Source organism: Myotis nattereri (assembly GCF_964212035.1).
Source record: "Myotis nattereri genome assembly, chromosome: 2".
NCBI classification, from domain to species: Eukaryota; Metazoa; Chordata; class Mammalia; order Chiroptera; family Vespertilionidae; genus Myotis; species Myotis nattereri.
In genome coordinates this window covers 206,875,639-206,937,883 of record NC_138076.1, presented here as the reverse complement: position 1 = coordinate 206,937,883, position 62,245 = coordinate 206,875,639, and the positions used below count along the sequence as shown (strand labels likewise).

The 62,245-nt window shown below is 56.0% G+C and overlaps 1 protein-coding gene across 1 annotated transcript; it reads right to left on the bottom strand.

Moving 5' to 3' along the window:
- Positions 1 to 23,892: 23,892 nt before the first annotated feature.
- TOM1 (target of myb1 membrane trafficking protein) lies at positions 23,893 to 60,655 on the bottom strand. Its single transcript, XM_081082723.1, has 15 exons — positions 60,392 to 60,655; positions 45,105 to 45,189; positions 42,339 to 42,417; positions 41,268 to 41,417; positions 40,767 to 40,901; positions 40,506 to 40,652; positions 37,766 to 37,882; positions 34,993 to 35,126; positions 33,518 to 33,551; positions 33,095 to 33,188; positions 32,288 to 32,408; positions 28,664 to 28,739; positions 25,263 to 25,322; positions 24,819 to 24,858; positions 23,893 to 24,736 (listed from the first exon to the last, which is right to left on the bottom strand). The coding sequence occupies exons 1-15, from the start codon at positions 60,441 to 60,443 to the stop codon at positions 24,582 to 24,584; spliced, it is 1,479 nt and encodes a 492-aa protein (XP_080938849.1). The 5' UTR covers positions 60,444 to 60,655; the 3' UTR covers positions 23,893 to 24,581.
- Positions 60,656 to 62,245: the final 1,590 nt, after the last annotated feature.

The window sequence follows — 62,245 nt, the reverse complement described above, 5'->3', positions numbered from 1 at the left end:
TTCTTTTTTTTTTTTAGTTTTATTCATTTCAAACGGGCCGGATCCGGCCCGCGGGCCGTAGTTTGCCCACGGCTGCTAGGGGATGCTCCCTGCTGGCTTTGAAGGTGGAGTTAGGGGCCACCAGCCCAGAAAGCAGGCAGCCTCAGAAGCCAGAAAACGGGGAGCAAGTGGATTCTCCTCAGAACTCCAGGAGGAATGCAACCCAGCCAGCCTAGGACTCTGACCTCCAGAGAATCTATTACATTAACACTGAACAGGTTAACAGACGCTGCGGATGAATTCAAGGTTACAGGTTTTAGAACCGGGAGGGCCCAGGCTAATCACAGGCCCTCCTGTGAGTACAGAACTTTCCCTGGCAGTGGCAGGCAGAGAGATGGCGAGTGTGAGAGGACTCACTGTTTGCAGTGTTACATCGGAGTCAAGGCAGGGCAGGCCCCAAGGTGGGACCAAGGTGGCAGCAGCTGGAGGTCAGCGTGGCTGGAGCGGAGAGGAGAGGGCAGGTGGGAGATGAGAGACCGGACAGAGCCCGCAGGGCCTGCACCAGGGCAAGGGCCTTCTGTGAGTGAGGGAGACTGCAGGGCTAAGGGGAGTGATGGGATATCACCAGTTTTCCTGGCGACCGTCCGTGGTGAGACCGGGCTAAAGAAGGCCCTGGGCAGGAGGCTGCCGACTGCAGTAATGGGGGGGTGGGGGGAGATTGATGGAGGCTTGGGCAGGGTGGGCTGAGAAGTGACTGACCTAGGATAGCCCTATGCTAAAGGCAAAGGCGGCAAGAATTTGCGAATAGGGAGGGGGATGTGAGAGCGAATTGCACTCCAGGACAATGCCAGAGTTTGGGGGTCAACAGGCTTGCCAGTTTACTGCGATGGGGGGAAGCTCGGCAGCTCAGTGTCAGACAAATAAATGCTGAGATGTATGGACAGGGGCTTGGCAAACAAGGTGGTCAACAGGAGTCTTTTGTCCTTTTCGAGAAGTTTCACTTCCTCCTGCCTGCCTGGAAAGCTGCCCTTTCACCCACCAGAGGGAGGCTGAGGAGGCAGCCAGTGACTCAGCAAAATCCGCCTGGCTCCGCGAGTCCCCCCTCCCAACCGTGACACAGCAGAAATGCAGCTGCACGTGGCGAGTGAGGAAATCTCGACTCAGCACTCCCGGCACCGCCTGCAGCCTGGAAAAGGAGAAGCGGTCTGGGCTGCAGGGAGGGGCCAGACTGTGGCTCCGGAGCTTCTAAAAGTGAAAAGCAGAGGCGAGACCCAGCTACGGGGGAGTCTCTTGTTTTAGCTGGACGGTGTCCCGGGAAAACGGAGAGACCCCCTCCTGAGCACCCCTGATAAATGAGGTCACACAGGCTTCCCTGAGCCCACACAGACCCCAGAGGACATGCCTCGGACCCAGCAGGCAGGGACCTGGTGGCCATGGGCAGCCTAACTGGAGTGACAAGCCCCATTAGAAAACACCCCTGGAGCTGCCTGGGTTGTCAGCAGGGTTGAAACCCCACCACAGACGGGGAAATGTTTGCTACACGTGTGACAGACAGAAGGTGAGCATCCCTCATGGAAGAGCTCCCGAAAGAAGTAAGACAGTCGCCAGGAAAGGTTAACTAACATTTAATACTGGTGTCAACGGAGGAAACATTCAAACCTGTGAAGAATTTTTTGAGTGCTCACTTCGGCAGCACATATACTGAAATTGGAACAATACAGAGACAATTAGCATGGCCCCTGCACAAGGATGACACACAAATCTGTGAAGTGGTCCATATTTTTTTTTAAAAAAAGATTTTTTTTTTTTTTTTTTTAGTTTATTTGAGCCAAACTCGACAATTGCCGGGAAGCATAATCTCAAGGGATTGCTCCAGAGAATGGCAATCAAAGGAGGAGAAGTGGTGGGTTCCGTGAAATCTATTGGTGATAGATTAGCAAAGTGTGTTGGGGGGGGGGGACCTCGGGATTGGATAAAAAGTAAAGTGATAGACATACAGTACTTCTTTTACTTACATGGGTGCAGTATAGTTAACAGTCAACAACTAACTCAACAATGAGGGGGTTTATGGTCTAGCGAGCTGAGCTTTGAGGGGGTGTGGGAGTGGGAAATTACTTTGTTTTTGCAAAGGCTTATTAGGCATGTCATCTTAGGCTTAGTTTAGGTGAAGATGAACCTTTCTTAGGGAAAAATCCTGCCTTAGGACATGACTACCCACCCTAAACTGCTTTCAGTTAGGGAAAAAGCTTTCATTTCAGACCATCCATTTCATTTCAGACCATGTGGTTACTTTAGGTCTCTAGTTTGCAAGGTGTCCCCAACTTCGCCGATAAGACAATTGAGGTAACTGCACCGCTGCTCTGGTCCACAGCCTTTCGTAGCTCCAAAGCCGGACAACCACTGGGTCCGGGCTGCCTGTCGCTACTTGAGCCAATTAAACAGAGACAGGGTTGAATCGTATATGTGTGTTTATTCCAATAATTCCAGCAGTGTGGGGGAGAGCAGGAGGTCATCCACAGAAGTCTGTTCTGCACCCCCATAAACCAGTGGTGGGGGGGTGAGGGTGGAGGGTGGGAGGGGAACCAGGTGGAGGGGAGCTATGGGGGGAAAAAGAGGAACAACTGTAATAATCTGAACAATAAAGATTTAATTAAAAAAAAACTTCTGTTCTTCAAAAGACAATGTTATGAAAAGATGTTCAACTTCATAGGTCATCAGGAAAATGCAAATTAAAACCTCAATGAGATACCACTACTTTTTTTTTTTTTTTTTTTTTTTTACTACACACCTATTTAAATGGCTAAAATTAAAAAGATTGCTGCCCTGGCTGGGTAGCTTAGTTGGTTATGTTAGGTGCCGAAATAGAATATCGGGGACTAGTTATGATTATAAGAAGTATTAATCATGGCTCTGTTAACCTTGATTGTTTTGTTCTGATTAAATAAAGCACATTCTAACCTGGCTGGGAGTTGTATGCCCCCGGGACCTGGGAGTCAACCTTGGAATGTAGTCCATTTTCTTGGACAGATTAACAATCTTGTCCAAACATTGGAGGCCCACCCACATTGCCTGTAACCTGTAACCATTCTTATTCCTTTTGTCCACTTCCCAGGTAATCGTTGTCTTACCCAATATAAACAGCTGGTTTGGGGGACAGGGTGCAGAGCAGATTTCCCTGGATGACCTGCTGCTCTCCCACACTGCCCCCATTATTGGAATAAATGCTCATATATGATTCACCCCTGTTTCTGCTTAATTGACTCAAATAGTGACAGGCATTGGTTGTCCAGTTTCAGTTAGAGCAGTGGTTCTCAACCTTGGCTGCACATTAGAATCACCTGGGAATCTTTTTTAAATCCTGATTTCTGGGCCTCATCCTCCGGAAATTCTGTTTCTTTGTTACTAAAGTGGCTCCACCCCATAACAAAGAAACAGAATTTCCGGAGGATGAGGCCCAGAAATCAGGATTTTAAAAGGATTCCCAGGTGATTCTAATGTGCAGCCAAGGTTGAGAACCACTGAGTTAGAGTGTCATCCCAATATGCCAACGTTTCCGGTTTGATCCTTGGTCCAGACACATACAAGAATTAACCAATGATGCACTCCTATGTTCACAGCAGCACAATTCACCACAGCTAAGATTTGGAAACAGCCTAAGTGTCCATCAGCAGATGAGTGGATTAAAAAACTGTGGTACATCTATACAGTGGAATACTATGCTGCTATAAAAAGGAAGGAACTCCTACCATTTGCAACAGCATGGATGGAACTGGAGAGCATTATGCTAAGTGAAATAAGCCAGTCAGAGAAAGATAAATATCACCTGATCTCACTCATTTGTGGAATATAATGAACAACATAAACTGATGAACAAAAAATAGATCCAGAGAGATAGAAGCATTGATCACATGGTCAAACCTTAAAGGGAAGGTAGGGGAGGGTGGGGGTAAGGGGGAGAGATCAACCAAAGACCTTGTATGCATGCATATAAGCCTAAGCAATGGACACAGACACCAGGGGGGTGAGGGCATGAGCGGGGTTGGGAGGTGGGGGGTTTGGGGGGAGGGCAATGGGGGAATGGGACACATATGTAATATCTTAATCAATAAAGAAAGAAAGAAAAAGAATTAACCAAGGAATGGGTGGAACAACAATTGATGTTTCTCTCTCTCTAAAATCAATAATAATTTTTAAAAGACTGTCTCTCCTATTGTTGAGATGGAGCAACTGGAATCTCACTGCTGGTGAAAACATAAAATGATGCTGTAGGGAGTCAAAATATGCCACCCCAATAAATATGCTGCAGACAATTGAGAAACAGCAAATGCCAAAATGGCTCTCTGCTTTGCCCCCCTTTGCCTAGAAGCAGGCTTAGGTTCTTAATCACCTGAGAGATTCTTATCAGCCCAGAGGAATCCACGTAACAAACCTTCCCAAGTTAACCCTTACTTCCCAGTCCTTTACCCACACGTTTCCCCTGACACAGCCTGCTGTCTTTCTTTTCTTTGTCTTGTCACTTCCCTACAAATGTATTGTTCTTTGTTAAGATGCTATATAAGCCCAGTTTCAACCATGCTTTTTAGCTACTCCTCTCTGAATTTCTCAAGTGCCTGCTACCAGTGTTCATAAACTATTTGTTTCTCTTGTTAATTTGTTTTGTCAGTTTGATTTCTAGGGCCCCAGCTGGAGAACTAGGAGAGTAGAGGAAAAAGTTTTGTTTGTTTTTTCTCCCTTACAGTACAACCACTTAGGAAAACTGGTAATTTCTTCTTCTTTTTTTTTCTCTTTCTTTTTCTTTTCTGTTTGGTAATTTCTCACGAGGCAAACATACGCCTGCCATACAACCCAGCCATTCCACTCACAGGTGTTTATTTACCTACTAGTGGCCCAGTGCACGGATTTGTGCACATTGAAAGGAAATTAATCAGAAGAAATTTTTTAAAAATATATTTTATTTTATTTTAAATATATTTTATTGATTTTTTACAGAGAGGAAGGGAGAGAGATAGAGAGTTAGAAACATCAATGAGAGAGAAACATCGACAGCTACCTCCTGCACATCTCCTACTGGGGATGTGCCCGCAACCCAGGTACATGCCCTTGACCTGAATCGAACCTGGGACCTTTCAGTCCACAGACCGACGCTCTATCCACTGAGCCAAACCAGTTTCGGCTAAAATATATTTTATTGGTTTTCTACAGAGAGGAAGGGAGAGAGATAGTTAGAAACATTGATGAGAGAGAAACATCAATCAGCTGCCTCCTGCACATCTCCTACTGGGGATGTGCCCGCAACCCAGGTACATGCCCTTGCCCGGAATCGAACCTGGGACCCTTCAGTCTGCAGGCCGACGCTCTATCCACTGAGCCAAACCGGTTTTGGCCAGAAGAAATATTTTAATATCAATATTCGCCCTTTCACTGTAACAGAAGTGTCAACCAAATTCAGATCGAAACACACGCATGCAATTGGAGCCAGTAAGAGTTTTATATGTATCACGCATGCACGAGTCAACATTTATTTTTAAATTGCGAGTGTGCGTCATATGTACTGGCTGGCTGGCTGGCCGGTCGGATGGTCAGATGGATGGACAGTCACTCACTTAGCCTTTTATATATATACTAGGGGCCCAGTGCATGAAATTCGTGCACTGGGTGGGGGGGCGGTGTCCCTCAGCCCAGCCTGCCCCCTCTCACATACTGGGAGCCCTCAGGTGTTGACCCCCATCACCCTCCAATCGCAGGATCGGCCCCTTGCCCAGGCCTGACGCCTCTGGCCTAGGCGTCCGGCCCGGGCAGTGGGGACCTGCAGTGGCAGCGGGGGGCGCCGCGATTGCGTGGGCTCCGCCCCTGCCCCTGCAGGATGCCTCTGGCTGAGGCGTCCGGCCCGGGCAGCGGGGACCCACAGCTGCAGCGGCCCCGCGATCGTGGGCTTCGCTTTAGGCCCAGGCAAGGGACCCCTAGCTCCTGGGACTGCCAGCTTCAACCGTGCCCAGCTCCCATCGCTGGCTCCACTCCTACTTCCTGCTATCACTGGCCAGGGCGGAAAAGGCACCTGATTCTCTGATCATGGCTGGGGGGCAGGGCAAAGGCGGCCCCAGGGCCGCCTTTGCCCTGCCCCCCAGCTCTTAGCTCCCCCCTGGGTTTCCGATCACTGTCAGTGGCAGGGGGCTTCTTCCTGCTTTCCCTTTCACCTCCCTGCATTGTGCCTACATATGCAAATTAACCGCCATCTTGTTGGCAGTTAACTGCCAATCTTAGTTGGCAGTTAACTGCCAATCTTAGTTGGCAGTTAATTTGCATATAGCCCTGATTAGCCAATGAAAAGGGTATCGTCGTACGCCAATTACCATTTTTCTCTTTTATTAGTGTAGATAGACTAAAGGCCTGGTGCATGAAATTCGTGCACAGATAGGGTCCCTAGGTCTGGCCAGTGATCAGGGCCAATCTGTGGGGCAACTGGCAGGATGGTCAGGGGGCCCCTGCTGGCACCCGCCTTGGCTGGCCTGGGGCCTGCAGGCTCGGGGCAGCTCCTGCGTTGAACGTCTGCCCCCTGGTGGTCAGTGCGCATCATAGCGAGTGGTCGTTCCACTGGTTGTTCTGCTGTTCGGTCAATTTGCATATTAGGGTTTTATTATACAGGATGAGGATGAAAACATGTGTCCACACAAAGACTTGTGCATGAATGGTCGCACTGGCTTGATTTGTAATAGTCCCAAACTGGAAACAACCCACATGTCTGTCACCAGGGGAACCGGTTAGCATATTGTGGTATGACATACACTGGATACTCAGCAATCAAAAGGAATAAACAGCACAGCCAGTGTGGCTCAGTGGTTGAGCGTGGACCAGGAAGTCATGGTTCGATTCCCACGAACACGTGGGTTGTGGACTCGGTCCCCAGAGGAGGGCATGCAGGAGGCAGCCAATCTATGATTCTCTCTCATCATTGATGCTTCTATCTCTCTCTCCCTTTCCTTTCCTCTCTGAAATCAATAAAAATATTTTTAACAAGCCAGACCCCCCAAAAAAAGAAGCTTACTGTCTATTTTCATAAATATAAAATTACATATAAAATATATATAAAATTATATAAAATTCTAGAAAATCTAATCAGACTTGGAAGGGGGCACGGATAGGGGTTTACAAAGGAAGTGGTGAATAAGTTCCTTATCCTGATTGTGGAGATGGTTTCGCAGGTTGTACTTGTTAAAGCTAATCAAGTTATACACTTGAAATATGTAAAGTTTTGTATGTCAATTACATTTATTAAAAAGATAATTTTTAAAAATTTATTTTTCCATTAATTGACCCTAGAGAAAGAGAAACATCCATCTGCTGTTCCACTCCTCCACGCATTCATTGGTTGACTCCTGCATGCTCCCTGACCAGGGATCGAACCCACAACCTCGGTGTATCTGGACGATCCTCCAACCAACCGAGCTACCGGGCCAGAGCAACTATATGTCAATCAAGCTGTGGGACAGACTCAGCCTAGACTTCCCTGATGTTTTCCCTTCACATGATGGGGCCTCCCCTGAGCTCCCTGTGCCCCAGGGGCCCCCACCCAGGGAAGGTGAGCTCCATGAGGGCAGCCAGGACCGTGTGGAGTTTACCTCCCTATCCCAGAGCCTGGCACAAGGCAGCCAATCCCTACATTTTTCATGAATGAGGCTTAGCAGAGTTAAATTCCCTGCCTATGGTCACACTGCTCACCTGGGACTCAAGGTCAGGTACACCTGTCTCTAAAACACACTCAAGTTCAAAAACAACCAGCCGTCGAGAGACTCTGAGCTTGAGGCCGTTGGGGGGCGGTGTAGAAGGTGTAGAAAAAGCAACATCTTTCTCCAACATTGCCCAGCCTCCACGAGCACAGCCCAGTGATGGCCTGGCCAATATGGAGCCTGACTGTGGCCCCAAGACCTGGTCCAACCTGACCAAGGCACTTCCAGGTAGTGCAGACTGTTTAAAGCAATGAGCTCTTAGCAAGAGAACTGCAGTCAAAGCTGGTATCCATGACTTACGTGTGTGCACTTTAACCCCTCCCAGCTTTTATTTTCTCATCTGACAAAATCAGCTCAAGGGGATGTGGTGAGAATTATGTCGGTTTAATATCTGTAAGAAGCTCAGGACGGGGCCGGGGTCGGAGGTGCTGGCACAGAGGAACTCAGGTTTGGTCAGAGCCGCATCCAGTTCCTCTTTCAGGATTCTGCCAGAGTCTTTTCCTATCTAGAAATTTCTGGATGGTTCTGAGTAGGGTGGGGTCACTAACATCTGACAAACCTTACTCTCATTTGGGAGTTTTGAATCTCAGATACCTGATCTTTACTTTCCCTTTTCTCTCTAAAAGTAACTACTTTGAAATGATTTCAAATGTCCAGGGAAGCTGCAAGAATAAAAAGTACAGCCCTAGCTGGTTTGGCTCAGTGGATAGAGCGTTGGCCTGCGGACTGAAAGGTCCCAGGTTCGATTCCGAACAAGGGCATGTACCTGGGTTGTGGGCACATCCCCAGTAGGGGGTGTGCGGGAGGCAGCTGATCGATGTTTCTCATCGATGTTTCTAACTCTCTATCTCTCTCTCTTCCTCTCTGTAAAAAAATCAATAAAATATAAAAAAAAAAAGAATAAAAAGTACAGAGGATTCCTGTATATTGTCACCGAGATTCACCAGTATTTTGTCATATTGTTTTATCACTCATTCTCTCTCTCTCCATCACATACACACATACATGATATATATTATACATATTATTTCTGGCTCATTTGATAGTAAGTTGCTGACATCATGTCCCTTTACCCCCAAATTCATCAGCAGGACAGTCTGTTGTAACCACAGCACAATCATAGACACCAGGAAATTTGACTTCCATACGCATTCATTACTAAAGCCGACACCTCCGATTCGCCTATGGCCCTGGGGGTTCCAACCCAGATGGTGCCTTGCATTTCCTTGTCCTGCCTCTTTGCTCTGGGCAGCCAGCGGTTCAGGATCTTGTTCTGGGAAAGTTCAGGCCGGCTGTTTGGCCGTTGTCCCTCTAATTGGGATCGCAGTGTCCACCCGACCCTGCTCTACGATTTAATGAAGCCCCCTGGCCTGTGGGAGGCTACTGAGAAATATTCGTTTCCTAAATCGGGGACAGGGAGGACGACAGGCTGAGGACCTGTGGGCGGAGGGGGGAGGGAGGCTTGGCTTTGCCAGGACTCTGAGGTCAGCCAGTCAGTACGTGCCGGGCCCCAGGGAGTCGCTGCCTCTGCTCCACCGGATGCCAGGACTTTGGCCCAAGGGATTAAACCGGGGCAGCTGGGAGCGTGACTCAGCGAAAACAGACCTCGGGACCGTGACTCAGCAAAAAGCCGCCGGTGTCCTTGACTCAGCAAGAAAGGCGCAGCCTCGCGCTGGCTGGGGAAAGGATTACTCAGCAGGATCGGGCGCCCCGAGCGGTCCCTGGATGGGAACCTTGCGCACCTCTTTACCCCAAATCCTGCCTCTTTACCCCAAACCCTGCCTCGTCTCCTCTCACCGCGCAGGGCTGTTGGGCGGCTTAGAGCCTTGCAGTGGCAGACACTCACCCGGGACCTTAACAAATGCCCCTCCGTCTCCCCGGCAGGGTGTTGGCAGGATTGAGTGACGGGACGATGTCCTTCTGCCCAACTCAAGGCGCACTTGGCGTCTCTCTGGGGCCCGTGTCCCCATCTTAAAACTGAGGCAAGCTCCTTTCACTTAACGACATCCCATGGGTCTACTGGCTTCCTTGACTTTTAAACAAACAAAATTGTTAAGTAATCCTTTTTTGATTTCAGAGAGGAAGCGATAGAAACATCAATGAGAGAGAATCACTGGTCGGTTGCCTCCTGCACGCCCCCTACTGGGGACCAAGCCTGAAACCCAGGCATGTGCCCTTGATGGGAATCGAACCCGGGACCCTTCAGTTCACAGGCTGACAGTCTAACCACTGAGCAGCTGGCTAGGGCTGACTGCCAAGACAATGTCTGTTTTATACCTTTTCCTCCCTTTTGCTTAACATGACTGTTTTCAAATTCGTACAAGACCCTTTCACGTAAGCACTATTTTGAAGGCTGCACAAAAATCCATTCAGTGGACATATTCATTCAACACCTTAGTAACCTGAGGGCCCAGCCTCTGCTGTTAAAGGGTTGCTTCCTGCCGAAACCGGTTTGGCTCAGTGGATAGAGCGTCGGCCTGCGGACTGAGAGGTCCCAGGTTCGATTCCGGTCAAGGGCATGTACCTGGGTTGCGGGCATATCCCCAGTAGGAGATGTGCAGGAGGCAGCTGATCGATGTTTCTCTCTCATCGATGTTTCTAACTCTCTATCTCTCTCCCTTCCTCTCTGTAAAAAATCAATAAAATATATTTAAAAAAAAAAAAGGGTTGCTTCCTACTTGTTTTTCCTATTGAGAAAGATAAGAAGGCATATTTAAAACAAACAAACAGGACAGAACGTAGGCACAGAACCTACAGAGAACGTTCTCTAGAGACAGAAGAACTTCGCTGGAGAGAACATGGCAAAAGATCCTGGACAGAAACTGGCCTCAGAACCTAGAGACAGAACCTAGCGAGAGAACATGGCAAAAGATCCTGGACTGAACCTGACTACAGAAATTGGCAAGAGAACCTGACTAGAACCTGGTGACTGAACCTGGCTGGAGAACCTAGCGAGGGAACTTGGCTACAGAACCTGGCTGGAGAACCTGGAGAACCTGGCTGGAGAACCTGGAGAACCTGGCTGGAGAACCTAGCAAGACAACATGGACACAGAACCTGGCTGGAGATCCTAAACAGAACTTCGCTGGAGATCCAGACCAGCTCTTTGCTGGAGATCCTGGCTAGGCTGCTGATCAACTGAACGCAGCCTCCATGTCCTTCCTTCTTCGCCGACTCCGTCCACACCTTTGGGGACCACTGGACCCGCTGGGGTTGGACCCCAGCACTGCACAACCCTTATATGATGCTATAAACCTTCATTAGTAAAATTCTGTGTCATGAAAAGAGATGATCAAAAGAGATGCCGCTGCCTGGTACTGGCACAAGAATAGGCATATAGATAAATGGAATAGAATAGAGAGCCCAGAAATTGGCCCGAACCAATATGCTCAATTAATATTTGACAAAGGAGGCAAGAACATACAACGGAGCCAAGATAGTCTCTTCAGTAAATGGTGTTGGGAAAACTGGACGGATATATGCAAGAAAATGAAACTAGACCACCAACTTACACCATACACAAAAATAAACTCAAAATGGATAAAACAAACAAACAAAAAAACAATCTCAGTGGCTTTCACACACTAGGGGAGGGGCATAACTCATGTCAGAGAATTGTCTGTTTTATTTTTGAATATACTTACCTGCCTTCCCCTCCCTGCCGAGGCCTGGATGGAAAGGTGAGGCAAAGGGGGGAACAATGGGAGGGGGAGGGCCGGGGAGGCCGGGGTCTTCAGCAGGTCAGGGAAGCAGGTCATAGGGGGCAGGGCGCGTGATAAGAATAGGACCGCAGTGGTTTAATGATTATTCACCTTGCTGACTGTGGGTAAGAGGTTTCCTTACAGACCCTGGGAACCTGGGGGATGTGTCGCAAGAAGGAAAACAGGGCTATAAAAAGAAACGCACTTTAAAAGCAGACGAGGACAGGACATACTTTGACTGGGTTGCTGTGCCTGGACCCTGACCCCGTTCCGTTCCGTTCCGGGAGCCGGGAGCCGGCCTCAGGAATGTTGACGGTTCTGCAGCCCCAGGACCGGGCGGGGCTGAGTTTCCAACATCATGGAAGATTTAGCCGCCTTGTTATCGGGCTTCGAGCACCTGAAAGCCAGACTGTGGGCCCTCCCTCCTCTTCCCCCGGCTACTGGCCAGCTCGCAGCCGCACGCAGCTTTCTCCCTCGCCTATAAGCAGCCAGCTGGCCCGGTGGGCGAGAGCAGAATTTCCAGGGCGACCTGCTGCTCCCCCATGCAGCTGGCGTTATGGTAACAAACGCTCATATATGGTTCAACCCCATCTGTCTCTGCTTAGTTTGACTCAAGTAGTGCCAGGCAGCCCCGGACCTGTTTAGTGTCCAGTATCACAGGTAAGTAAGCTGGTTTCTCGGGGATGCAAAGGAGGCTTTGTGCCCAGAAATGTTTTAATTAAATTTCTCTCAAAATCAGAAGGGGAAGAAATGCAATAATAATAAATATAGAATAATGAAGCCAGCCTGGCTTTATCTATATTCATCTTTATACTACTGCAGTCCTCAACTGTCATTTTATTTTATAATATATTTTTATTTATTTCAGAGAGGAGGGAGAGGGAGAGAGAGAGAGAAACATCAACGATGAGAATCACTGCCTCTTTCACGTCCCCCACTGGGGATTGAGCCCGAAACCCGGGCATTTGCCCTGACCAGGAATCGAACTGTGACCTCCTGGTTCATAGGTCGATGCTCAACCACTGAGCCACACCAGCTGAGCAAATAAAAATATATTTGCTTTATCACTCATTCTCTCTGTCCAGTACATACACACATATTATATATATATATATTTTTTTTTTCTGGCTCATTATATATTTTTAAAAAGTTTTTTATGCTTTTTTTGATAATGGGTTTAACTAGAACTCCAAGAGCAGAATTCCTGGGTCAACTGTAGATATATGTTTAAGTTTTCTGGAGTGTTTTACTTGATTATAGGTAAAAGTAAATTATTGCCCTAACTGGTTTGGCTCAGTGGATAGAGCGTCGGCCTGTGGACTCAAGGGTCCCAGGTTCAATTCCGGTCAAGGACATGTACCTTGGTTGCGGGCACATCCCCAGTAGGGAGTGTGCAGGAGGCAGCTGATTGATGTTTCTCTCTCATGGATGTTTCTAACTCTCTATCCCTCTCCCTTCCTCTTTGTAAAAAATCAATAAAATATATATATTTTAAAAGTAAATTATTAATTTTTATTACTTTACTCCCTACATTTCTATAGAAAATGTAACTTTTATCATCGGGGCTGGGGGTGGGGCAAGTCTGAGTGACAGCAGGAGGAAGGACCACATCAGTGCTCTGATTGGCTGGGAGTGGAGGCCTGAGGGCTCCCCCATGAGGCACCCAGGGAGGGAGGAGCCTTGTCACAGGTTGTATGGCATGACTTTGACCTGAGCAGCTGGCTAGGCAGCTGGTGTGTGTGTGATGGGTGCTGGGTGGAGTGATGCTGGGGGAGCAGGCCTGTGCCCGGGAGGAGGTGGGTGGGGTCAAGGGGGAGGGACAGCTCTCCCTCGGATCTCTCCCTCCTACCCGGAGCCCAGCCTCGGCTCCGCGAGAAGGAACAGGTGGACTGAAATGGCATCTTTGTGCCCCTGCAGAGTTTGGGGTGAAGCTCAAGGTAGCCTTAGGTCTGTTATGGGCAGAAATGTGGTCCCCCAAATTCATCTGTCAAGGCCCTAAGCCCCAATACCTCAGAATGTGACTGTGTTAAAAAAATATATTGTTATTGATTTCAGAGAGGAAGGAAGTGGGAGAGAGAGAAACATCATTGATGAAAGAGAATCATTAATTGGCTGCCTCCTGCACGCCCCACTCGGGGGATCGAACCGTGACCTCCTGGTTCATAGGTTGACGGTCAACCATGGAGCCACACAGACCGGGCAGCATGTGACTGTATTTGGAGATGGGGTGAAGATGAGGCGAGGAAGTTAAAATGGGGGCCTGGAGGGTGGGCCCTAACCCTAAGCCACTGTGTCCTTCCAGGCGGAGGCGCGACCCACAGAGCACAGGCACAGGGAAAGGCCTGGAGGGCACACTGAGCTGCCTGCAACCTCGGCCAGAGGCCCCGGGAGAGGCCAAACCCGCTGACGCGTGGACTTTCAACCTGTAGGTCTGTGAGGAAAGAAGTGTCTACTGTTTCAGCCACCCAGTCTGTGGTGCTTGGCTAGACTCTAAAACCGGAAGGGGCTCTGAATTAGCAGGCTCATCAACCACCCTTTCCTGTCCGCTCTCTCCTTCTCCCTTTTCACTGAGAAAAAATGCCAGGCCTCCCAAGAAGCCGAAATGAATAGCGCCATGAACACACGCCACCCTGTCCTCAGACCACGCACTGCATTGCGGGGGACGTGCTGCTTCTGTTTCTCTCGCTCCTTTTCTCGTTGCTGATTTTTCTTCCGGAACCACTTGAGAGTATGAGTACGTCACAGGCATCAGGACACTTCACCCATCAGAGCGAGGACACAGTCCACATTGGCATTATGATGCCAAAGGGAGTGATTGCTGATTCTGCAATGTCCCTTAATATCAGCCCACATGCAACTTTCTCCCGTGGTTCCCCAAAACGGTTCTTTAGGGCTCCCCCCCCCCCGGCCCAATTCAGTCAAGGTTGTCTTGTCAGTGTCCTTCATAACATAGACTCGAAGAATTGTTTTGAAGAGACAGGTTGGTTATGTTGGAAATGTCCCATGTTCTAGATTTGTGTCACCCAGCTGGTGGGTGGCAGAGTTCAGATGCATTTCAGAACCAGATTTTTAATTTGCTTTGATCAGGCCTGTGACTGATTATGTAGGACAGGAAAAGTGCGTTTGTGTCAAACGGGAAGTGGCCACTGAGCAAGGGGAAACGGGATCTATTAATACACATGACACTATTCTTCCTTGTATTAAAAAAAGTATATATATATATATATATATATATATATATATATATATATACACACACACATATTTATTCATTTCAGAGTGGAAGGAAGAGGGAGGGAGGGTTTGAAACATCCTATATAATACAAGCCTAATATGCTAAGTGTTTGGTTGTCCAGTTGTCCGTTCAACCAATCAAAGCATAATATGCTAATGATATGCTAAGGTTGCTCAACTGCTCACTATGATGAGCACTCACCACCAGGGGGCAGACACTCTTATCGGTAGGTTAGCTTGCTGCTGGGATCCAGCGGATCAGGACTGAGCAAGACAGGCCGGACACACCCTGGAGCCCTCCCTCAGTCTCTCCCTGGCTGGCCAACCTCCCGTGTCCCTCCCTGGCCCTGATCATGCATTAGTGGGGTCCCTTGGCCTGGCCTGCACCCTCTTGCAATTCGGGACCACTTGGGGGATGTTGGAGAGCCGGTTTTGGCCTGATCCTGCAGGCCAGGCCGAGGGACCCCACTGGTGCACAAATCACTGGTGCACAAATTTGTACACAAGTCCTCTAGTCAATGATGAGAGAGAATAATTAATCAGCTACCTGATCAGCCGCCTCCTGCATGCCCCCATACTGGGGATTGAGCTTGCAACCTGGGCATGAGCCCTGACAGGGAATTGAACCGTGACCTGCTGGTTCATAGGTCGATACTCGACCACGGAGCCACGCCGGCTGGGCTGTTTTTCCTTCTAAATCCTGGTGGCTAAGCGCATCCCTAGGACCTGGCTTGGAATCCAGTAGGAATAAGTCCTGTGACCTGGCCAAGCCTCTCCATGTCTCTGGGACTCAGTTTGCTTGTCTGTAAAATGGGGATAATAATAGTACCTACCTCCGAGGCTTGTCTGAAATGAAATTACCCATGCCAGATGTTTTGCATTGCACCTGGCTCATTCTGATTTCTCAGTAGAAAGGAATGATTATTGTGTTTTTGCCCTTGTGACCACTGATAAAGATAAGTGCCCTGGCCTTGCCACCCGGTTCCTTCCCCACTCGCTGAAGCGAGCGAGCAGAAGACTGGGACATGCATGTAGCTTGAACTTGAGCCCTGCAGGAGGACAGACGTCACCTGGAGCCTGGTGTCACGGGATTCTCCACAGGGCACAGGACTCAGGGACACTGGGCTGCACAAGTCCAGGTGCCCTGCTCGCTGTGGACCAAGGGAACGGCATCTGTGGCACCTACAGCCCCTCAGGGGGCCGTTCTCCTGTCTTCCTGGTCAACGGTGGCGTCGTTCGATCTGTTCACGATGCAGCGAAGGCGGGCCCGGTGCCAGGGCATGATGAGGACGGGTGTAAGGCGTGGGCTCTGAGCCTCTGTGGCCATTCCACTCCTCCTTGCCAGTGCAGCCGCGGAGGAGCACCCAGAGGGATGAGTGGCCTGGTCAGGAGATCGGGGTCCCGAGAGGTGAGTAAGTCGCCTGGGGGGCGGGCAGTTCTAGAGGGAGCAGCCGGTACAAAGGCCCTGGGGTCAGGTGTGAAGGACAGCCTGTGTGTCTGAGTGTCCCGCTCCTGGAGAGCCTGGCAGGGCCCTGCCCTCCCCCTGCACAGCCTTGGAGGCTGGGCCAGCAAGTTCACCTTTAACCTGAGAGCAAGCGAAGGGTTTCAGGGCTGTGTTGGGGTTTGGGGGTGCGGACCTGTGGGACAATGTCAGAGTAGCCTTTTGAAATTCATTCTGGCCTCGTGTGAGGAAGACACTGCCTGGGGGAGGGCCGAGGTGATGGTCAGTCCCCTCCCTCATGTCCAGTGAGAGCAGAGTCCTCAGGGTTCAGAGCCCCTGGGCCACTTCGCCGCCCCCCCTGCTGCTCCCGCCTCTTCCTGAGGGTCCTGCCGGGCCTGTGCTGACTCAGACGGGAAACCTCGCCCCTCCCGGCTCATTTCCGCAAACCTCCCTGCTGGTGAGCGGAGCCTTTACCGAAGGTCTCGGGGTGACACTCGGCCACGAAGACACCAAACCCTCTCGGGGCCACTGTTCCCTCCCCGCCCTGTACCCGGCCACCTGCAGGGGGTGGCGGCTCACTTGCCCCTGACTCCTCTCTCTGTTGTCTCTGGTTGTTTTTTTGTTGTTTTTTTAAATGTATTTTTATTGATTTCAGAGAGGAAGGGAGAGGGAAAGACTGAAACATCAAGGATGAGAGAGAATCATTGATCGGCTGCCACCTGCACGCCGCCCCCACTGGGGATTGAGCCCGCAACCCGGGCATGTGTCCTGACCGGGAATCGAACGGTGACCTCCTGGTTCACAGGTCGCTGCTCAGCCCCTGAGCCACCCGGCTGGCTGTCTCTGTGTCTCTGAGCTGTCCCCCCCTCTTCCAGGAGGCACTGGAACCTCGGGCCACCTTCCTCTTCCCTGCAGAGATAAGTTCTCTTTGCAAACCTGACCGCGACCTCGTAACATCCTTCATTTCCTCCCACCACTGCCCTGGGCCACGCCCAGCCTACAAACGCGCCCCCCCCCTGCCCCCCCCCCCGCCTTTGGGGCCCCTCAGGCAATGTTGCTAACATTCTCCTCACTGGCTCAGTCCAGCCTCAAAGTTCAGTCTCACAGCTGGTTTGACTCCCACCACCTCCCCTCCCCTCCCACTTCAGGGATTTGCTGGAGGGACTCGGAGGGGGTGGGGGGGAGGGGGTGGGGGTGGCTGCTCCTTCGTTGCCCTCCCTCTGGCCTGGCTGTGGGAGGTGGTGGGGGCAGGAAGGCAGAAAAGACCTTGTCCCTTGTCAGCTGGTGCCCCGTGGTCCTGTCTGTGTGACGAGCCCTGGTGTCCTCTGAGTGGCAGGTGTCTGCGGGCTCTGGACAGCGGTGATGGAGCAAGGATGCTGATTGGCATATGTCCTCTGTGGCAGGATGGGGACGGACCGGTGGTGAATGGACAGGAGGAAAGGGACGGGAGCAATGGAGGAGGGGCCAGAAGGTACGGGCTGTTCTCAACCTCCGGCCTCCAACCACCCCTGAGAAGGGACCCTGCCCGTCCCTGCCAGCCTCCTGCCTACGGGGGGCCAGGAAGCTTCTGCAGACTACACAGTGCCTTCTAGCCCACAGACCCGGGGCCACACACCCATTTGCCTGTGCACACGTGTACACACACACACACACACACACTGTGACTTTTCTGGTCCCAGGCAGCCTCAAACATAGCCCCTGCCCCAGAGTGAAATGAATCTCATCCTTGCCCAGCAGGTGTGGCTCAGTGGTTGAGCGTCAACCTATGAACCAGTGGTCATGGTTTGATTCCCAGTCAGGGCACATGCCCGGGTTGTGGGCTTGATCCCCAGTGGGGGGCGTGCAAGAGGCAGCCAATCAATGATTCTTTCATCATTAATGTTTCTATTTCTCCCTTCCTCTCTAAAATCAATAATAATAAATATATATACATATTTTAAATTTGCATTTATTGATTTTAGAGAAACAGAGGGGGAGAGAAAAAGAGAGAGACATGGATTTGTTGTTTCACTTATTTATTCATTTATTGGTTGATTCTTGTACGTGCCCTGACCAGGGATGGAACCCACAACCTTGGTGTATCAGGGCGGTGCTCTAAACAAGTGAGCTACCCGGCCAGGGCAATAAAAATATATTTAAAAAATGCATCTCATCCCAACCTCCGTATGCACCCTTTCTTCCCAGAAAAGAGGACTCAGGGGGGCCTGTCCACTTCCCAGCTGTGTGACCTTGGACTGGTAGCCAACCTTTCTGAGCCTCACTTCTCTCCATAAAATGGAGATTCCCTTTCGTTCCACCTCAGGAGCAGCAGCACAGCGTGCCACCCCCAAGTGCATCTGCGGGCGGGGAGCATGGACTGCCCCCTGCCCTCTTTCTGGGGGAGGCACCTGCTTCCCGTTTCTGGGGGCTGGGGTGGAGCGAGTGCAGGATGTTCCAAGCTGGGGTTTCACTTCCTTCCTGAGCCTGCCAAGCTCCCCAGAGGCATCCAGTCCCCCCCCGTGAGGAGGCTCCCAAGGCCTGGTAACTCCCCCCCCCACACACACACCCACACTGTCCGACGGATGACCTGTGTGGCAGGTGTCCCCACGCCTGTGGGTGCGGGAGTGGGCGGACCCAGGCCTCATGTCCCCTATCTGCTATGAGGGTTTCTTGCCTCTCATTTCTTTCTCCTCTGGAGGGAGGGTTGTGGAATTTGGAGGCTGAGTGGGCAGAACGGCCCTGTGGGAAGAGGCCTGATTACTTAATTCGCTCCCCTCGGCAATGGATGGGGAAACTGAGGCCCAGAGAGAGGAAAGGGCTCGCCTCAGATCAAGCAGCGAGTCCGCGGCTGTGTGGGCCAGACACTGGGTCCCTCACAACGGGGACCCCCCACTGCCCTCCCTGAGCTCTTGGGGTGGGGCTGCCTCTTCCCGGGCCTGGCCCGCCAGAACAGGAGCCTCCCAGGCCCCTGCCCTGGGTGGTGGGCAGCCCCTCCCTGCCTTGGGCCTGTCTCCCTGTCTGCCATGCCACGGTGGCCCTGCCAAGGTGACTCTGACCCACTGGGGCTTGGGGCCCTGGTTGCTTCCTCCCTCTGTCGGCCACGCCTGGAAGGGCAGCCCTGGCAGGGAGTGCGCCCGATGGTGGGGGAGAGGGTGCAGGCTGGCCTAGGGAGGGGCAGGGAGAGCCAGAGAGTCCTGAGTCAGAGGCACGGGGAGAAGTCGGCCTGGGGGCTGCTGCCCAGCATGGCCCTGCTCTGCGGAGGGCAGTTGTGAACCCTGCCAGCTCACTACCTTGGATCTGCTCTGAAACACAGCGGGTGGGACCAGGAGGCCAGCCCCTGCCCAGGCCCCGCACCTGTGGCCTTTCCTCCACTCTCCCCCGATCTGGTCTGCCCTTGGTCCCATGGCTGGTCCTTCTTGGCTGTGAAGACCAGGTTGGCCCGAAGATGGACCTGCAAGCCGCCCGCAGGAGAGGAGGTGGGGAGTGAGGGGGCTCAGGGTGGTGCTGCCCTGGGGCTGTGTGCAGAGCAGAGCAGTGAGCCTGGGAGAATGCCCAGGGAGTGCAGGTCCATCTGCCTGTGGACTGAGTGAGTCTCCACCCCCCCAACCCCCGCCTCCCAATCTGTTGAAGTCCTAGCGCTCAGGACCTCAGAACCCGACTGCATGCAGACAGGGCTTTTGAAAAGGTGATTAAGGCTAAAGGAGGTTACTAAGGTGAGCGGGGTCCTAATCCCACCGGTGGATGCCCTTATAAGAGGAGATTGTAAGAACACAGACACGCGGAGAAGAAACCCCCCTGCCCGCTGCCGGGCGGGCACTGTGACCTCTAGCCCAGAAAGTACATTCCTGCTGTTTAAGCCCGTCTGTGGCGCCCCCTTGTGGCCACACGAGGTAACTGATGCACTGAGCCAGGGCTTCTGTACAGAGGGGGGTAGGGGTAGTTTGCAGGGGTAAAGACAGGAACTGCACACGTTTGGGTGGTTTGTGGGACAATGGGACTCAGACATCACTTCAGGGCTTACTCTGATCACCCGTAAAACGAAACTCCCTCTTCCTTCCTCTTCCACTCCTGTCCTGAGCCATCTGTCCCAAAGCCATTAGGCGGGACCAGGTGCTGCTGGGGTGAGGTAGGAGGCTGCACTGGGTGAGGAGGGTCTGGGCAGGGGCTCTGGGGTGCACCCAGGCGAGAGGGGACCCATGCGAGGGGAGGAGGGCATTGGCAGGCTGGGCGGTGGCAGGGGAGACTGGCTACTGGCAGGATTAAGCAGGTCAGCCAGGATAATGGGGGGTTCTCCCTGTTGAAGGAAGTCACACACAGGGAAGGGCAGTGCTGGAGGAATCGTGGTGCTGAACTGACGGAGTTATTGGCGTGAACTCTGCTTTTCTACCAATGTAGGTAGAATGGGAAATACACACCCGAATGCTGTGCACACTGGGAAGGCCTGTGTGTGTGTGTGTGTGTGTGTGTGTGTGCGCGCGCTCTCGCGCATCTGCGCAGGCACCATGGAGAAGGTGCCCACAGCTCAGGGTCTCACAGGGGACAGGGCTGGGTTGTGCCCACCCAGAGCTCCCATTTGCTGGCCCCCAGCCCATCTCATCGAACCCTCCCCAGAACCCCATGGGTCAGGTGTAAACAAGGGCTGGGGATCCCGTCGAGTCTCCCCGTAGAACAAGCGTGTCAAACTCGTGGCCCGCGAGCGCATGTGGCCCACACGAATGTCTGTGGCCCAGCCAACGTAACAGTATGTAAGAAACGTTTTAATGAAAATTTCGTAACTTAATGTTTACAATATCCCATTATACATAATTATTAATGAACAACAATGTTCGCTAATGACTGGTTACTATAATCATGTTGCATTCATTTCCCTGACGCCCCTTACACGCAGGCACACATTTCTCTCCATTAATACTAGCAGGGAATATTTTAGCGGCCGATGGCCACGTCATTAGTCTTGGACTAACTTGTTTGGTGTGCGCAACAGGAAATATTTCGCTTTTGGAAAACAAGAAAAATAGGTTTATTTGCGTTACGCTTATTAATTTGTGCAGTTATTCAGTGTCTGGTAAGTTAATGCCTAAGAAAAAAATATTTTTTATAAAAATGTTCTATTTTAACGATGACATTTATTTCAGCCCTTTGTATCCAGCATGTCTCTATGGAAATAAAGCTATGTTTCTACGAAAATCGAAGCTTTTGGTTTTTTGCAGCCCACATAAATGTACACCTTATTTGGCCGGAGTTAGCCTTTGAGTTTGACATGCTTGCTGTAGATCCTTCCCGCTCGAGCTCCCAGCCCCACCAGAGAAGTGCGTGGGGGTGTGGGGGCAGAGGGCAGTTTGTGTGGGGCTTGGGTTTTGGGACAAAGACCCCTGTGTGGTGGCACCGAGGGCAGAGGGGCAGTGCAGGAGCTGGTGGGCAGACACCCTCCCTCCCCGGGTGCCCCGCTGCAGGACCTGCTATGTGTAGCTCTGCTGCCACCTTGTGGTCACCATCGAGCACTCACTTGAGCTCCTGCCACCTCAAAAGCCTGGTCCAGGACACCTGGGGGATCCTCCTCGCTCCTGGGGGCCAAGGCTGTCGTGGGAGTGGAGGCTGTCCTGAAGGCAGCGAGCACCCTGGAGAGCTGGAGTCCCCAGACCGCCCGGAGCCAGGGCAGTGCTCTGGCGGGTGCCTGCCTGGAGGGTACCGTCGTGAGGACGTGTGGAGCATCTTCTCGCAGGTGCTGTCCTTGTCCTTCCAGCTGACCCTCACCACCACCCCGTGAGGGGTGACTGCTGAGCACATTTCACGATGAGCAGCGGCCATGCCAGGCTTTATGGAACAACTGGGGAGGTTGGATGCTGACATCAGGGGGCAGTGCCCAGGCCGTGTGGGTCCTGGGGGCTCAGGGAAGCCAGGAGGGCACAGAGCCTCTGCCAAGGGCTTCCAGGCAGCTCTGGCGAGCACCTCCTCCCAGGCCCCAGGGGCTGCCTCCAAGGCCCCCCTTCTCCCGCCCTCCCACCAGCTGGGCTCCCCTCAACCCCTCCCCCCGGACATGTGCTGCCTCGGAGGCAGCTGGGCCCAGTAGAGCTGCTGGTGCCTCATTAATCCTGTCCTGTGGGCACACGGCCAAGGCCCCTGCCAGCAGCTGGCCCACTTTTGTGGGAGCCAGAGACTTCCTGTGGCTGAATGATTGGTCCAAACCGCCTGCGCCAGGAAACCCAGCCTGGCCAGCGCGGTGCTCCTGCCTTCAGCCCAGCAGCCGCTCTGGAGGGGCCTTAGGAGGGGCTGCCCAGTGCTGCCCCTTCCAGGGGCAGTGGGTGGTCTCCCTGGCCCCCTTCCTGTGGGGCTCTGCGCTGGGGCCACCCTGCGTCTCCAGCCTCGGCCCCTCCCTCACCTCCAGCTCCCATCACTCTGCCTCCGTTTCCCCTCCCTTCATTTCAGAGCAGGTGGCACTTACTGAATTTACGGCTGTCGTTTTGTCCCCTTCCCTCCCACGTGGCCCAACAGGGCTGGCAGGTGGCCACTCACCTGTATCCTCAGCACCAAGGCCCACGCCCTGTGTGCAGCTGGCACTCAGCAGATACCATCCGCAGGGAAGAACAAACCACTCGCAACTTCAGCATCAACAGGGCCACCAGCCTGAAGTCACGGCTGGTTCCCTGGGGCTCCCAGCAGCCCGTGTGTACAGGACCGGTGCCACTCTCCCATTGCTGAGTATGTGACTAGCCAGTCCTTGCTCCCCCAAGCCCCCGTTTCCCCACGGGTAAGCGGTGGTCAAAACTGTTCTCCCCAGAGCTGTTGGGAGGTGAAAAGGCCTGGCCAGGCACTGCACACAGCAGCTCAGCTGGGCGTGGTGGGGAGGGAGGGGGACGGGGAGAGCTGGGGCTGCAGGGACAGGGGAGGGAGCTCACGGAGCCCATCCCTCTGTCCTGTGAGACGGCCCGGCCTTGGGAAGGTCTGTGGGAGTCGGAGCTGACCAGGACTGCTGACCGCACCGCATGTGGGCAAGTGTGTGCACGCCCCGCAGTCACTGCCCCCAGGCGGCAACCATGCAGGCACAGTGGCAAAGGTGCATGTTACGCAAGTGAGGGTCACAGAGCCCAGCACCAGGGCCTTGCTCCACCACGTGGACTGAGCACAGAATCCAGCTCGGCTTCAGACACTGTGGGCGTGTGGTGTGGTGGCAGCCAGCCAGCGCCGGCCCAGGAAGGGCCTCTGGGTGTGACCTGCTGTCACGCCGGCTGGAGAGGCAGCCGGGCTGGCAAGATACAGCCGGTGGACACTCAGACCAGGGCCAAAGTCCCCAGCTCCTGGCCACCTCTGCATGATCTAAGCAGATAAGATGGGTGCTGGTGTCCACGTGGGGGCACGAGGCGCAGAAGGGGCCCAGTCACAGCATGGCCCATGACGGAGTCGAGCCTCAGCGTCTGTGACGAGTGGTAACTGCTCTGCCCAGGGCTGCTGTGACGGCCCATGAGCCTGCGTGTAGCCTAGTCCAGTGCCCGACAGGATGGCGATCTCCTCTTGCAGGAGCCCCACCCCCCACCTGCCACCCTACACTGTGCTCCTGCCTGTAACTGCCCCCCACCCCCCCAGCAGGGGCGGGAGCAGCGTGAAGGTGCCCTGAGCATGCAGGAACGTCACTCAGAGGGACAGCAATGGGCCTCCCAGCAGGGCAAAGCGTGCTGAGCCTGTGTGAGGCGCGAGGGGCTGCTGGCTGCCAGTTCTGCTGCTCCGCCTGGCCATCTGAGATGCCCTCCCTGGATGGCCACCGGCCCCCAGCTCCCAGCGACAAAGCTGTCCCCCTCCCTGGAGAGACCAAGAAGTCACTTCCCACTTGGCGCCTGAACGCTGTCACAGGTGGTTTTCTACCTTTAATTGGGGACATAAAGGTACCTCTCCCAGTACAAGAGGATCAACCAACAGGTGGGGGACCCACGCCCGGCGGGCAGGAAGAGGAAAGGGAAAGACAGGGGAGGAGATGGTGGGGCCGCAGGTATGCCAGGCACGCCCCGAACTCTCCCCTGCAGCCAGGGCCGGGCGCTCTGCCCCACCAAGTGCAGCTTCGTACCTGGACAGCGAGCAGCTGAGCCAAATACCCTGCCCTCAACAGCGGGCCAGAGCCTCCGGCTCCACGCAGCAGGGCCGGGGAAGGGACCAGAGGTTGCAACAGAAGCTTCTGTTTCCAGCTCCCGGCCAGGCCTCGGCCGGCAGTGTGGGCTCTGGAGGGCTCCTCTGGGATGGGTCACCCAGGGCGGGAGGGTCACCGGGGCACCCAAGCAGCCAGCCTGCCTGTCCAGGCATCCAGGTCTCAGCAGTCAGAGAGGTCGGCTGGGGTGGGGGCGGCAGGAGTGGCCAGGATCCCAACGAGGAACTGACCTGCTCGCCCAGTTCACCTGCTGCCTTCCCACTCCCCAAACCTGGCCCAGCCTCGAGGAGAGAAGGGGTAACACGCCACCCCAAGCAGCCTTGACACCGAGGGAGGGAGAGGCCCAGCCAGGGGTGGGAGCAGCGGCCGGGCGCAGGGTGCCAGCCTGCTCATAAGGCAAACAGCATGTCGTCGTCCTTCTCCTGGGTCTGCTTTCGAGGGGTGGCGCCGGGGCGGGGCCCTGGGGGGCCCTCAGCTGAGGGGCTGGAGAGACTGGGCAACCGATCGGCCACTTTGGCCCGTTCTTCCAGGAACTTGTCAAATTCTAGAGAAAGAGAGAGAGGCTGGGGTGGGCTCGAGGCCGGGGCGGGAGAGGGGGGTGGGCGGGCAGGGCCAGGGCCTCCTACCTTCGCTGGTGACGCCCTTGGACTCCTCCGCGTCGTTGCCCTGAGAAAGCAGAGCAGAGGTTAGCTGGCAGGTGCGGGCCGCGGGGCTGGGCGGGGCCCATGTGTCGCTCAGCTGCTATCAGTCTCCTGATCTGTGAAATGGGCTGAGTGGCCCCGTCTCCCCGTGTGTGGCAGGTGCAGAGCCTAGCGCTGTCACGGCTGCTTGACTGCCCTCAGCCGGCACCCACGGGGACCTCCCCGGGCAGCATGCTGGGGAGGGTGCAGTGCCAGGCCCTCCTCTAAAGGTGGGACACGGCCCGCTGCTGAGGGTCCCACAGCAATGCCCCCTCAACCCCCCCGTCCCCCCTAGGATCAGCCTCTTCCTCATGAGAAACCGGGAGCCACGTCAGGTGGGTGAGAAGCGGGCCTGAGCCTTCGCTTGTGGGCTGGGCGGCCCCGACTCACCACGTCAGTGGACAGCCACTGCTCGATGTCCTCCATGAGGCAGGCCTGGGTGACGGGGATCTGGAAGGGAGGGGGACGGTGAGGCCGGGCGGGCCGGGAGCTGGGGGCAGTCACCCTCCCTGAGCCTCCTCACTTAGAAATGGGGTGTCAGACCTGCCTGCCCCTTCTGGGAGTCAAGATCCTGGCATCTCCCCCAAGATGGCTCCTGACCAGCTGCCTGGGACCCACAATTCTGCCCACGGTGCCAGGCTGTGGGCAAGGGGATGCCGGGCAGTGGGCTAAGCAGAGGCCAGGCCAGGAGGAGAAATGCACCTCCAGCTCCCACCCCGAGGGTGTGGGCGAGGCTCCAGGCTGCAGGGGTGGGGGTGGGGGGGCTTGTGCAAGGCCCAGGGCTGCGCACAGGCTGGGGGCAGCTGGCGGAAGGCAGGGAGCCCAGGGAGGGCTCAGCCAGCGGGTTAGGGTGGGGGCAGGATGTGGGGAAGGGGCTGTCAGCTGATCTCCCTGCACGTTCAGACCGAGCTCCTGGTGGAGGGGCCCATGTGGAGGGAGGAGCCGAGATGACCTGAAAAGGCCAGGCTGGGGGTTCAGGGGGGCAGGGGCCGCGCACGGGGACTTTTCACTCCGGTCACAAAGCTCTGTGTGGACAGGGGCTGCTGGGGCGGGCCTCCTCCTTGGAGGCTACCTCGCCGGCTCATCCTCAGAGTAACACAGCGCCCAGCCCACCGCCCAGCGCTGTGAGGACCGAGTGAGCCGGTGGTGGGAGGATGCTCAAGATGCCAGCCACCAGTTAGCTCCTGGGGAAGAGGGCGAGCCTCTCTCCAACCAGGCCAGTTCCACCCCAGCTCTTCCCCAGCCTGAGGCCCCGTGGGGAGCAGGAAGCCCCGAGCAGAGGCAGGAGGGCCTTCCCAGCAGCACCAGCGGCACCAGCAGGGCCCTCTCCCACGAGCTCTCAGCTGCCGGAGGGGATGCCTGGGCGGCCAGAAGTGAGCCCCCAGAGGCCGAGAAAGCAGGAGTGGGGGGTGCAGGGCCACTGAGTGCCGCGCTGGCAGGCCCCGCTCTCCTCTGGGTCCGAGGCTCCTGCTCCCTCTGGCAGCAGCACCGGGGGAGCCCCGAGGGACAGCCCCAGCTCTCGGGGGGCCTCACCATGCCTTGTCTCACCATCCAGTCCCCGAGGCTCTTCTCACTGCCGCCTCCCATCTGGTGAGAAAGGGTCACGCTGAGGGAGGCGGGAGGACAGGGCAGGGCCGGGCGGCCGGCGGCCCGGTCCAACTGGACACGCCCTCGGACGGCAGAGCAGGCAGCCACCAGCTGCTGGCTCTCAGATTCCTACGGGCGCCTCGGGCTTAGAAACACTGGTTACGGCACCTCAGGTTGACGGGTGGCAACAGGAGGCTCCTTGGGCCCAGCAGACTGGTGGGCGAGGGGGACAGGAGTTCTGCCTCCCACCCTGGACAGACCCCACAGGGGCCTGGCACACACGCCCACACCTCACAGGACGGTGAGCCGGGGCCAGCCTGGCTGCCTCCGAGCGGGCACTGACTCCATGCCGGGCATGGCTGCCTGGGACCCGTCTGATGGCCCATGGAGAGCCTCACCACGGCCAGATGGAGCACCTGGAGGAAAGCCCTGCCCGCGCCTGGTGAAGCGACTCAGACCCCTGGCCACCAGGGATGCCCGAGCCTCACTGGTCAGTTTCGGGTCTCCTCCCGGAGCAACTGCCAGGCGGTGAGGAGAGAGCCGGCGCCAGCTCTCGGCGGGCCCGAGCTGCGTGTGCCCCGGGCAGGGACCTGTCCCTGGGCTGCAGCTCCTGGGTTTGCAACAGGAAGGGGTGGCTGGGATTGTGCTGCTGGGCAGTGGTGTCAGGCCCTGCCCGCGAGGCCAGGTGGCCCGAGAGGAGGTGCTTTTGGCTGACTTCCAGAGGGCCCGGTTCATCCAGGTTCTTGGAGCCAGAACGCCGGCCCTGGGACAGGAAGGCTGAGCTCCAAGGCCCTGGGCTCTCGGTACCAGCACTGGCTTTGGAGCCAGACGGACCAGAAGGGTGGACCCTGGGCCGCAGCACCACAGAGATGAAACCCCTCTCCGGGCGCCAGGGCCACGCGAAGGCGTTACAGTGTCTCACCCAGCCTCTCTCTGGGACTGTTTCCGCTTTGTTGAAAGGGAGACGCCCCTTAAGGGTCTGTGCTGGCCTGGAGGGGGGATGTAGAGAGCTTAGCGCAGGGCCTGGCACAGAGCGCAGGCTGGACAAACCACCGCTTACAACGAAAATGATGGAGGCTCTTACAAAGAAAAATGGGGGGGCGGAACGCACATAGGAAGCCCGGTCCCCGCTGGCCCTGCCTCCAGTGCTCCAGGCCTTGCCTGTTCTGACCTGGGAAGGACGCCTGAGATGCTGGGGGTCTCGGGTCAGCCGGGCTCCCCCGTCCACCACACCCAGTGGGCTGAGCACTTCCATAGCCTCCTCACTGCTCTCCCCTTGCACGCGGGCCCTTCTATACCGGAAGCCGGAGGAATGGCCCCTCTGCTCACACCCGCCCACCGCTTCCTCCTCACACAGAACGAAGCCCACCCTCCCCCCGGCTGCCCGGAGCCCTGCAGTCCCTGCTCAGGCTCTGCCTCCCCCCAGCCAGTCCCGCCGGCCCGGCCGCAAGCCCCAACCCTCCCCTCTGCCGGCCACGTCTCTGCTCCTGCCTCTCCACCCGGCCCTGCCATCTCCAACCACTTCCCGAGGAGCAACTCCGTCCACCTCCTGGCACAGAAGTCCCACTGTCCAGACGGCGCCCAGACACACGGCACAGGGATGGGCAGTGTGCTTGGAGCTCTGGCCAAGGGGAGGGGTCGCCCACAGAGCTGCTCGGTGCTGGCCCCTGGCGGCCACTCAGTGCACAGCCAGCAGGTAAAGGGAACTACAAGGATGTCCAGGGGGTGGTACGGTGGGAAGGCAGGCAGGGAGCTGGGAGGAAATGCAAGGCGGAGGGCGGGAGGGGCGGGGCTGCCGCTGCGGCTCCTGTTCTCTGCTCTGTCCCCCTCTGTCCACACTCGAGGCAGAGGACTGACTGAGCTCAGTCTGGGCCAAGCGCCTTCAACACACGCTCACGCGTCCGATTGTCAGCCCTGTGGGCACAACTGTGAGCTCCTACAGAGGAAGCCATGGAGGCCTGGACAGTGGTCACCGGCCTGAGGACACAGCTGGGGGGCCGATGCGGGGGAGCCAGGTCTGATCTCTGCTCTAACTCTTCTCCCGTGTGAACTGGGGACTAAGTTTCCTCAGCTGTGATAGGGGAACACGCACATCAGCTACAAAGGGCCAACGGGAGCACCAAATAGGGGGGAGGGGGCACGCCGAGCCAGGCCCGGCACATGGGGCCCGGGCAGCACTCTGCCTTCCTCGGGCCTCTGCTCACCGCTCCGGTGCTCTGCTGCCGGGCGTCCAGGGCTCCAGCCAGGCCGTCCGTAGCTTGGGGGTCTTCGTATTTCACCCTGAAACACAGAGGCCCCCATGCCATTAGCGCTGCCCTTGCTGTAGGGTATTCCCCGCGGATGTGATGGAGGGGGATGGGCGGGGATGAGCTGGAGGGGGGAGGGGGTGCTGCTGGCCCAAGACAGAACCAGATCGCCAAGGGCCAACATCAGATTTGGCCCAACTCCAGGGAGGAGAACTAGGGCCAGTGACCCCATGCTCACGGGGAGCTCCTATACAGACACTTTTTTTGAGCAGCTCCCATCTGATAATTTACAAACCCTGGTTCTGAGCAAGGCTGCGTTTGAATGGGGAGTAAGCTCACGGGTGGGCGGCTGGGTGAGGCGCCCTCTGGTGCTGGCTCACTGCACAACATCCCCAGCCCTCCGGTCTGTCAGCAGGTGGAGGGTGATTCTAACCATCCTCTGGGGGTGCCAGCCAGCTGGGCACTGGTGGGGGAAGGGAGGAGGGGGGAGGGGGGAGGGGGAGGGAAGCAGCGCCACCACAGCTCCCAAGCAGAGGGCAGGGAAGGGGGTGTCTGGTGGGTTTGAGGTGAAGTCTCAGGGGGAGCAAGAGAATAAACCAGGAGTGGGAGGAGGACCTGGGCTAACGAGGGGGCTTGGTACCTCCCCTGACTGCGGCAGAGAGATGGGCGTCCGGGGGAGGCAGGGGTATGGGGGAGGCAGCCCTGACGTGCGGGGAGAACCTTTATGCTCGCTCTGAACCACAGCAGAGAGGAGGTGAGACCTCAGCCCCGGTCCGTCCAGCACTGAGGTGAAGAAGTGAGCCCCAGAATCCCAGGTGCAAAGGGACATCCCTGCACCGGGGCGGGGGAGCACCCACCCTCTGCTGAGGCCGGGCTGCACCAGCTCCGGGTTTTGGAAACTGGAGTTGTTACACTGAGTGCCTGCCATACCCATTCACCCTCCTGGGAATGGCGCAGGGTGGTACTTAAAGGGGCCTCTTGAGTAAGCCCCCCAAATTCCCACGCAGCCACTTGGGAGAGCACCAGGGTCCACTCCCCGGTAAGATGTGCAGTCAGCCAGGGGAGCCGGCCATGAGCGAGCGCACGCCCAGCTGCATGGCTTGCGTTCCCGGCCAGCGGACTGGAGCCCGGCCATCTGCAGGGTCTCGCTGGAGCCAACCTGAGGCGGATGGTGGGCAGTGTGCTCTCAGCCTTCCAGAGAGCAGCTGGGTGCCCCTGGCTAAATCTGGGCAGTGAGTGCAACGAGGAGGAAGCGATGCCAAAGATTGCGCAAAGCCCTGGCCTAGGGAGGCCGGCTCCCTCAGGCGCGGAGCCGCCACGCTGCTGTCCCTGTGCCCGAGCACACAGGTGCTGGTGGGTAAGGCAGAACAGGGCACGTCTGGCCCTGGAACAAACAGAAACCGATGCTTCCCTGCCCTCCAAGAACTGCATGTTCCCTCCTAATAACTAATCCCCCTCCCCCCCCCCCCCCATTTCTCTCCCTCTCACACACACACCTGCGCAGCCCTGAAAGCTGAGGCTCCGCCATCGCTAGGAGCCGTGCCTGCAGCAGTGGAGGGCCTAGCCACCCGCTGAAGGACAATGTCACAGCCCAGACAGGGCTGCAGACCTGGGCCCGGTGTCTGTGGTCCATGCCCAACAGAGGAGGGAGGGCTGCTCCTCACATGGGCCCTGTAAGGCCAGAAGCTGGACATGAGACACTTAGGGTGACACAGCATGGGCAGGGCGTGGACCCTGTCCCCAGAACGATGATGTGGGAGAAGCTGAGGAAGGCCTCCCGCTTCCGGCAAAGCTTGGCTGAGGCGCCCCTGGCCTGGCTGGCCCAGATGCCCCCTCGCTCTCCTTGGTGCCCCGAGTGGAAGGGCTGGTCAGGTGGAGAGGTCGGGACTGTGCCAGCTGTGGTCGGGGCTGGCTTCCTGGTGAGTGGAGGCAGAGCCGGCACCAGATACCAGGTGGACAGACAGGCCTGGGAGCGTCTGAGAGTCCCAGGAGACAGGACAAGGTGAGGAGACCAAAGGCCAGTCAGGTGACCAGGACTAAAGATGCAGCTGGAGCAGAAGGAAGGAGCCAGGCAGGAGAACAAAGGGCTGGGGAACTCCGAGCTGGGGCACACTGCTGCCCCTGCAGGCGCTGGCACTTTCTGCTGGGAGGAGGCCAATCTCGGGCCCGCAGGACCCATGACCTGAGAAGGCACATGATGCTGTGTCAGACCACCTGTCCTACCCGCTGCTCTCTCCTACCTCTGACCTTTGCACATGCTGTTCCCACGGCCTGAAACGGCCATCTTGACCCTCGCCCCCGACCCTGCTGTCCAGGTCGCAGTGCCTGGTACACCCCTCCAGCACTCAGCACTGCACGGCAGGGGTCCGTAGGCACATCTCTCTCTCTGAGATTGCAGGTCCTGGAGAGGATGTTTTGATGTGCTTTTCTCTCTCCTAGGGCCTCGCTCCAGTAGCAGCAAACATCAGCCAGGCTGGCGAGCTGGGCCAGGTGCCAAGCGCTCTCTGGTGTGGCCAGTGTGCCACCTGCCGGGGCCTCCTGGGCGGGCCACCTCCTGGCTGTTAGGTCCCACTGGACTCATTAGCTTCCACCTGCACAGCAGCCTCACGTGCCCTAATTCCATGGCAACCATGAGCCGTCCCAGAGCCCTAGGCTTGGGACTATAGACTCTGCCTGAATAAGGATGTGGCTCATGGCCCATCAGCCCTCCCTTTCCCAGAGCTGGGTACGGCCAGTGGGCAGGTTGTGGGCAACCCATGGGCCCAGGCGGGCTACACCTGGGCATGCCAGAGTGGAGAGGGTAGTTCTGGGTTCTTCAGAGGCCCACTGACAGTTTCCAAAGACCTAGAATGACCACTAGGGAGCTGGGTGTCCACTGGGACGGGTCCTCAATCCAGAGCTTTCCTTGGCTATCTATCTGGCCCGCCCCAGCCCAGACTTGGGGTCATGAGCAAGGGGCTGAGGACGAGCACACCGCTTCTGACCTGCCTACACGGAGTCCATCAGGGGAAGCTGAGGCAAGTGCTGGCCTCGTGCCCTGACTGCCAAGGGCATCTCCCTGGAAGTGGGCAGCCCTGTGGAAGGACAGGCCCTCGCTCGGTGCAGAGTGGGCAGACCTGAGTGGGATGGTAGGGACTGTGGAACGACGGGAATGACTGGACAAGCCCCTGAGGACTTATCAGGAGCCTCCCTGCCTCCCCAGGGCCTTGGTGCACTGGGCACAGAGCAGGGGGAACCTGAGTCGCAGACACTGTCCTTGCACCAGACAGACCCAGGCTCCCCACCGAGGAAGCCTCAGTTTCCTCATCTGATCAGATCTTACGAGATTCTGGCACGCAGCTGGTCAACATACAGGCCAGCCTTCCCCATCCAGCTCTGCCTGCGGGGCACTGAGTCTGCCGCCTGGCCACGGGCTCTGTGGGCCACGTGGGACTGACTTAGGGGAAGGAACTCTGCCACCCTGAGGGGGGACACCAGGGGGCTGTGTGCTCTTTCATGGGGTGTGCCCACCAACAAGTGGGTTCAGGGAGAGAGTCTCCTCTGATGGGGAGTGACCCAAACTGCAGGGGGCCGGCCACTCACTCTTTCCGTTGGTCGGCCAGCGAGCTGCCCCGTGTTAGGGCAAACATGTCAAACTCGTCCTCCAGGCGGCCGGAGGTCTCCAGAGACTGCAGGCCAGCCCTCACGCTGCTGGAGCCCAGGTCTGCGGGGACAGAGAGACACGTAAGACTCCGCCCGCTGCTCTCGCACGCGCCGTGGCCAAGCTGCTCCCTGCCGGGCCCAGGGCTGGTTCTGGGTGGGCAGCACAGAGGGGGGTGCACACAGGGCAGGATGCATAAACGGGGCAGCCCCTGCTGGCTGCGGGACCATGGGCATAGCTACCGCCTCACTCGGAGTGATTTCCTGGGCTTGGCATGAAGCAGTCAGTCAGTAAAACCAATCACAGTGATATGTCAATGATTTGATGGCTAACGTGTGCCAGGAGCCCACTCCGGCCTGGCACTACTCTGAGCCTGGCCCATGCCCGAGTTCATTCAGTCCTCATCACCGGCTGTGAGGAAGGGCCTATTCCTGCCCATCCCAGAGGAGGAAGGAGGGCACAGGACGTTCCAGGGACTTGCCCACGCTCACCCAGGCGATTCAGGCCAGGGAGACTTCAGTGTCGAGGGCAACCTCAGAACAGTGGGACTTCTGAGGCCCGGGAGGGCTCAGCCACTGTGGGCTGTGAGGGAGAGTCCCATGTCTTGTCCCAGATGCTTAGCCTTGCGGCAAGGTTCAGCCTGGGACCCCAGTGGGGTGGGGTCTGGGCTAACACCCTGCTGTTGGGGCTCCAGCTCCAACTGTAACACAGGATGGCACCCCCAGAACTGCAGGGGTGCCCGCACTTACTCATTCCTGCCAGCTGGGATGAGAGGCCGCCAGTGGCTGCTGGGTCAGCGCCCATGTCGATGAGGTCAGCTGCCGCCTCGGCCTCACTGGGGGCCTGGGGGAAAGGGAGACCCACCGTCATGCCCCTGCCGTGGCCTTGCTCCCCTCAGCCAGCAGCACGGGCCTTAGGAGCTGTCTCCGCGCCCTGCAGCTGTGGCTTCTCCCCTTGGCTTCTGGCTCTGCTGCTCCCTCTGGAGGGCGGGCAGACCCTTGGGCGCCAGCTGGTGGCAGAGCTTAAAGGGACAGTGACATAAAAAGATAGAAGAGGACTTTTCTAGGAGCCTGGACAAGAAGGCGCATCTTGCATAGGATATGGGGTGGTGATGAGCACAGCCCTCCTTTTCTGTTAACAGGGCACGATCTGGTGACAGCAGAGCTGTTTACCTTGGCGGTCTGGCCGGTCCGGAACCGCTCGAACCTACGAGACAGAAAGAGTGAGTCAGGGAGACCGGCTGAGAGGCGCCTCGGCACAGCCAGGCAGGGCCCTTCACGTGCTGTGGGTCCCCCCGTTCTCCTCTAGTCTGTTCCCGTGGGCTCAGCATCAGTGCAGCGGTGAGTCTCGTTTGGGCAGACCCAGTAATGCCGGCATCCGAGGGCACTTTTAACTGTGCCCCTTTCACTTGCAGAAGCGACCCAATTTGGATTGTCAACAACCTGGCCACTCCGGTCACGATCAGCGTCAAACGAATAGGAATAGACTAGAGGAGAACATGGGATGCACGCGGCACTGGCACAGGTGAGGACCTCTGTGGAAGTTGCTCAGTAATCTACCTGTGTACCTCTGTGTGCCAGGGCCTGCAGTGGTATGTGAAAGACACACATCCTTGCACTGCCCAGGGCCACTGGCCACCCTCGGACAGGCCTGGCGGTGGGCAAAGCGGGTTAAGAAGACCTGGGTCTGGGGTCTGTTCGAATGCTGGCCCTGCGCCTTGTTAACTGTGTGACCGTGGGTACGTTATATCATTTCTGAACCTGTCTCCTTGTCTGTAAAAAGGGGGGTGAGAGTGGAACCTGCCTCCCAAATGTGAGGATCAAGCAGACACAGTATGAGTGGTTGTGAACAGAAAGTACCACCAGGCAAATGCCAGGCCTGCTCTTTCCCCAATGCCCGTGATCCTGGTGGGACGGCCGTCAAAGGGCCCTCCTGTCCCCCCAACCAGTGGGCACAGCAAAGCTGAGCCAGTTTCTCTCGGGGACCTGCCCCTGAACAGAATGACACAGGTGAGGAAGCATTTGGACCCATTCACTGATGGTGACACCTTGGGGACATGGTCTAGGACAGCGGTCACCAACCGGTGGTCTGTAAGGTCTGAAAGGTTGGCGACCGCTGGTTTAGGAGGTTCTGCCCAGAGACCCTGAGCTGCCCTAGGATCTGTCTGTCCCTCCTGCTCTGTTGGGAGGCCTCACTGTTCACTCCCCTTTGGACACGAAACGCTCTGCATTTCACAGAGGCTATTCATCCAATCAATTCCTTCTCTAAGTCAGCCGGAAACGCCGTGTGTACTTGCAGTCAAAGCCCTAATTAAGTCAGTAAGTGGTCCGAGGCCCCAGAGCCAGGCAGAGGTGGAGTGAGCAAGGACAGACCAGCCTGCCTGGCTGCGGGCCCACACGCTCAGCTACCACCGCTGCCCTCTCCGGGGGCTGGACGCAGGGACATCGGGCAGGGCTAACTGGCGAGGAGAGGAGAGGTACTGGAAGGCGGGGCATGCATGCCCACGCTGCAAGAAGACAGCTGAGGATACATGCCTTGTGTGGCCGGCCTGGTGTTTGAGAGGAGATGAGAGGTCAGCGTGTGGGGAGACCAGGGCGCAGGGTAGGTGGGAGGGAGAGGGAGAGTGGGCAGCTGCAAGGCTGGGTACCGTTCATGGCGCAAGAACACGTTGTTGAGATTGTCATTGACGATGAGCAGCTCCTCCGTCAGCTGCTCGTTGGCGATCCGGGGGATGAGCTCCAGGACCCGCTGCTGCATGGCTCGGCACGTCCGGTTGAGCTCCTGCCGTGGAAGCAAATAGGACAAGCATGGGCACCAGACCAGAGCGAGGCCATCTCTCCTGGAAGGGCTCTGGCCCCTGGTGACCTTGGAGAGCAGAGCGGACTCCACCCTGGACTGGAGCTCCACAGAGCAGCTTCAGGGGCTCCGCAAACGAGCCTCTGAATTCCATTTCTGTGTTCCACACTCACATTCACCAACAGGCTGGCTCCATGCAGACTTCATTCCCCTGTCGCCATCTTTGCTTAGTTGAAGAACAGAGCTGCCAGGTGGCCTGGCTGAACAAACTGCAGCTTCTCTGGGTGTACTGGGGTATTTTTGGTAACCAAAACATAAAAAATAAACTAGATGGCCCAGGCTGGTTTGGCTCAGTGGATAGAGCATCGGCCTGCGGACTGAAGGGTCCTGTGTTTGATTCTAGTCAAGGGCACATGTCTGGGTTACGGGCTCGATCCCCAGTAGGGGGCATGCAGGAGGCAGCCGATCGATGATTCTCTCTCGTCATTGATGTTTCCGTCTCTTTCTCCCTTCTTCTCTGAAATAAAAATATATATATTTAAAAATAAAAAATAAACTAGATGGCCTGGTGGTGTGGCTCAGTGGTTGAGTTTCGACTTATGAACCAGGAGGTCACGTTTCGATTCCCGGTCAGGGCACATGCCTGGGTTGTGGGCTTGATTCCCAGTGTGGGGTGTACAGGAGGCAGCCAATAAATAACTCTCTCATCATTGATGTTTCCCTCTCTCTCTCCCTTCCTCTCTGAAGTCAATAAAAACATGTATTAAAAAATAATAATAAATAAGCCCTAGCTGGTTTGGTTTAGTGGATAGAGCTTTGGCCTGCGGACTGAAGGGTCCCAGGTTTGATTCCAATCAAGGGCACATGCCTGGGTTGCAGGCTCGGTTCCCAGTGGGGGGCATGCAGGAGGCAGCCAATCAGTGATTCCCTCTCATCATTGATGTTTTTCTCTCTCTCCCTTCCTCTCTGAAATCAATAAAAATATATTTAAAAATAAATAAATAAACCAGATTAACTCCAACTATTATCCACATTTTGAATTTTTGCCTCATTATTTTCAGACTTATTTTTAAAAAAATACTTTTATTTAGGAATGATAGATTTATAGAAAAGTTGCCAAGACAGTACAGAGTTCCTGTAACCCTTCACTCAACTTCTCCTTAGTCTGGCATTTGTCGGAACTACGACATGAACACTGCTACAACGCCATTAGCTAAACGACAGGCTTCGTTCACGTTTCCCCAGTTTTTCTACTAACGCCCCTTTCTTGTTCCAGGAGCCCACATGCATTTAGTCATCATGTCACGCCAACCACACCAGCCCTTTTCTCCGGGAGGCATCACTGAGACCAGACGCTGTCCAATACTGATTTTGGGTCTTTCTGGACCCTTTAAACCGCCCCCTCCTAGGTCAGGCCTTCTCCTGGGCTTTCCTTATCTGCCTTTCGAGTGACTTTCAACATCCGGTGGGCCTCCCCTCGCTTCCTTCCACGACCAAGAGCACTTATGACTTTGTTTCTACTTCCTTGTCTGCTCAAGAGCAGCAGTTGGAGCCAGGGCCCTGGGTTCCACTCCCAGTTCTGCTGCTTACCAGCCATGGGACCCTGGGCGCATCACATGACCTCTCTACCTCAGTTTGCTGACCTGGAAAATGGGGATAAGAGTCCCTACCTCACGGGAGAGGGTGAAGATTAAGTAAGTGAATGTATATCAAGCGTCCACATCAGAGCCTGGCACTTGGGAAGTGCTCGAGGCCCCTGGGGCACCTCGCCCGCCTGCTCCAGCAATCACTCACACCCACAGCCCGGGCTTGGGACACACAAAATTAACTGCACTTCAGCAGCCCTGCGCTTCCTAGCTCCCTCACGCCTCTCTCATAGCCCTCATGTGGTCTTCACAGTCACATGTCCTTTCAACTCTGAGAATCCGCCTTTCCCCGCCCCCGGAGGGAGGACATAGGGCAGGGACACCCGGTCAACTCAGGTTAGCCCTGCCCTCCGGAGCGTGAAGACAGACACAAAATGAGACCATCACACCAAGCACCCCATCATCCCCCTCATGGGTTCTGTGGCTCCTGGGCCTTGGGGTCCCCCAGCTTTCTCGGTGCCTCTATGAACTGACCTTCCTGGGGAAGGTGCCTCTCCCCAAACCCAGCTCCTCCTGCTTCAGTGCCTGACCCTCATCCCTCACCAGCTGGGGATGTGACTGTGGAAAATCTCCTGACCCACAGGAGCAAAGACCCACAGCTCCCACCTGCCTCAGCCCCGACACCAGCTGCTCTCTCATGCCGGCCTGCCAAGCTTGTAATCTGAAAGGTGGAAATCTCACCTACCAGCTTTTTCTCAATACCATTTATCCATAGCTTACTCCGGCCAGGCACAGTGGGTAAACCTTGTCTCATGCCAAATTTGTACCATGAAGGCTACTGTTAGAGAGCAATCTTACAGATGAGGAAACTGAGGCAGAGGAGCTATTCTGAATTCCAATTTGATGGAGTCCCACGTCCCTGGTGTTAACATCTCCGGTGTGATGAAGGGGTTCAGAGCAAGCATGGGAACTAGTGTGGGTGGGAGGGAATGTGTGTGGTCACATGAGCACAGTCACTGGGGGCGGATGCGGGCTCACCTGTAGCAGCTCCAGGTCTGCGGGCTCTGCCTGGGTGGGCACCAGCTCCGTCAGCATCTCCGACATCACCCTCACGTTCCCACTCACCATCTCCAGCTCGCTGCGCAGCTTCCCGATCTGAAACACACCGTCGCCCGGTGAGAGAGGCCGGGGGCCTGAAGCTGATGCCGCCCACAGGGCCTGAGCCTGGCGCCACCAGCCTGGGTGTGGTGCCCAGAGGAGCTGGCCTCCAGCACCCTCACTCGGCGCCCCCCTCACAGAGGCTCTACCAACCGTTATCATCTCCAAACTGGGGAGCCTGCTGCAGGGAGAGGCCGAAAGGAAAGAAGCGGAGGGCAGATGCACCACAGAGCCCGCTGGAAGCTCCAGGGCTCCTGGGCCCACGGGCAGCTAACGAGGCCCCCAGGGCATTTCCCCGGAGAGGACAGTCAGCGCCGCCCTCCGGGATGGGATTCTCCCTCTCTCCTCCCCTAGGCTTTCTGTCTTGCTCCTGGCCTGTTTGTGGTTGTGTGTCCCAGGCTCCTCTGAGGATGAGTCCCAGTCCTGCCCCCACTAGGAGTACGAGACAGACTTAGCACTTGTTGGAGGGACAGGAGCAGGTTCTCAGTGATCCAAGGGCCGGAGGTCTTGGCTGGGGGATCGTGGTAATCAGGCTGCAGTCCCTTCACCTGGGTGAGGGGGCAGAGAGTGGCCCCGTCTGAAGCTGGGGGCTCTGTGGGGGCCGGTCTCCTCGTGAGCGCGGTGCACACTGTGGGTGGCCAGAGACCAGCACGGAAGCTCCAAAATTCATCTGGCTGAAGACCCCGTTGATCATGGAACACCTCGTGGGTCTCGTATTAAGTGGCTTACGCCTTGGGAAACACTCATTTGTTCTAAATCAGGTGACCGAGTGGATTTCAGAATCTGAATGTCACCATGTGAATTTATGATGCCTGTGATAGCAGCTACCTTTTACCAACCACCGATTATAAGTGCCTCAGCGCATAACGTACATTGCTAATTAAACTTGACCACCATGCCTGGCCAGCATGGCTCAGTGGTTGAGCATCGACCTATGAACCAGGAGGTCATTGGTTTGACTCCCGGTCAGGGCACATGCCTGGGCTGCAGGCTTGGTCCCCAGTGGGGGTTAAGCAGGAGGCCGCCAATCAATGATTCTTTCTTATCATTGATGTTTCTATCTCTCCCTCTCCCTTCCTCTCTGAAATAAAAAATAAAATAAAAAAAAACAACAAACTTGACCACCGTCTTACGAGACAACTATCATTACCCCAGACGAAGCGCGGTGTTCAGACACAGGCGGTGCCTTCACCACGGTTCACTGTCACCTTCCAAACCCGGAATACGTTTGCTACATCTGGCCTCTTTAATGAGCGCTCCTGGTGTAAGCGAGCAGAAAAACCACTGCTCTCAAATCCAGTGAGTGCAGGGCACGTGGGACCTAATTACCAGTCTGAGTTACATCACTGGGCGTCGAAGACTGGCTGAGTCCCAGGAGACCACGGGCTCTGAGGCTACACAGACGGCCCCGTCTGGTTTGGTGAGAACCTTCTGCACTGGACGCAGTCCGTCTTCATCCACGCAGCTGCCAGGCCTCAGGCAAACTGCTTTACAGTCATAGCCAGGTAGATACATTTTACAACCCTTGCTACAGTTTTCCTGTACCTTGAATTATCTGTCCAGTTAGGAAAACTTCTCTAGTAATATTTGCAACTCTGGGAGGTGATTTTATGATATCAAAGTACACAAGTTTCTTTCAAACAGGTTGGGGCTGAAGGGCTGTCTGGGGAGCTGGTTTACAGACCCGATGATACGGTACCAGAGACCAGCTGGCGCACTTTGGAAAGTCAAGTTCCACTTTTGCTCCATCACACACCTGTGCCTTTCTCACCGGCACTTTCGGCAGCTAACCTCTTACACTTGGCTGACATGATGGGTCTGAAGTCTGCAGAACACCTCCCAGGGGCACCCCGACAGTGCAAGGCCCTGTCCCATACCCCCGCAGCCGATGACCAAGCACCCAGTGTACGCTAGTCTGGCAGTGGGCATCCCTCGCAGGGAGAGCAGCGTCAGCCCCCCACAGACTGCTCCTGGCTGCTGGGGGGCACCTCGCCTCCAGCTTTAGGAGGAACACGCTGAGGGGCAGAAGCTGACTAAGCCATGGGACCCCTAGTCTGAGGAGGGTGCTCTTTCCAAGCTCTCCCAGGCCCTGGCCTGCCCGCGGGAACCTTACACTACGCCCCCTCTTCTTGGGGCTTCACGGGAAGCAGCAGGATGCAATGCAAGGGGTTTTCAGGATTATTTGTGTGGATGTTTTAAACTGCTTTCAGCCAGAACCTCTGCTCAAATGTCACGTGAGCACATAAGCAAACCACACAAGGACAGTGAGCGGCTGTGGGCGAAGGGGCCCCTGCGGGCACTTCCTCTCCCTGGTGCTGCCCGAAGGCTCTACCCAGAACAGAGCTGGAGGCTGGCTGACGCACAGGACAGAGCCGGCCTGCAGCCAGACAGACCTGAGCTCGAATCCCAGCTCTGCCTCTGCTGAGCAGTGTGGCTCTGGGCGAGAATTTCTCTCTCTGAGCCTCCTTGTCCAAACAGGAGGAATAACAGGCACCGTGGGGTGGCTGTGAGGACCAGCAGAGGCCCCACAGTCCCTTTCATTCTGACAGGGGGTCTTCCCTGACACGTGAGGAGGCAGCCTCCACCGTGCCCCTCGGGGCTCTGACCCTGGCTCGTTTACCTGCTCAGGGGTTGGCGTTATGGGTGTGTCGCTGGGGAGTACAGCTGGGGTGGACACAGGAGCCGCGTGCTGGCTGGGGTCCCCCCGATGAGAGGCGTCAGTGCCCGCAGAATTCTGTCCGGATGGTGTCTCTGAGTTGAACACGGTCTAGAGAACAAACAACTGGATCAGTGAGGCCCGCAGGGGCCCCAGGAAGCAGCTGCAGAAAGCAGCGGATGACGGCTCCTGCCTCCCCTCCCCACTGTCCCCGAGTCTCCTCACCCTCTGGGGTGTGTGGATGGGCGAGAGCATGTCTAGGTCAGTCATTGGGAACTCCAGGCCCTTCCGCCGCAGGTCCTCGTAGACGGCGACGACACCCGTCAGATCGGGGGAGCTGCGGAACGCGTCGGCCCAGGACTGAGGGGACAAAGGGACATGGCCGGTAAAGACTGTTCCTGAAGCCCTTTTAAGCTCACCTACCCCGTCCCAGAGAACAGCAATTCTGTCCCCGAGTTGCTGGTCCTTTTACATCATCACCCCGACACCCCCCTCCACAGCAAGGCCCAATGCTGACAAGTCTCCCCACACTCTGAACGTCCAATCAGTAGACAGCCAAGGTGGCCCTAAACAAGAAACAGATCAAGGCGGCGGCAGCGGCAGTGGCGGCGGCAGCGGCGGCGGCGGCAGCGGCGGCAGCGGCAGCAGCGGCAGCAGCAGCAGCAGCAGCAGCAGCATCATCGGCACCTTTCTCCCCGCCCGCCCCGCCCGCCCGCTAGCACGCACCTGGATGAGGTTGAGCACCTTGTCGTGCACGATGGTGGGGGGGTTGTTCTTGGGCAGGATGGTCCTCACCAGCACGCCCTCCACGAAGTCCTGGCTGGCCACCAGCACGTGGAAGCGGTGCCCACAGTTCTTGACACAGGTTTCTAAGACCTGGAGGCCAGGAGGTGCCGTGAGCACCCGTGAGAGGAGGGGAGCACCCCTGGCCCCACCCTCCCACTCGGCTGATGTCCCAGAGTGCAGCCTGGGAGAGGATGGGGCCTTCTGAGGTGAGACCCGGCCCTCGGAGAAGCAGGGACGATGTGGGATCCGGGCTGGCTTATTGCATGGGCAGAGGGCGGTGTGCTGGCCAGAGGCCCTTCGCTAAGCTAAGTGGCCTCGGTACCCACAGAACCCTGTCCTATGCTCTTTCTGAGCTGAGTACAGTCTGGAGGGAGGTGGCTCTCCAGGTGGAAACCAAAGAGGACTTTCAATCAGGTGGACCCTGCGGTGGAGAGCTTCCCTCCAAGTGTCCTGTTCCTATTCACGGCAGCAGCTGCCTTTACTTTTCAGCGCAGCGGATTCACCTGGATAGAAGGCTCTGTGGCGGAGGCTGGCACAGAGCTCTCAGCCCCACTCCCCAGCAAACCCGCCCTGACAGCCAGGATGCCCACTCATGCCTGGCTCGTCCTGTTGGGGGCAAGGGCTGTCCTCAGCCACCAGAATTTGTTTTATGTTCATTTTTCAGGTGGGACGTTCAGGCGCTATCAGCACCCACCTGTGCCTGCCAGGCTTCCTGCCCTGAGGAAGTGTGGGCTCACCCACAGGCCCTCTGGCCTGGGCTCTCCACAGTTGGTTCCAAGGGACCTGCTCGCTCACCAGCCAGTATGTTGGAGAGAACTTTCCCCCAATGGCCTCCTGCCACTCTGTGACCACCAGCAGTGTAGTCAGGACAGCACTTTGCCCAGGACCCTTCCTTCCCAGCCCTTGGAAAAGGGGCCTCGAGTGGCTAGGTGTCCTGCTGGGCCCAGGGAGCCGACCCCAGTGAACCTTGGTCCGGCCATGGCCAGCGAGCCAGCCAGACGGGGCACTCACCGTGAGAGCCAGCATCACCTCGTGGAAGTTCTTATTCCCCGTGATCCTCTTCTTTATTGCTCGAAAGGCATCTTTGGGACTGGACAGAGGAAAAGAGGAGGGATGGCTGAGGCAGGGGCCGGCCTGAGATCAGGGGCTCTGGAGATGAGACGGCTCCTATGAGCCGCCTCCCTGCTCCTGTCCCTGTTTGCTGTGTGTCCAGCCTCTAATCACATCACACCACCCGCCCCACCAGAGTCCTCGGGTAGATCTCCAATATCCATGGCAGGGACGCTCAGTGTGTGGTCCCGGACCTCCTGAGGGGGGACATGTGAGTGTTGGTTAAAAACCCAGAACCTTGACCCCACTCTTGACCCCTGCACCGAACCTGAGGGGATGTGCGTGCTCACCACGCCCCAGGGGCTTGGGGTGCAGATGGAAGTGAAGAACCTGTGACTGTAGGCAGAGCCCTAATGCCTGTCCTGCCAGCTCCTTGCCCCCCCATCCTTTCCCTCACGCTGGGTCTGGGGACACACCGAACAAGCCCACACGGCCCTGCTCCACAGAAGGCCACATGCTCTGTGGAGCCTGGTGCAGGTGGGAAGTGAGCGGGCCCCGGGGTAGAGCGAGTGGGTATGGGAGGGTGGGGAAGTCTTCTCCGAGGAGGTGGCACTCCAGCTGAGTGAGAAGGACGAGAGGGAGCCCGCTGTGGGGAGCAGGGCAGCGGGTGAGACAGAGGCAAGCGCCTGGACCAGGGCCCTGGCGTGGGAAGCAGGAAAGATGGGCACCCTGAGTGTGGAGGGAAGGGAGGGGCCGAGACATGGTAGGTGGGAGGGTGGATGCACCTCCGTGCAGAGGGCGCCTGAAGACCTTGGTGGCAGCTCTCCCTGTCCCGTCTGTATTTTACTGCCACCCCCATGCCTCACCCCTGCTCCTGCCCCTCAGCCCTGAACAGGTGACATCGATATATTGCCCAGACCGACCACTCTTCCCTAAAAGCCTTTGTGACCCCCAACTCCAGAGCCACATGCTGTCCCCGTCCTCCACCCCCCTGCGTGCACGGCCACGCGGCTCGGACGGGGCCGCGGCTAGAGGCCTCCTAGCGGGCAGGGACGAAGGCCCAGCACGCGGGAGAGGCTGTGGGAGCGTGAGCACGTGGCTGTGAGGGCCTGGCCTGCTGTCTGACCAGGCGTCTGTCTGCCTCTCAGTGCTCACCAGTTCGGACACCCTGACACGGGTCACCCAACAGGAGAGGAGGCGGCAGGAAAGCCTTCCTGGGAACGACTTCCATGAGGGGCTGAGCGTGCAGGCTGTCAGGCTGTGACAGAGGACACTCGGGGTCGTGGGGCCCATCCCAAAAGCTTGAGGCAATTTGCAGCCCAAAACCCAGGCGCAGCTCCTCGCCCTCGGGCTCCTCCTGGGGGGAAGCTGGTGTTCGCTCCTGGCGGGCCGCTCACCTGTGGCCACCTCAGCTCCAAAGGGACCTGTCCTCACTTCTCACAGAGCGGTCCAGAGAAAGGGCATGGCACTGGGATCAGAAGTTCTGGTGTGCGTGCCCTTGCTGTGGGCCTACTGTGTGCCCAGTACTCTGCAAGGAGCCCAGAGTGGATGACAAGGAGGCCACCGCCCAAGGAGGAGTGGGCAAGAGACTGAATCTAGACGCCAAGCTCAGGGAGGCGAGGGTCACGCCAGCTTTGTCACTGCTGGGTCCCCAGGCCTCGTGCAGAGCCTGGAACACAGGTGCTCAAGTCGACAGCACGCACCTGAGGGGGTGTGTCTGAGCCCTTCTCAGTCTGCAAGAACCCGCCGTGATGTCAGCTCTCCCGAATGGTCTTGACTGCCTGATGCAGTTGCCCACAGCCCCTCTTGGGCTCCGAGCTGGGTGCCCCTGCCCGCTCCCCGCCTGCCCCTCTATCACACAGCGTGGCCAGGCCGAGAGGACCCCCACAGGACAACTGGACTCCCAGTGAAGAACGGAGAGGGAAAGGAGATCCTGCTCCAACTGCTGACCCTGATTTTCCACAACAGAGGCCGCGCCAGGCTGCCCTTCCTGCTGGGTGCCTGCCACACCTCCCCCCACCCTTCCTGGATTTCTCTGAGGACAGTGGACGAGCATCCCCGCTCTGCTCCCCTCAGGGCCGTGGGCTTATGGCTAGAATGCCTGGAAAGAGTTAAAGTGACTTGCCCAGGTCCAGAGCTGGTCAGTGCCGGCGAGTCAGAGACCAGGAGCCAGCACCGTGGTGCCTCCCCCACACCCCGAAGTGCAAGCTCGGCAGGGCCCCTGGGCGCTGAGCAGGGCACCGTGGCCCGCGCCCCGAAAATGCTTGGCCATGGCTCACTCAGTTTTGCGTCATCTCCACTGCCCTCCCCGTGATCCCGACCCTCCCTGTGGTTTCACACGTTAAGGAAACAAAAGTCTGTTCTTGCTCGCTGAGGAAGCCGGAGTCCCTAACACACTCCAGCCCACAGGATGCAGAGAGGTACGTGGGCGCCTCCTAATCTGAGCTGCCAGCTGGCCTGGCCTGGGAAGACCTGCCCGGCTGGGGTGCGGCCGGGAGGCTCAATGGGCGGGAGCGTCTGGGGCCACAGGCCAGCCGCACACCTGGCGTCTCCAGGCCTCTCACCCATCTGCCGGGAGGGCTGCAGGACCATGGCTCCAAAATGCGTGTTCCTGCTGGGGTGGGGCTCAGACGGCCTCTGCAGCCCCCTGGCCCCGAGGGGCACACGGGGGTCTGCCTTTGCGCACAGAGGTGGTGGGATGGGGTGGGGGCTCTCTGGCCGGCTTACCCTTCCTCCGTCTCGTTGATGATGTCGCAGATCTCCATGTTGAGGGCCCAGTCCTCGCTCTGCAGGGAGCCATCGGTAGCTTTCTCTGAGGGAAGGAAAGCACAAGTCACAAAGGCGTGTGGGGTCCCAGATGATAAACTCAAGCGGTGGGGTGTGCTGTGGTGATGGGGGTCGGGCGAGAAGAGAGGGAGGACAGTGGATGCTTCCCGGGCACCTAGGATGGCCAGGCGCTGTGTAAGCTATGCCACCTACACTGTCCCGTTTTGTTACTTAATTCTTTTTTTTTTTAAATATATTTTATTGATTTTTTACAGAGAGGAAAGGAGAGAGATAGAGAGTTAGAAACATCGATGAGAGAGAAACATCGACCAGCTGCCTCCTGCACACTCCCCACTGGGGATGTGCCCGCAACCAAGGTACATGCCCTTGACTGGAATCGAACCTGGGACCTTTCAGTGTGCAGGCCGACGCTCTATCCACTGAGCCAAACCGGTTTCGGCGTCACTTAATTCTTATTAGAAGCCACACTGGGCTGGGAGTGCGCTGTCCTGTGACGGCTGAGAAGCCGTGGCTCAGAGCACTGAACGGGTGAGCAGGTACTCGAATCCAGATGCGCTGGCTTCAGAGTGCTTTTTTTCACGTGACAATATAGAGTGTTTTTGGTTTTTTAAAAAAATACTAGTAATGCTTTTGTTAATTTTAGAGAGGAAGGGAGGGGGAGGGAGAAACATTAATTAGCTGCCTTCTGTATGCCCCCCTTTGGGGATCGAGCCCACAACCTGGGCAAGTGCCCTGACCAGGAACTGAACCAGTGACCTTTTAGTGCAGGGGATGATGCTCAACCAACTGAGCCACACTGGCCAGGGCAATATAGAGTGTTCTGTTTGTTTTGATAAATAAACTATTTCGCTGGTGTTCATCACAGGAACGATGATGGAGGACACTCACACATGTTCTTTAAGCGTGAAGCGTTGTCCCTCCACTCGAACACACCACCCTTCTCTAGATTCTTCTCATACAGTGCATTTTTTTAAAAATATATTTTATTGATTTTTTTTTACAGAGAGGAAGGGACAGGGATAGTTAGAAACATCGATGAAAGAGAAGCATCGATCAGCTGCCTCCTGCACACCCCCTACTGGGGATGTGCCTGCAACCAAGGCACATGCCCTTGACCAGAATCGAACCTGGGACCCTTCAGTCCACAGGCCAAAGCTCTATCCACTGAGCCAAACCGGTTAGGGCACACAGCGCAGTTTTTAAATAAGTTCCACCACAGCGCGCACGGACAGTTTTATATGCTGCCTTTTCCAGGCCATATTCCATCACGCAGTACCCCTGGCTGGTACGCTAGGCACACACATGCACTTTTGCCATATGTAAGTGTGTGACGAGACAGGAGTTCATCAGCGCTTTAAGGTTCAGACACCAGGGCCGTCTCCCTGGCTCCCAGACTCTGGCTCCAGGCGTGAGTGCTCATACCCCGCCGGGCTCACGTACCCGCTGGCCCTTCACTGTCAGCCAGCTCTCACCTACCAGGAGTGCTCGATGGACCAGCACATGGACGTGATGTGATGGCACAACCGTCCTGCAAGGGAGGCGCGCATCACCCTGTTCACAGGGACACATAGGCTCAGGGGGCTGCACAGCTGCTGAAGCGCCAGGCCTGCTCATGCGCTGGGGATGCAATGGCGGACCAGATGGACATGGCCCCAACCCTACGGCGCCCAAAGAGGCTGGGCTCTGAGCCCAGGCCTGTCGGGACAGAGGGGGCCGTCTCCGTGTGACTGGGAAGGGTCCTGTTCCAGCCAGGCAGGCAGGCCCATCCCATCCTGTAGGGCAATCCCTGGGCTGGGCCAGCACAGCCAGCTCCCTGTAACTGTGGCTTCTGTGGCTTGGTTTTGAAACTGGCCTGACTTCATTCCACCCTGAGTCCTACCTTGGGCCCTGCGGCCGGATGGAAGCCAGGACGGCCCAGGACACATTCCAGGCAGCTGAGGCATCCAGGTAGGGACCCAGCGGCAGGGAAGGGTTGCTGTATTCCCTGGATTATGGCTGGGGGAGGGATGAGGAAGGGGTCCCTTTAAAAGGGTTGAGAGATGGACTTCTTCACCCTACAATTATGTGGAGTGTGGCTTCTTTGTGTCACACTCTCCACCCTTGGGGACTCACACACTTACTGAGCTAATGGGAAGAACCAAGAATGGACAGGCACCCTCTGAGCAGAGGGTGGACCTACTCTGCGGTTTAGGGGGCAGTGGCTAATCACCATGCAGAACCCGCCCCCTCAGAAACCACGTCTCAGTGACCCGCCACAGGCCGGAAGGATTAGTCACCCGACTCCCGGACTGCTCTCACTGGCACATCCAGCTCCCGACTCCCATCCTCCCATCTCCTCACCCGCCCTCCTCCACTGCCCAGCCGGCCACCACCCGCTGCTCTCGGACCACTGCCTCAGCTCCTCCTGCCTCGCTCCTCCCGTCCATTCACCCTCCTGCCCACACTCAACTTTCTGAGACTTGAAAGTGATTGTGTTCGTCTGGGCCCCAAATCCTTTGAAGGCCCTGAGCTCTCAGCCAGGCCCCAGGCCCTTCAACAACAGCAACGCTTTAGTTTCCGTTATACTAGTACACTCCGCAACACCGGGCACAGGCAGCTGCTCCCAGAAGTGTGACTGCTCCTCACAGACGTGTAAGGTGCACACTACCGCCTCCTCTAACTGACGAGGAAACGGAGGTGCACGCTGTGCCAGGTGGTGAGGGAGGAGCGGCCACTGATGCCACTGGCCCATCTCGCTCAGGGGTCGGGAGCTCTGCTTTCCCAGAGGGCTCCCTGGACCATGCAGGCACCTGCCCCTCCTCCCCGACCCCTGGCTCCACCAGCAAGCCTGAAAGTAGCTCCTCTATCAGATCCCTTCCGACCCCAGCGGCCCTTGACATGACGGACACCCCTCTTCTCCTGGGGGAGAGGGCATGGGTTTAGAAGGGGTTACGGGGGCAGCTGGGATATCTGTCAGGATGCCATCCCGAGGAATCAAGGTGGGTGCAGAGGGACCTCGAGAACGAGTCTGAGCACAGCTGGCAAACTCTTTAGTCCTCATTGCCAGCACTGGGCAGAGCCATTCAGAGGATGGAGTGGTTTTGGGGTGGAGGGAGGAAAAAGGGGAGTTTCAGGTGGACTAAACAGGAAGGGGAGAGGAGGAAGAGAGAGACAGGCCCATCTGAACAATTTCAGTGACGAGGGGGTGCCCAGATCAGGCCCGGCCCTGCCACACGCACCACCTCCCTCCCTCCCTTCAGGTGGGAGTGGACTCAGGACTGGGGAGACTTCCTGAATGAAGATTCCATGAGTTGGTGTGTTCCATTAAGGGCAGAAGTTTAAACCCACAGGAACCTGGGGATATTTGTTTTGTTCTGTGTTTAACCACAAAAGCAACTCAGCTAGCTATTTTAAGAAGAGGGAATAGGAACACGGACAATGGCGACCAGTTCCCAGAGACTGACAGCTGACTTCTGACCTCTGAGCTGTCGGTGGCAACCTTTGATGGCCTGGTAGCAGTTCTGCTCTTGTCCCAGCTCCAGAGGAGGCCAGGCCTCGCAAGCCTCCACCAGCCGCTAGGCCGCACGTTGTCTAGGGCTGGCTGGCCCGTCTGCCTGCTCAGTAACCTGTCCTCTCCATGCTGGGCCTGGTCAGACACCGCCTCCCCAGAGGGCTCCAGAGAGCGGCCTGGCACCGCCTGGCATTGTGGCAAGTGCAGTCAGGTGGGGCAGCGGCACAGGCTTGGAGCGGGACAAGTCTGGCCCCACCTCGTCACTCAGAGACCATGGGCAAGGACCCAAGCCCTCTAAGTGTCCCTTTTCTCATCTGTCAAACCAAGATAAGACTGTTGGCTTCACGGACATTGATTTATCAGCCAGACAATGTCAGGGAAGGAGCAGTGACCAATAGCCACTAGGCACCATGACCTGACTTGGGCTGAGAGCAGGAAAGAGTGGCCACCAAAGACACGTTCTCACCACCTTATGTTGGGGGAGGGAGGGCAGGTGATGATCAGTGCCAGGGAGGGGAGGGGGGAAAAACCGGGGCCCGTGTGGCCCTAAACTCATACACTCTCACCCTGCTCTGCCTGGAGGATGTCTCTTCTGCCTTGGGTGGGCTCTGAGCTCTTGGGGACATCTCTCTCTCACCAGCCCTACTCTCCGGTGGGGCAGAAAACAAGTTCGGTCAATGTTTGTAGAAGGGCTGGCTGAGCCTCCAGATGGCCTCGCTGCTCCAGGTCACTGCTGAGTCCCCTTCCACCCCTACCCCCACCCTGGATAGCGCTCTCTGTTCCACTGACCCTAAGCTCCCCCTTTCCACTCCTGAACCCTTGATACTGGGATGTTTCTTACAAAGGACGGCCTCTCAGAGTTCAGTTGGCAGCTTTTCCTTTTTACACTCCATGATGTCTTAGATTCAATGAAATACGGTCTGTAAATAGCAAGGGAATGCCTTCAAGGCCCATGCGGAAAGCAGGCCTAGTCCCCCAGTTCCCTGACCAGGGGACAGGGACAGACCGGGAGCTGGCTGACCAGGTGGAGAAGACAGCCACATGCTGCTCAGCTCTGGGCGGCTCCCACAGGCCCTCTCCTGAGAGCCCCCTCCGATGACTGCCCCCTCCGCGAGTGCACGCACAGTCATTTCCTTTTTAGTCATTTCACATTTACTGATGCCGTTTTTCCAGCGTAAAAGTCACGTACTCATATCACTCAAAGGACCCACAGTGACCCTTTGTGAAGATTTTTATCTAGTCTTGACTGTTTTCAGGCTTTAAAAACACATCGGTACAAGTTTTAAAGTGTATAATAGTACTTGTGGCCGTGCGCACGAATCTGTGCGCGAGTAACTTGCTGCCGCTTGCCTCAGCTGGCCACCCACCCACCCACCACTGCTGGTAGCTCTTCGCTGCTTATAGCTCTCTGGCCCGCTGCCCTGCCTTCCCCTCCTGTAGCTCTCTGCCCACTGCCCCACCCTCCTGTAGCTCTCTCTGCTTGTAACTCACTGCCCCGCCCTCCTGTAGCTTTCTACCACTTGTAGGTTGGTCGTGATGTTATGGCGTAATGGATAATTAGCATATTCCTCCTATTATATAGGATTATGGCTATGGTTTGTTTGTATTAAAATAATAACCCTATTCCATAACTTTTAGAGACACACTGAAATATTGATGAATGACAGATGATGTTTGGAATTTGCTGTAAGTAACACCCCTCTGTTTACTTTCCCACCCTCCATCTGCCTCTGCCCCGAGGGTCCCTTAGCCCCTCCACTCTGGCACCTGCCTTCTGCATGCCTTCTTCCTGCCACCTGTTTCCCTCGCTGCCCTCCCCCTATGCTCCTGAGCTGCTGTTGTATGTCCAGTTCTGTGCCAGGTGCTGGAGGAGCAAAGATGGAGAACAGAATCCCAGCCCTTGAGGTGGTACTAGTGGTCAGAGTAACAGCTGGACAAGCATTCTTAGTGCAAAATGGACAAGTGAGAGGACGGAAGTCAGTTCCAGGTCCTGTGGAGCTGCGAGGAGGGTGAGCACCAGCGAGGGCACCGGAAGGTTCAGCAGGAGGTGCCGTGGGAGTGAGCGTAGAGCATGAGCTCCCGGCCTGGAAGGTGGAGGAGAGGTTCCGGTGGAGGAGAGGCATGAGCTGAGTGAATGAATCAAGGAGGAGTCAACAGGACGGTGGGAAGAAGGAGGGCTTGAGGGACTGGGACAGGGATCTGAGGGAGCCTGGAGGTCCCAGGAGGAGTGAGGCAGCCAGGGGAGAAGGGAGTGGCTGCTGAGGCAGAGGGACAGACCAACCTCAGGCTGGAAGGAGGGACTCAGGCAGGCAAGCACACCAAGCCCCACAGCGGCAGCTGCCTTCCTGGCCCACCCAAGAGCCGTCCCTTCCTTCTCACTGCCCAAAGCAGCCATCTCATACCCCAGGGTGCCTGGGCCAGAAGTGGGCAAGCGACCGGTTCTGACCCCTGGGGAGTAAGGGCACATCTGCTGGGTGGCACTGCTGAGAGGCGCTGCTGGGACACAGGGGCACAGCCCAGGAGGTAAAGCCTTTTCTCTCCTTCCTTCCTTCCTTCCTTCCTTCCTTCCTTCCTTCCTTCCTTCCTTCCTTCCTCCCTCCCTCCCTCCCTCCCTCCTTCCCTCCCTCCCTCCCTCCCTCCCTCCCTCCCTCCCTCCCTCCCGTGAGAGGCTAGCATGGGAGCATGGTGCCTGGGATGTAAGCCTGGGAGGTGACTAGCTCAGACCAAAACAACATGCTAAGGACAGAGAAAGAGCCTGGATGTTAAAGACATCATTGACTGTCGCACCAACCCTGAAACCACCTGCCTTCAGACTTCTTGTTAGGCAAGTATCCAGAGTGGTGGTGGGCTCGGCCTATGGTGGCCGGGTCCTTGTCACCTGTGGCCGAGGCCCCCTGACTGACAGCTCTGTGGTGCCCTGACTTCCCCACAGGACTGCTGCACTCTGGAATCAGAGCTACCCTGGGCCTCACAGGCGCTGTTGGCCAGACGCTGGGTGGAGAGCTGGCCCAGCCCTTCTCCCTACTTCCTCCTCTTACCCTGGCCTTCTGCCCGTCAGTCCTACTCCTTCAGGGTTCTGTGTTCCTTCCAGGAATGTGCGTTTCCCCACGCCTCCATCTCAACTCTCCTAAGCCCAGCTCAAGGTGGATCTCTCCCTGTGGAGCCTGCTCTGACCCCACAGGCTGCTCCTTCACTCTGGGCCAGCAGCATTTCGCACAGACCACAGCTACAAGCTCTGTTTCGTGGAGTCGGTAAAATACCTCTATAGTACTGATTTCTTTGTCTCTCCCATTAGGCTGTGAGCTCAAGGGTGGAAATTATAGCTCATGAATCAACAAATTCTCTACACTAGACGGGACCTGCAGTAAATGTTTGCTGAATGACTGAATGAAGGATGAGTCCATGTTCATCAGCACAAGAAACCTTTGTAAGACTTTAATTTAAATGAAATATCCCCACCTTTTGGCCCCCATGGACTCCTTAATAGCTTATGTGCAGAAACCACGAACTTTCTTCAAACGGGCAGTCCTGTGACTATTTTTGGAAAGTATTGTGCCCTTCCTAACCTGCCCCATGCTAAGTAATCTGCCCTATGCTAAGTAATCTGCCCCCCCCCCATGCTAAGGAATCTGCCCCCCCATTCTAAGGAATCTGCCCCCCATTCTAAGTAATCTGCCCCCCCCCATGCTAAGTAATCTGCCCCCCCATGCTAAGTAATCTGCCCCCCATTCTAAGGAATCTGACCCCCATGCTAAGTAATCTGCCCCCCCATGTTAAGTAATCTGCCCCCCATGCTAAGGAATCTGCCCTCCCTGCTAAGGAACCTGCCTCCCCATGTTAAGTAATCTGCCCCCCATGCTAAGGAATCTGCCTCCCATGCTAAGAAATCTGCCCCATGCTAAGTAATCTGCCCCCCATGCTAAGTAATCTGCCCCCCATTCTAATATCCTGCTCCTATAAACATAGCACCTGGACCTGCTCTAGAGCCTTCCCATGCTGACTGATCCTGCTGGGACGCAGGCCAGCGGCCCTCCATCCGGAAACTCGGAACTCGCTTACCTGCTCACGCTGGAATGGTATTGTATTAAGGCACCTGGAACTATAGTAGATATTTATTAACCCCACGACATGGAGGGGACTCCAAGAGTCTGTCGTGAAGGTACTTTCCCCTGGTCCATGGTGTTTAGCTTTTCTAGTCTCCTCGCAGCCAGGAGTGGCCCTGTGACCCTGTGACCCTGCGCTGGCCTGAGACAAACGTGGAATTCCTTTGGCAGCTGCAGCTGGGGCCTTGCCTGTGCTTCCTGTTCCGGGAGGCAAGCACCGGGATGAAACCATGTGCTAAAGGTGGGAGGGGGTGGAGGACGGGGGAAACATAGACAGAACCATCATGAGAACCATCATGAACACACTTGTTCTAGAATCTAGATGGACCCAGACATTTTCACTCAAAAGGAAATCCAGCAGGTCCCTTCAGTTCTGTGGGGAAGCAATGAGGTAGCCAAGTTTGGGTGTGGGATCTGGCCACAGACACATCCCAGTTCAAGTCCTCACCGGGGGTGTGCCGGGAGTCAGTCCTCTGGGCCTCCCTTCCCCCCTGCGGAATGGGACTAAGGCACTCACTCACCTTGCGGGGCTGTGTGAGCGCGAATGAGAGAATGCACTTTAAATGCTTGGTCTCCTATCTAGCACACAGCAAGCACTAAAACAAACATTTTCGACTACAAATGCAGACTACCACCCTCTGCCCCCACGCCTCTCCCCAGCAAAACTGTCTTGAAGCCAACTTTTCAAACGAACAGCCCTTTCCAGACCGGGCTTGGAAAGTTGCACCCGTTTCCTAAGCTGCTGAGCAGTCTTTCTTCAAACCCTGGCTGCCTCTCCCCTGCCATTTCTGTAACCACAGGCCGCAAGAGGAAGCCTAAAATACTCTACAAAGACAGCCCCCAATGTCCCAGTTGATGTAACAACTGTAGTGCCCAAATGAAAATTATCTCAGGTTAAGGAGTTTTTTTTTTTTATTAATGTTTGGAGAGAGAGGAAGGGAGAGGGGGGAGGGGGGAGAGAGAGAGGCATCGGAGAGTGGAATATCGATTGGCTCTCCCACATGCCCCGCACTGGCGTTTGAGCCTGTAACCTGGGCACGTGCTCTGACCGGGAATTGAACCAGCAACCCTCAGTGCACGGGAGGACACCCAAGAACCAAGCCACACCAGCCAGGGCAGGTGAAGGAGGGTTTTAAAAGCCTATCCAGATAAGAGAGAGCAAGGCTGTGAAGCAGAGGCTTGAAGTGGCTGGCCGAGGTGTATGTGACATTCTTTTTTCCTCCCCCAACCTGTGTGTGAAAGATTCTCTCTCTCTCTCTCTCTCTCTCTCTCTCTCTCTCTCTCTCTCTCTCTCTCTCGGACTGGCTCTGTGATCAAGTCAAAAACCTACAAGTAGGCCTGCGGGCTGGAGACCAGGGAACAGGCACAGCTCAGGCCCAAAGGTCGCCTGGCAGAATTCCCTCTTTCGGGGAGGCCAGTCTTTCTTCTATTAAGGTTGTCAACGGACCGGCTGTGGCCCACCACTACAGAGGGTAATCTGCTTTCCTCAGCACTAATCTCATCTAAAAACTACCTTCACAGAAACATCTAGAATAAAGTTTGACCAAATATCTGGGTCCCATCGCCCAGCTAAGTTGCACATAAAGCTAACCACCCCAGGGGTTTACAGTAACCAATGCAAACAAGTTCCACTCCAACAGGGGACAACTCCGTCTGTCCTTCAGTTCTCCACTGTCAGCCTCCTGCGGTCTGGCTGGCCCCCTGCCCCTCTTCCCCCCTCCCGTCCTCCCTGCTCTACCTGCCCCACCAGGAGCGAAGCCCAGTCTGTCCTTGGGGCCTGCACAGCAGTTTGGCTCTCCATCAACTGCCAGGTTCCCACAGTCCATCAAGGCATCAGTCCCTGGGAGGCTTTGTCACCTGCCTGGGGACACAGCTAGGAAGGGTGGAGCTGGCATTTACACCCAGATGTTCTGACACAGAAGTCTGGGTTCTGACCCTACTCAGACTGCTTACATCTGAAATGTGCTACCCAGGATCATGTTAGATGGTCTCACGGGTACATTTAAAGACATTTCTAGACTTAAATATTCAATTTAATGTGGACTAGGAAAAGAGCATGAACTAACTCATCAAAGTAATGATTTCATGGGTATAATTACACAGGAAGAGGCCGAATTTAAAAAGGTGAGCCAACAAAAGGAAAACACCATGAAAATAAAACTGAAGGCAGCCCGGGGCAGATATAAAACATCAGGTGGTGCCCGAAGGAGGAGCCTGGAGAGCCTAGCCTGGATCCACAGCCCTGGGCGAGGAGGTAAGGAGTTAACTGGTCCTGAATCCTCCTGCTGCTCATGGGTGATGGCCCCATAGACGACACTGAGGGATTTTGTTTTTTTCCCCCTAAAATCAAAAGAGCGGAAATCCGGGACTCTACTCTTATTTCTTTGAGCTCAGTGAGGGAACAAAACCTATTCATCAGCTCCATCCACAGGGGCAGTCAAAGGCTCCAATTCCCAAGTGAGAATCGGCTCTCCCCACACCCTGAAACCTGACCTGTGAATGTGGCTGCCACCCAGCCAGTGACTGCTCTTTCTCAGTGACGCCGAGACCGACACAGGCTGCACGAGAGTCAGGGCCCCGGGTTGGCACCCTGGCTCTGCCACTAACCCAGACTGTGCCCCAGCAATGATGATCCACCAATGAAAACCACACTGGCTAACAATTATGGACACGTATAGTCTGGCAGGCACCGTGCCAAATGCTTCACAACATTACAACACAACAACCCCGACTAACTAACAGGTGCTATTATTATCCTTATTTTATAGGCAGGAAACTGAAGCACAGAGAGGTGCTTAACTTAACTCAAGAGCCCTTTCTCGACATCATTCCCTGTGACCCTGAAGACAGACTTTGGCTCCAGCACTTGGAGATCAAGGAGTCAGAGCTTCCTGGCAGCTGTGGGAAGGGGTAGAGATTCTGACTCAGGGGGCCCACGGCTGGAGTGACCTCAAGCATCCCTGATGTGGGCGCCCCAGGCCCCCACTTTGAAGACACTGTTCTCCAACGTTCTGTCTCTGGCCAGCTGGTCTGACCCAGAGGCCTGCAAACTAGGAGCCCATGTGCCAAATGCAGTGTTTTTGTAGGGCCAATCGAAGTAAGAATGGTCTTTACACCTTTAAATAGTTGGGAAAAATCCAAAGAATAATATTTCATGATGTGAAAATTACATGAAATTCAAATTTCAGTGTCCATAACTAAGGTTTGATTGGATACAGTCACGTTCATTCATGGACAGATGCAGCCGCCTCTGCTTCTGTAAAATAACGGCAGAGTTGGGTAGTTGCAACAGAGGCCAAATGGCCCACAAAACCAGAAGTATTACTACTGATCCTTTACAGAAAAGTCTGCAGAGACTGGCCTAGTCCACCCCCCAGCCAATGCGGGACTCCTCTTTACAGTCCCTTCCCTCTGGCCTCTGCTTTCACACCTCCAGTGGTGGGGAGCTCACTACCAAGCCAGGCAGCCAGTTCCATCTCTGAAAGGAGGTAGGGACAGCTATCTGTGCTGGCACTGGACTCTCTCTGAGCCTTGTGGAATCAGCCCTGTCATTCCTCCACAATGGCCATCAGTTCCTCTCTTCCCTCTGGTATCAATCCTTCCCTGTCCTCACCTGTCCCCTCAGTTGTTCCCCACCGATCCCCTGGGGAACAGGGAGAACAGCAGGTGGCTCTGCTACCTGACAGACAAGGGCGCGGGCGATGCAGAGGGAGCGTGGCAGGAACAGAGCTGGAGCTGGACCCAGGGTTCCCGCCTCCCAGCCTGGTGGCCCCTCGACGACGTTGCTTGAGCGTCCAGTTTGGTTTTCAGCTCATCACTCCCAAAATGGCATCCCAGAGGGCCCGAGGTATGCTCTCCCTAGTGGACACCTGTGGTCTCCTGTCCACGATTCCTTCTTGTGGCTCGGCTTTTGTGGCTCCAAGAGCAGCTCTCCCATCCACCCCAGGGTTCAGCCTTAGGCCCTGAGATCTCCCATCACATCCAGCTACCCGTCCCCCTACCCCGACGACTGGGGGCTGGTCCCCAGAGTGCCCACATTTACAGTCGCTGCTGGTGTGCCACTTGCTTTCATGAGTCCGCTGGGTCTCTGGCTCAAAGACCAGCGGTGAGGTGACAGCCAGAAACTGAAAATGGATTGGTGGGTTGCCTTCTGACGTCTGTCTCTAAGATGTGGCCAGTGACATGGGCCCTCAGAGAATACCTGGGAAAGGTTTTGAAATCCTTGGAAGAAGGCGGCTGTGTCAACACTGCCTAGTCCTAGTTCTCCCGGATCCTTTCAGCCACAGCCTGCGCTCCTGGGAAGTCTCCTACTCTCAGGTGAGGGAGGGTGACCTGGAAACCGGCCAGACCCTCGTGTGAGTCACAGCCGGGAAACCTAATCTGTAGGTAGAACAGTAACTGTGGATCTTGAAGGGTGGGACTGATGTAAATTTCAACTAAGCAGTGGTCAGCCAGAGGCAGCGTGATGAGGATGCAAGAGAGGAGCCTGGCTCTGTGTCCGGACTCCCACCCTGATGAGCTGTGAGGCCTCGGGCAGTGATACCTTCCCTTAGACTTTTGGTGAAAAGGGGAAAGATAGGCATATCTTATAGGGCCACAATGAAGAGTTATACAGAGGAGACTGGCATGGCACCTGGCACGTGATATTTGCTCACAAACTGTTACCTTCCTTTTCCCCTAACATAATGGGACAGTGCCCTGCTGGTGTGATGATGGTGGAAATAATACAAATGATGATGGTGACAGCAAGAGCTACGGTTTCACGCCCCCCGGCAAGGTGCCAGGCTCTCTCCAGGGATATCTCACTTCATTCTCACACCCACCCTGAGAGGTAGATGCTGGTATGACCACCATTCCACCGCCGAGGAAGCGGAAGCTCAAGCGCAAAGGCAGACAGCGAGGGAGCCTGAGCGCTGGGGTGCTTTTGAGAGAGCACAAAAGCAATGGCTGGACCTGAAGGGGTCAGAGAAGACCTCAGGGTGAGGTGACGATGCCTGGGGTCGGAAGGGTGCACAGAGGGGCAGGTTGAGGGAGCAGCACCGGAGCTCTGTGAGTGGTACCCCTGATGAACACCATTAGAACCACTGTGCCTGGGGACGCCAATTCTACGGGGCTCTACTCTCAACAGGGACGGAGTCGGCAGCCTTGAGATTATTTCACTCCTGCAGTTTACAGAAATACAAGCAGCTAAAACTAGGGCACCAATAATCACAGATATCGGTGGTACTTCTGCTTCTTTATCTAAAAGAAAAAATATGGAATACTGAGAGCATTAACTCAATGGCTGATATTCTTCATTTAATTTTACTTTTACAGCCTCTTCTGCTTTGGTGCAAACCTCAGTGGCTCTGGGGATTTCATCTGAGCTTTCCTATCATTTCACTGGGATCCGGGTGAGTCACACTTTCCAGCTTCCCCTCTCTGGGCCTCAGTGTCCTGTGTAAAATGAAGGCGATGGGCCCAGCCGGTGTGGTTCAGTTGTTGAGCGTCGACCCATGAACCAGGAGGTCACGGTTTGAATCCCTGTTGGTGGAGTGCAGGAGGCAGCCGATCGGGGATTCTCTCTCGTTATTGATGATTCTCTCTCTCTCCCTTCCTCTCTCTGAAATCAATAAAAACATATTTTTAAAAAATGAAGGCGATGGGCTGGAGTAGAGATTTTCAGTATGTGGTTTCCAACCCAGTGTCATCAGCATCCCCTGGGACCTCGTTAGAAATACCAATTCTAGGGCTTTACCCCAGACCTCTGGGGTGGGGCCCCACCTGCCATAAGGGTTAGCGTTAGACGAGCCCCAGGGTAAGGACCCCTCCCGCAGCAACACTTGGCTTGTGCTTTAAGGCATTATGATTTGGATAGTCTTTCTTGTCCAAGGAGGCCACACTTGAGCATAGGAAGAGAAGCTGTTTTCTCTGACCACGAGGGCCCCGAGTCCAGGCCAGCCTCTCTAGAAAGCCTCGGGAAGATGTGGCTGACTTGGCCAGACTCTCTTTTTTAAAGTAGCGCGTCTCAGACTTGGCATGTGTTGAAAGCAGCCCCATTTGTAGTTGGCGAAACAGAGATGAAAGGAGAGCTGCGTTCTCTTTTCAGCTCCCAAACAGAGACTCCCTGGGGGTGTGCTGGGGCGCGGGGGGAGGGGGGCAGTGGGAGGGGGGCGGTGGTCCTGAGCAGTCAGGCCCCCTCCCGGGTCCAGGAGCTTCCGGTGAGCACATCCTCTGCCGCCACACCCTCTTGGGGAGGTTTGATGACACCGCCTCGGAAGGGCCATTAACAGCCACGGTGGCGATTACAACACAGAGCTGGTCCGGAGACCTAAGTGAGGCCTGGCTCCCAGGACAGAACGAAGGGAAAGAGAGTTCTGCCTACAAGATCCAAGATCCAAAGTTCCCAGTCTGGATTTCAGGCTGAAAAACAGCCAAGAAGCGAAGAGAGGATGTCACTGAACCGCCTGCGGTTTCCTCATGCAACAAGGAGGCTCAGCCAGGCTGTTCCCGGGTGAGTGTCAGCTGTCTGGGGCTCGGCCTGTGCGTCCTCCCATGGGGTGCGCAGGAGTGAGCACCCACGAGACCTGCTGTCCAGCCATTTGAGGGACCGCTCTCTGCCCTGCCCGCCCCGCGCGCCCCCCCCCCCCCCCCCGGCCCCGCCGAGCCTCACTTGTTGGCATTTCAGTAACAATGGTAATAAACATGACCTCCTTTTATATAGCACTGGCAAGGAGCCGGGCACCCGTTCTAATTAACGAGTCAATCTTCACAACCACCCCACGGAGAGAGGGGCCATTGTGATCCCCTAATTACAGGAGAGGAAACCTAGGCAAGGGCGGTAACGTCACAGAACCAGCATGTCTCCCGTCCACAGGGAATCGGGAGTCAGGAGACCTGGACTCCGTTTGGCTGTGCCACCCACCGAGGGACGCGGGAGGCGCGATCAGGTGGTTCCTACGGCCACTTCCAGCCCAGAGCGCCGGCCACTCTGCGTCCAGCTGATGCCGGTGGGCGCGGGCTGCCCAGGAGGGCACGTCCCGAGACCTCGGCCTCCAGGACCGGCCGCCTCGTCCAGCGGGCTCCCAGGGTCTAGCCGGGGCCCGAGGCAGGGCTGCCTAGCACCCTCCCCCCCGCCCCCACAAGTCGCCGCCCAGGCGCCAAGCCCCAATCTCCGATCCCAGGAGAATGGGCTTCTAGCCCTTCTCAGGTATCTGTGTCTGGAGGGCCCGGCGAGCCAGGAACGAGAGGGCCAGAGACCCGGCGGCGCGCCCTGGGTTGGGGAAGAGACGACGACACACCGAGGGAACCAACGACTGCAAAACCACGTCGTCCCTTTAACCCTTCAAACTTTCTCCCTGGATTCGCGACCCCAGCTGCCGTCCATTGGCTGAGCCGCGAGAGGACCCGCCCTCTCTCTTTACCTACTGGCTGTCGTAGGCACCCATCACGACGCGAGGCTTCCTAATGGGCCACAGTTTTTGTCAATCAAGAGGGGCGGGAGACGGGGCGGGGCCAGGTCTGGGAGAGACGCGCCAGCCTCGTTCCCCTCCCGGCCTCCCTCCGGTGTGCGGCTGGGGACCTCGGGCGCCCGAGGGGGCTCAGGCTGGGAGCGGAGCCTCGCGGCAGGGCTGGGCGAGGCTCCGGGGACTCACCGATGCGCTGTCCCACCGGAGAGCTGAACGGGTTCCCCAGGAGAAAGTCCATCGCCACGGCTGCCGCTGCCACCAACCCGTGATATCAGCTGACAGCAACCGCCAGCGCCGCCGACCCGTCACGTGACGCGCCGGCTGGCCCGCGAGGAGGCGCCCGTGGGGGCGGAGCGGAGCGAGTCTGGAATTGGACACAGGCCCCACCCCTGAGGAGGGTCGGCACTCCGAGGGGGAGGGCAGTGACCTCACTGAGGCTCACTTGCCGTCGACGGACGTCACGCACGACGTTGGGCGGTAGGGGGCCTGGGGGCGTGGGGCTCCCTAAGCCACGCCCCCAAGGCTTATTTAAGGTTTAGGGGCGTGGCCTGACGGTCTTGTAACGCACCTGGAAAACCGGGTCTCGGCGCAGAGCCGTGACTTGGGTAAGGTTACAGAGCAAGCTCGGACGCAGCGCTCACTTTTAAATGTCTCAATCGTTGGGACGTCACGGTGACTGCACACCCACCGAGGGGTAGATACCCTCTCTGGCCTGTTGTCTTCCTGTCCGAATAGGACTCTTCCCATCTGAGGTCGAGGTCTCCCAGGTGCAAGCTGAGGCCTGCTTGCAGCCTCGTATCTCAAATAGGAGACAAGAGCCAGGAGTTTGCGCTCCCTGGACAGGAAGCCAACCCAATAAATTCAGCTTGGGACGGGCTAGCGCTCCAGGTAGCAGAAAGCACGCAGAAGTCGAAAACAGTGCCTGGGACCCATCTCTGCCATTAATTTACAGAGTGATTCGAACAGCTTCCCATTTTCTCTGGATGCTGGAATTAGTTCAAGGACTCTCAGCTTTTTTTTAGGTCACAGGCTCTTTTGAGAATTTGAAGCCAGGAGCCTTTCTGAAAAGGCAGAGATCCAATATAACTTCGGGGAGTTTGGGGGTCCCTGAAGCACAGCTGTTGACCCCAAGTTGAGAATTAAGGCTCTTAGAGACCTTTCCCAGCTTTGTAATTCTATGTTCTTCAACCTTCCCGTCTGGGCCATGTTTCAGATGTCGCCTACATTAGATGCCTGATCGATGGGTTATGTTTTTTTCTTCTAAAGACTCCAAAAGAGCCAATAACCACTGCTTTGGTGGTATGGGGCGTTAGTATTTATTGACCAAATTGTCTGTGTGTGATTCTTAAACTTGAAAGGCTAGTAAACTGACTCTGCACAAATTTAGGATGATGGAAAATCTGTGAACTCACAATCACTTCCGCATGTTAACCTGTTTAACAGATGTCAGCCTGTTTAACGGCCGACTTCTTTACAATATAAACACTTAATGGAAGTCCTGACTGCTGTGCTTTGAAGTGTTTTAGTAATGCACGTGAGACTTCATAAATGCCTTTCCCCCTCTAGATGCTTCATGAGGGCTGGAATACTATGTCTACTTTACTCACCACTGTTGTCCAGCACAATAACAGGAACATTTAAGTCAATCTACCTTTCAGTAATGGTTTTTGGACTATAAGGGGAAGATGAACTTCATGTCGGGTACCACCCATATTTTTCTTCATTTAGGTTGTATGGAGTATATTTAGCATGAACTTCCTTTGGATTCTTCCATTAGTTTGTGTGGGGTGATTTACCGGAAGTTCTTGCCTTCCTACATCACTCTGGTTTAAAGTGATTATGAGAAGATCTTGGCTTTACTGCCAAGAACAAAACGGCCATAAGGTTTATCCTTCATAGCAAAAAAGCAGAAACAATCAAGTGCCCCCTAAACAGGGAGTGGAATATAACTCCATGTAAACAGAATACTACATAGCTTTTCAATTAGAAATGGAAGTTTGTGGATTTTGTCAACACAATAGCTAAGAATATGTGGCAAAT

Excerpts from the sequence above, each read along its gene's own strand:
- TOM1 (XM_081082723.1), bottom strand. The coding sequence starts at position 60,443 with ATGGACTTTCTCCTGGGGAACCCGTTCAGCTCTCCGGTGGGACAGCGC. Across the intron at positions 40,653-40,766 it reads CCATCCACACACCCCAGAGG|ACCGTGTTCAACTCAGAGAC; the intron begins GTGAGGAGACTC and ends TTTGTTCTCTAG. Across the intron at positions 33,552-34,992 it reads GTGTTCTTGCGCCATGAACG|GTTCGAGCGGTTCCGGACCG; the intron begins GTACCCAGCCTT and ends TCTGTCTCGTAG.